This window comes from Helicoverpa zea, chromosome 13 (genome assembly GCF_022581195.2).
Source record: "Helicoverpa zea isolate HzStark_Cry1AcR chromosome 13, ilHelZeax1.1, whole genome shotgun sequence".
In the NCBI taxonomy this organism is placed as follows: Eukaryota; Metazoa; Arthropoda; class Insecta; order Lepidoptera; family Noctuidae; genus Helicoverpa; species Helicoverpa zea.
The window spans coordinates 1607571-1669673 of record NC_061464.1 but is presented as its reverse complement, the minus strand read 5'-3'; the positions used below and the strand labels follow the sequence as shown (position 1 = coordinate 1669673).

The following is a 62103-nucleotide window of genomic DNA, read 5'->3' as shown; positions in this document are numbered from 1 at the left end:
TTTATCAATGTCAATTGAAATGTGACATGACAGAAATAAGAGGAACTGTAAAATTTCATAATAAAATAAATAGCTTTGAATGTTGTTTCGTTATTTGAAATGCAATCAAGTTGTTTTATTTAATCTTATATGTATTTTAAATCATGTTGGGAGCTTAATACTGTGCATATTACATATCATCCTCCGAGCCTTTTTCCCAATCATGTTGGGGTCGGCTTCCAGTCTAACCGGATTCAGCTGAGTACCAGTGCTTTACAAGAAGCGACTGCCTATCTGACCTCCTCAACCCAGTTACCCGGGCAACCCGATACCCCTTGGTTAGACTGGTGTCAGACTTACTGGCTTCTGACTACCCGTAACGACTGCCAAGGATGTTCAATGACAGCCGGGACCTACAGTTTAACGTGCCATCCGAAACACAGCCAATGGTGTCTAAGATATACTTAGAAAGTACATACAGACTTAGAAAAGTTGCATTGGTACTTGCCTGACCTGGGATCGAACCCGCGCCCTCATACTTGAGAGATTGGTCCTTTACCCACTAGGCCACCACGACTTTGCATGACTGTGCATATTACATAGTGCTGATAATAATGTTGGTAGCAAAAATTTTGTGGTCTGGTTTAAGTTCTTAACTGTCGCAGTAGGGTAATCTCTGTGACGCTACTTTAATAATATATTATGTAATTACACATAAATATTTCCCTATTTATTAAAAGTGAAGAGCACAAATAATACCAAACATTCGTAAAGATTTCATGTAGACAATGTTCATATCGCCACCAGTGGTGTTTAGAGGTGTCATTACCACAAAAAAAAAAAACAGGAAGCCATTTCAAATTCAGTCAAAAAGCAAACTCGTTGAAACAAGATTCAAGCGAAAGGTACATAAATACCTACTGTTTGGACTTATGGACAAGGGGATGTGATGACAGGTGACACTACTTCATCTAGTTATACGACGAGGCCTTTACCCTACTCCAATTATTCCGTCCCGAAACTCCGCCTAACATATCAACAGAGGGTAACAAACGGTTGTACTAATTAATATTGGGCACTTAACCTCAGTATCGCCTATCTGTTCTGTACGTGGCTAATGAAGAGTTTTGTTAATTAAAGCGGGTCAAAGGAAATCCTGGTTGGTGGACAAATAAGCAATTTAATCATTTAAGTGCAATGAACTTCCGGGTTGAATGTCAAGTACTTATTTCATTTTTATTTTGGTAAAACGTCGCCTGATTGTTATGAAAACTTTTTATTTAAGTATGTACTAACGAAGACACCAGTGTCGGGTGGAACAAAATATCGGCCTCAGTAGCACACCTCCATCCCCATACATAATTGAGTCATACCATATTACCATAAGAAGAAAAAAAGTGTCACTTCTGCTCATTTTGTTAGCTAATCCTCTTAATGCAGATCTAAGCTACCTTTTCTGCGGGAAATGACATTCTAGCTAAGCAACCTTAAGGCTTAAATGTGGCGTCACCCTAACCGTAGTTCGGATAAGCCGAGTTTTGCGGTGGCAGGCGCCAACGTTCGAGGATAGCCAGCTAATTGGGACTTAGAATACTAGATATCTAACATATTAACAAGCTTTCATAAATTTCATTTGGTTATCAATTATTAATTGAAAATGACAACATATAAAACGAAACCGTTGATGATATAATGTCGTCAAAATGTTTACGTATAATGTAGGTAATACCACAGATTACTATAATAGTTACGTAATACTTTTTTTGAAATGACGTCGAGGATGAAGAAACATGAACAACGAGCATTTATTTCCAGTACATAATCTTTTATGGTGTAATCTTAGCAGTGACAGTATTCAGTTTACTTCAATTTTTCTAAGCCAATGGTAATTGAAAGTCGAGATCGTTCTATTCTGAGCTATATTCAATCTTGAGCGCAGTCACTATAGCGCGTTTACTTTGATTTATCGAAGTGAATTTAATGGTGTGTATTATAGTTCGGCCATTCAGAGAATGCGTTCCTGACACGTCGCGATTGAACTGACGACGTAACTTTGCAATGGCGTTGCAGTTACGATAAAAATATTTTTGCTGGTTGTTTACCGTTTTAACAATTGAGGAGCATTAAAACAACATTATTATATCAATAATCAATGAATGTTATTACGTCGTCAGTTCAATCGCGACGTGTCAGGAACGCATTCTCTGAATGGCCGAACTATAGCTTGCTCTATAGCTAGATTAAGAGATAAATAGAAAGATCATTATTTCCGATTGTCTAATAAATCAAGATTCTGGCAGTAAAAGCGCAAGCAAGAACCGACTCTAAGCTGACAAGCCTTTCATTCCTGCACTTCATGTTTGAGAGCATGCAAACAACACATGATTAGCATAAAATTGTCATTGCATATGCAACTACCTCAGGTAGAAAGTTGCTGTAAACAACTATGTATACCTAAATTATAGGGGTATGTTTCGTCTACTCGCTAAGCAAATTTGGTTAGCGCTCGGGTTAAACTAGAAATTTAGCTAAAACTGAATTTAACTTAATGATGAAGCATGAACTCTAGCGGCTAAAAACTAAACTAGTTATTGTTTAGTCTAGACTCACTATGAATATTTAATCTTTACTGTATATTGGACAATATTAGGTGTATAATTATAAATAATTAACTCAGGATAGAATTATGACATAGAATGTAGTAGATCTAAATAATAATTTTATATATAACTTGCCGTTTTCCCGCGGTTTTACCCGTGTCCCGTGGTAACTACTGCCCGTACCGGGATAAAATATAGCCTATGTTACTCGTGGGTAATGTAGCTTTCGAATGGTGAAAGAATTAAAAAAAACGGTCCAGTAGTTTTTGAGCCTATTAATTACAACCAAACAAACAAAGTTTTCCTCTTTATAATATTATTAGTATTAGTATAGAAGTATAGATTAATTATAAGCTTGCTGGCGCATCGACAGTAGTTGACAGTGATAGGTGTCAGTTTTCGAAGCAACACAAGCGTTGTAAAGTAGAAATGAATGAAACTATTATCGAAATTATTCTATAACCTAATCAACAAAAAAGACAACTTCCCTTTTCATGGAAATATAACCGAATAAAAAGTTATTTTTCAAAATCACCCTATAATTTTACTTACAGAAAATTCAGTCCATAAACCAATAAAACGTAGGCAAACGTGAAGAAATCTACACGTCCACAATAAAGGCAGACGTGCGTAGTGCCTTGGGAATATCGATAGAGCATCCATGCGACTCAGTCACACTCGGTGAAATGTACCAGCAAGACGTGTAATGACACTGGAGGAACTATCATTCTTATTGACAAACTATTAAAATGTCAACAGTACTATTAGTTTCCTTTACGGGGCTTTGGTTGGCATGCTATTGATTTCTTAGATCTTTCCTATGAATAATCTAAACGACGGCGTAGTGGCTTTTGTAAGTTGCAAGCAATCGCCACCGAGGAGGGAAGACCACTAAATGCTATATACATATCATATCGTTTATTGCATTCCATAATATACATTAGGTGCAAAATACAAAATGATTGTCACAACTATGGACCCTGATGGGTACAGCAAAATAGTTAGAAGAGAGGAAGGCGTTTCATGGAAGATAGTACCTATATTATTTACTTAGTTAATAGCTTTCTAGTTAATAGTTAATTCATGATCTGGTTTGTTACAAAATACGGCCAAAGAAGGTATATTATTGATAAATGATTTGATGAATTCAGTAGTTAACCAGTACAATATTATGAATGACAATAAGCTTATTGTCAAAAGAAGTTTTAATTTAAATTCAAATTATTGTAATGCTATTAAGTACTGACCTGATTATTATAATGATCAAGATTTTTGAAAAAAATAAAGACTTTTTTGAGTGTACTGAACGACCTAGATATTTATGTGGTACTTAATTGGTTATATAGTTTGAAACTTCAAAAGTATTTCTTGAAATATATTTAATAATTAAGTTGCCAATAAGTTTTTCTTATAGCCTATTTATTTATTTGAAAATGTGTGGAGAATTTCTATTTTATATATCCTCCTGTTACTTTTTGTATACATAATTACGTAATGAAGGATAGTTTGTTTTCAAAAATAAAATAAAATAAATCTCAATAATGAGAAGTTTTTCCACCTACATATCTGTTTATGTTCATGAGGCCTATGTTCAGCAGTGGACGTCCTATGGCTGAGATGATGATGATGATGGTGATAATATCTGTTTATAGCCGTGAAATATGTTTAAAATCGTTGTGATTACTCTTGCAACACGGTGTAACATAATCATAACGATAGACAGGTAATTATAAGGCGGGGCGGCTAACAGGATTGGCATCGTCGTTAATTTCACCCCTAATGATATTACCAGCGCATCCTACGTGTAGCGTTTATAAGGGTTTTATTATGACATTGTAAACAATTACTATATATAGGTGACCTTAAGTATAAAGCTGTGTTTTCCAATACATTATCGGTGACGGTCACCCATATCAATGAAACCCGATGAGATATTTATACGAATGTCATAATTTAAAGCTTGTATGTAAAAAGCAAAAGTTAGAAAACCTTGTCGTCAGTAACTTACACGCAATATGTTTAATTAGTAGACTTCAAGAGATAAGCGTACTCCTTTTTAAAGGTCGGTAACCAGTCATGGGTTACATCAAGTTCAGGCAATAATCACTTTCCACTTAACCCGTTATTTAATTATATCACCATAAAACACCTCTCAACACACAATGATTTAGCTGTTGTTTTTAGCTAAGTTTACTGCACATTACACATAGTCTACCGATGCACAAACTGGCATACAAAGTCACAAATACCACGAAATAAGAAAAAAATATTACAATCTAGAAATTAAGTACAAACTCAGCGAAAAATGGTCGAAGCATTCTTATCACGCTCCATTGCGGCAGTGAACACAATATTAATGGAAGAGTGTACCCTGGCCAGGTGCCAAGGTGCATCGCCATGATTTAATTTCCAGCTACTGATGGAAGCAGACGGTAATATTGAATTAAACGCCCGCAGGTTTACTCAATGCTCCATGTTTTGTTGGCACAACGATTAAGGGTTAGGCGTATATCGAAAACGGTTCAGTGTATTGTTTAAGTAGTGTTCTTCTGCAGCTTTTCTTTAACAATAAGAGTTTGAGAGCTGGTCTCAAATGATGCTGGCCTCAAATGATGCTGGCTGAAAATAATGTCGTCAGATGTCATTTGGTTTTGACTAGAAGTTTTTTATCCTGTTTTTACGTTCATATTTTTTATACATAGGAAACCGACCCCAACATAGTTTGGAAAAGGCTCGGCAGATGATGATTTGTTCATACTATAAGATGATGCGTAAATCTAGTTGAATTACATCGATAAATTGTACAAAACGTCGTTTGAGAACATCAACCTACATGCCGAACTGTACAAAAAGTATCAGTCGCATACAAGAATGCGATAACGTACATGGGTATATAGAAGTTTTCGAAAGGGACGTGTGTGTTTCAGCATGTCCAGTGTTGACGTCCATATCGCGTCATAAATAAAAATAAAGTACCGATACCAGGCCAGCAGTCATCTCTTCACAAAAATACCATTGAAGCGAAATTCTGACGTGTTGTGGCGTCGACGTGGCAGTGTTAGTCACTATGTTCCCCTCATAGGTACCGCAAAAGTACCTACCCAGTATGTGGGTGCAAGTCACAGGTTAGTCAGATATTAAATGCTACGGGTGTCGGCCACAGTTAGATTTGCTTCTCATACGGACAACTATTCGTAGCCTGTACCTACGTCATCAGTTCTGAATCTCTTCAATTTTGTTTGCTGAGAGCAAAATTTAACTTTGCACTTTTGACAAGCATTTCATAGGTCAGTTCCCTCGCCAAAAGCATAAAGTCTGGTAACTTTATATTTTAGCATATTCCACGTTAGTAAACAAAACTAATAACGCCGTCAAACGTTGAGACGAGAATATTATTTACATAATTTCTATGCAATGCGATTTCCTCGCTGATGTGGGAATAGAATGTAATAGCCCAACTCTTTTACGACCAAATTGTGCAGTCGCGTCTGTGCATTATGGTAAAAGTATGAAACTTCTGACTGTACAGTTTAATTAGAAAATTATATGTAGATAATTTTATAATACTTTTTGTAACCAATTCACTGCTGATTTCGTGAACAAGAATATTTATTTGCGTGAAACGTGGTTTGATGTAGGTGTAACTTTTTAATATTGTTTTGCATATTCCGCCGTAACATCGTCATGCAAATATTTGGTACATACAATAATCTCTTAAAACTAAGTTACAGTTATTAATTAATTAAATGAACCAATAATACAAATATAATTCAATAAGGCAGAGCGTAGTGTATTTAAATCATTTCAGTATTAAATATTTGGAAGTACTTAAACTGGACAGCGCATTGTGGAATGCTAAATTACTTAAAAGATTTGAGATAATGTCGTTAAGACTGTCTGCTAACAAACTCCGTTAAGAACGGGAGGGTTGGAAGATCAGGAAACAGAATCCTATTTCTATTATTGCATATACATAACAGCCTATCCTAAGCTACACACGTAATGTCCGAAGCCTGTCCGGACACACAAGTCGGACACGGTGAGTTAGTGTCCGACACTGAGATAAATCGACTGCGGTCTTAGAAGCGGAGTGCACGCCCCAAGGAATCTATTATTTATCTATTTGTGAAATGCACTGTCCGGACGCGGTCTCATTGAATAACGGCAGGTTATGGTGTTAATTCAATTGGGGTGACATTTTGATAATAATTCGCTCAATATAAAGCCAGTTAACTGCCATTTCGATCCTGTTTCTTAGCTATTCTGGGGACACCGGGCTTACTTACGTTTTCACCATTATGCAAACCTATGTCGTATAAAGCTTTTCATTTTACATGGCGTCGGCTACTAAAAAAAATATAACTAAGCTATAGAAAGGATATTTAAACTAAGTAATACCGTCAATACACTTCTACCACAATATCTACGCAAGAACTTTAGCTGTATTCTCTACGTGATGCGGTGGACTCACATTTAAGATTCCCTTAGATCCCTAAGCTTTATCTAATAATACAGTTTACCTAAATAATCTGACCTAGCCTTCTAAGTCTATCTCTTGTAACCCTCATAAAACATAGGAAACTTGTCCAACTTAAACGCTATTTTGATAGCTGTAACTAACGTTGAGGACAGTCCGATAATTTTAATTAAACAAAAGTTAACGCTTGCCCCTATTCCGGACAGATGTGCCCTCGAAACAAATTGATATTAACACATTCAAAACATAAGCCCTTGAGGTTGCTATTATAACGATTATAAAGTCTTTCAATTTCCGATGTTGTTACAGTTATGTTATTAGTGAGAATTATGGTGTGCTGTTCCATTAATGAACTGAATTATGAATAAAGTATGTGAAGCGGGTAGAATCGCAGGGCATTATCTAAATATTTTGTAAAAAACCTAAAGTTCAGTAGCCACATATGAATGTAGAATAGTATCTTTTAAATAAAAGGACTAAGACTAAGTCCAAAAGGATTAGCAGAGGAAATTAAGTTGTTGCTAGACGAAGTTATCGAGAAGAAGACTTCGTTAAAACGACCGTGGAAACGACCGTTAGACTACATTGATCAACTAATCAACTCGATTAGAAATATAAAATATTCCAGCTCATGAATACAAATGCATTCATGAAATGTTGATGAAGTGGGTCCCCTCTTCAAGGAAAAATATTAAATTAAAATATTACATTTTAATAATTACCCTTCACCCCTCCGGCTAGACCAAAAAGGCCTGTTCAAAGTGGATTTAGCATAGAATTCTGTATAATGCCGACATAATATTTCAATGGCGCCGGATTTCAACCCCGACCTTCCGGGGGGGTGGTCATTTGGGTAATGTGAAATGAAATGAAACTTTTCGCCACTTCTTTGTGAGAGAGAATTCTAGGATAGCAAAATATGGAGTTCATATTTTAGCATTTACTGGAGAATATTAAACAAAATATTTTTATCAAGAAATCTGTATTACTATTAAATAGTAAAAAACAAAAGGAACTAACATAGGTACATATATATCGTTAAGTAAACATCTTACAAATATTATAAAAGCTAGGAAGTTTGTGAGGATGTGCGTAGGTATACTTAAATGTTTATTACTCTTTCAATCAAAAACTACTGGATGAATTTTGATAAAACTTCTTAGAAATGTAGCTTATATCAGAATAGCATGTAAGTATGCTACTTTTTATCCCTGGACGCGGGTGGAAGCTAATTAAATATAAAGATACAACAAAAAATTAATAAGTAAAAAAATTAGTAAGTAGCTAGTAATTATGAATAACTTTTATACCCCGCTTAATTAATCTACATTTTGTAAATTTTTGTAACCAGAGTTAAAAGTATTTCAGTTATCCTCTTATTTATTATATAGTTAAAAAATATATTAATTACATATATGTACTACTAAACATCCAAAGACTGGGAGGCTGGGATGTTATCTGGAGTTTATAACCAGGATTTGGAGTTTATTTATGCCGCATGTTTGATGGCACGTTCTTTAAACATATTGAAAAGAAACGAATAATAAGTAACACTGGGAAAACTTTAGCACAAATAATTAAAATTCTAACTTGTACTCTAAAAGAATTACATGATAGGGTTAAAAAGGAGAATGGGAAGATTGAGATGGGTTACTCACTGGAGAGAGATGGCTTCTTTGTATTTGGGGACACCGGGCTCAGAGACATAAGAATCGACGAAAGAAATAAAATGTTCCTTGGGAAGAACTGATTGTACCGTAACTCATAGATTGGTCAAAAGATACTATTATTATAGCATTAAGATTTAAGCCACAGGTTTCGTTGGCAGCTTCATTTTTTTGTTGATGATGGTTGGTATTACTAGAAGTACCTACATATAGAACCAACGTAATAAGATTTTCTTTAACGATTACCTAATTGGTTTAATTAACAGGCTTGGTCTTATCAAGTCCTAATGCGGCATTGGGCGCGTTACATAAAATAATCCTAAATCATTGAAAAATAAAGAGCAAAATTAACTATAAAATTATTGATACTCACATTCAGTCACGCCTGCAAAAATCACAATAGCAAAACGCACATGTCACTACACAGCGTAACCACAATGAATTTTTTTGTAGGCGTTACGTCGCCACGCGACTGCATCGGCGGCGGTCCCGCGTCCATCTGCCGCTTGCGAACTAAGACAGTATAACCTATTATTGTGTACAGATTATTCTTACGCCTAAACAGTACTGGTTTTTAATGTTTCCCTAAAGACTGTTTAGTAATATCATAGTAAAAGTATCTGTAAAGGAAGTTGCAAAGTTGATGTTTAAATATATGTAGGTATAATTGGGCGTCACATAAAAAGCTTTTGAAATTTCACTTTAACCACTAAATTTTGGATGTCAAACAAGCCAGTGCTCAAAATTGCAGTCCGAATGAGACTCGCTAATTGAGCTTTGAAATTGTTTGTACTAAGTACAAAACTATGAGTAACTACAACTAAAATTAGATTTTACTGAGACCACGTCTGTACTTCGAAATTAAAATACGAGTTCATTAGCTTTTGTTGTTCTTAGAAAACCGTTGTTTTATTTTAAAGTAGTATTTTCGTACGCAAATATTTAATTATCCTACTAATATTATAAATGCGAAAATCCGTTTGTTTACTACGCTTTCACGCAAAAACTACTTAACCGATCATCATGAAACTTTGTACACATATTCTTGGTGGTACTAGAATAAACATAAGATACTTTTTATCAACACACCACACGGGCGAAGCCGCGGGCGGAAGCAATTATCTCTATAATCGTTCGTTACATTTCAATTACATATTCGGAAGACACAACGGCAGTCAAATAATTGTTAAAAAAACCTTTTAATCTGAATAAATGGCAGTATTATTGCAGTCAAAATAAGAAAGCCCACCTTTCTTCCCCGGATTACCATGAAAGTATGGCGGCACGTAAAGCTTTCACCGTGGTAGAAATATACAGGGGAGCCTCTAAAATTAAACACTGCTTACAGCGTGCGTTGATGAGGGAGCCGGGATAAATTACGTTAGGGCTGGTGCACACTTATAGCCAAGGTTCGGGCATAATCGTATTAATGTACTCGTAGCTTCATCATGCCAAGGAATATTAAAACTTCAATGTATTTTGATACGAATAGTAGGTACGTAAATGTTGCTTGTGAGATGATTTCAGACAGAAGTATGGCCATAGGAAGACATGTTGTACTGACCCCAATAATTTGGGATAAAGGCTGCAGGATTGTTAACTTTTCTGTAGTCATGCCTTGTAATAATTTGAATAGTTTTAGTCGTGATGATGACCGTTTGTAAATTCAGCATACTGTTTTATATTTTCTAAAATGTGCTCCCGCCGTATCGTTTTGTGTTTAGACCCTTACACATATTTCATACGTATATTCAGAAATCGAGCATCGCTCAAATATGCAACCACCTTTATCAGAGTCAGGTGCGTTCTTTTGAGCGGGCAGTAAAGCGCATGCGCGTACCAGGTGTCGTTTACATTACGATACCCTTTCATGTACACTAACGATTGTAAACATTGTAAGTGAAAGTTATTTTCAGAACTTTTATGGGATTCCACGACTTAAAATTTCGTTTGAAGTTAAAAGGAAGGGTTATGAATTAATATTTCAGTTGTTTTCGTCGTGTGTTTAAAAATGGCGAGAAAATTCTGCTCAATTGTTTTATCACCTCAAAACGAAAAGTAAATCACTTGGTTAGTCGTGGCTTCTTTATCTGAAACGGGCCATATAACTGTTAGCTTAACGTTAAACAACTTTAGGTTTATTCACGAGCCATGACACGACACCTAGTTCTACTTCATTCTGCCATCAAACAAAGACGTGAGTGCACCAAAACGCTAGGCTAAGCTGTATCCGTATTTTGCTGAAAATTTGAAAACTTGTACAACCGTTAGAAACTTCTGTTGCAAACAGTATAGTGTAGTGTTAAAGTTTAAAGGAAATTGGACTTCCAATATTGATTGAGTCCTGTTTAGTTCTGGTCGAAACCAAAGCCTAGGTTTATAGGAAATGTGTTAAGTTGGTATTGCAATATATTTAGCGCAGTTGCCAAAATTGCATTGCCATTTCGTCTTCATCATCACGCTATTGAGTCTTTATTAAAGCATTTGGAGGCTTTTAAAGCACTTTTTTTATTTACTTATGATCATTGGTTACTGTTTATTACAATTTTTTTTTTGGCTTAGAACCTCAAAGGGGTTTCAGAGGGGACAATGTTGTAACTTAGCGAGTGACGTACATTCGATGGTTCCCCATGTTAGAAAAAAAGGCCTAGAAATCTGATATCGTATAACGGTAACCAACATTCCAGTGTAAAAGTGAAGCGAATTGCGTGATGTGTGAAGCCATAGTTTTCCGAGGCGAGACTAAATAGTCTAAACAGGAAACAGGTCAGAAATCGGTCAGCGCCTGGATCACGTAGTTTCACAATACCCAGTAAACTTCATACTCATACGTTTTACGATGTTTTTCCTTTCACATAAAAGAAGCCTGAGTGAAAAAAAGAAAGTACAAAGCTTTGGTGATGGCTGATGGATAATAATGCACCTTTCATATGAAGTTATTTTTAAACACACATTACGCTATTCTGTTTGTTGACTTTGCATTGTTAATAACATAATATGCAAATATAGTTCGAGAGATGATAGCGAGAATATAAACGAAAGTAATTTCCTATTATTTAGTTGGATTCGTCCTACCATTCACTCCATTCTTTATTTTATTGCTTTTTTCTTGTAAACAGTCCACTCTTATAAGTCTGATAAAATCCTTGTTTTTTTCTCATTACAAGTGATTTTGGAAATCTCTTTTGTTCAGTACAATTATACATTTCTATGCATGAAGACGATAAAGTCTTATTTACTGAATTTTCAAGAAACCAAGCAATACTTTTCCCTACACCTAAAGTACTTGAAATAAATTGTAACGTCCTCCTCTATCTAAAAGTATTTCGCTCTTCTGATTTCTATGCACTTGATTTGCATCTATGGCAAAAAACTGTCTAATGTTAGTCTAATTTATGTCTAATTATCTAACAGCCAGTCTCTTCATCAAAAGTAAAAGCCAAAGTAATGTCAAAAGTAACGGTCAAATTCGTTTTTTCACGTTTTGCTGTCACTCTACGAATTTGACCGTTACTTTTACATTATGACATTACTTTGGCTTTTACTTTTGATGAAGAAACTGGCAATTAGTCGATAATATTTTTTTAGGATTATATTATACTCCCCTGTACTTCATTATGACGCCAGTACGTCTGCAAAGAGGTTAATAAACATAACGCTAAACAAAAGGCTCGATTACTTTCAATGAAAGAAAAGCACGAAAACGCATAATAGAACCGTGACGGAGGAAAAACGAAATCACTCTCAAAACTTACGTCATTAAGGAAGTTAATTAAGAAAAGGAGCTTAATCGAAAAGTTCGGAAACGCTGGATATAGTAACTGAGGCGTATTTTAATAAATTATAATGTAGCGTTTTGCGCGGTCCCAAAATCTGATGGAATTAGGCATCACACGTCCAAGAATAAAATTTAAAAATTATTGTTATTTTCTCTTTTTTAATGCAGTCATTTTTAAAAGCTTTTATTTATTGTAGGTATCTAAATCTGTTTTCTTTGGTACTGAATGGGTTAATTTCAATATAAATGGAGGAAAAGCGATATCAGATTTTTATAAGGCTGATAAAATTCTAACATATTATGTTTGCTTTAAAAAAATCCAAGAATTAAATGATCCTGCATTGTTGCTTATTGTCGTAATGATTATTTGTTTAAACACTATTAAAATGCTAGTGGCAAGGTTTACCAAACCTGCGCATTTTAAGTTGCTGGTGTCTTCCAAAAAACTATTGAAACGTGGGGATGATGAACTAACAAGTCAGGCTCCCACAATGGCGATGAAAACCCAAACAGGCGAGCAGCCCACAACGACCCGGGCTAAGCTTAATTACAACCGGGGGATTAAGCCGGGACATATTTGCGTTGCCTGCTCAAAATTAGGGCACGCTAGGGATTTCTTATTTAATTTATTCGTCCCCGTGAAGAATGTTGGCTCGTGTCAGGAGAATGCCGTTTTTGTTGCCTTTTTACCTTATTTTTATGGGTGTGGCGTTCTTAATATTAGGTAACATTTTAATGTTGTCAGACTGAGGAGTTTCTTGCCAGTCCTTTTCCATAAAACCTTTGAAACAGTGCAACCAGCATAAGACCCTTTTGAAACAAATATCTTGAATTTTAAATACAGATGAAAGTTCATAATTGAACAATTTTAAACTTTAGTACTGGATTATACGAAAACCGAATTGTGTGATTGGTTCTTATAAGAATGCGATCTTATGTACACGCATTCGAAAGGCGAAACGCTTGCTAATAGCGTAATTGCCATTTATCATCAATTAGTTCATAAAGGAACAATCTTTACTCTTTTTCCACTGTAAGGTCATGATATTTGACCACTGGCGTTTATTTTATTCAAATTAATACGATCCCATCACAAAAGTTTTATTACAAAAAAAACTTTCATGATGGCATTTTGTAATTTTCGTCAAAAGTTTTTTCTTCAGTCTTTCTTGTTTTGAAATTACATTTGTACGGGCCTTGCTACGTTAATTATTATAAGTTTGATAATTCTAATGTACGTGATTTTTGAAACTTCAAAGCCTTTTAAACATTATAAGGAAGATACATACATATACACTGAGGTATAATTTATTTTACTTGGAAACGTGTCTATATTGCTTTAAATCTAGATATTAGGTATATAAGATAAAAAAAGTGATGATGATAATGTAAAAGTATTTTTTGTAAGGTATTGCTGTTCTTGCGCTCTAATTATGTTAATAAATAAAAAGTAATTATACAGACACAAAATAAAAATTGTGGTTCTAATCAAACCCGAAACAATGTGTTAAACTTTTCACTTCGTTTAAAACCACAAGGGAAGCATTCACTCAGTTAATTTGGAACTCTCGACTTTCAACCAATTCCCATGCTAATGAGTTAAGAAAATTATAGCGTGGTAACTGGTTTCCCAATTCACTTTGTGGGTAAGTATTAAGTAGTCCAGTCATAACCAACGTCTTATCAAAAGTGTGATACATAATATGTAGGTACAGTAGGGAAATTATAACTGGAAAAACTTATTGATCATTTCTATTTCTTGTTTTTATGTCAAAATCAAAACTTCCTGCCACGACAGGTTTGCCTTTTGTCTTCGTCTGTCAAAATTTCTTGTCGCCTGCGGCAGTCTACGGGCTTTCAACGGGGTCTTCAACGGAGATTGCAGCGACTTCTCCAGTGAAAACTGTTCAATAAACAGTAACCAGCCCATATTACCAGAAGTAATTAATTGTAGTCATTGACAAACTAATGAAGGAACAAGAAAATTAATGAAATGATTATTTAATTAGCAGTGGATAACATACTGAAAATAGACGTTGACTTTAACTTAAACGTCAAGCAATATCCTTTTCATAATAAATTTCATTCGATTCAATTGATACGAATAATCGGAATCGTAAATCGAAAATTTATTTGAGTCACGTCACTACGTACTGTTGAGAGTTATAAACCTTTCCTTTCAACTTAGTATTGTATTTTAATGTTCTTTTTGTGAACTATTGTTGGGGGTAAAACCCTGTTTTCAGGCTTTATAGACTTGTCAAAGTTAAAAGGAACTAGTAACTTTAGATTAAAGTAGAAATAAAAGAGTTACCTTTAAACCTCAAGTTATTTATTTTAGCTAAAATAACTTAAAAATAAAAGTAAGTTTCCACGGAACAGGATTTTTAAAGTGTATTTTATTACCTCTATAAAGAACTGGTACAGTATGTCATCATGATACTTTTGTATTAGACTTATAAAAACACACGTGTAATAGTGTGTTTTTGTAGGTCCACACTACAATATCAACTAATTAATGCTTTGTCAAATACAGCAAATATTTATTTAATAAATAATGAAAAAAAAAAAACAAGACTACGTTGGAACAAATAACACCAATAATATTCAACACCACCATAACATTCGCAAAATAGGTGCTGAAAATGCGGCGCTGTCCCAGATAAAACTTGTGTGGGAATATTCTTCCTTAAAAGCAGTGCAATATATGGACCTATTCATAAAATCACACTGTCGCGAACTAGAGATCCCAGCTGTATTAGATCAAGCAGTCACTCTTCACGAAAAATGGGAGGCATCCAAAAACGAATATCCACAGCTAGCATACAGCAGGGTGAGAGACCCCAACAGCCATCCTCGCACCTCTCATCCCGGCCGCCGCGCTGGACCAGGTAGACACCGCCGGGTGTCGCGAGATGACTCCCGGCCACCGTAGGCGTGGGTCTGTGGGCGGTGAGTTCGGGCGGCTCATCGTCCCTCTGTCTACTTAGACGACAGACCCGTGTCGACGGCGCGCGTTGTTCCACGCGCTCCCTCAAAGAGATGTCAGCAACCCCAGCAGAGCCAAGGCCTGCCGGGACTGCGGGTTGTTCGAAAGAGATACCGCGGCCCTGGTACATAAAAGGCCTATGACGGAACACGACGGTTTTTAGTCAGTAAGAGTCTGACACTCCCTCATCGCTGCTAACCCACAGCGGGAGGGGTCATTTGATGATTTTTAACGTCGGAAAAAAAAAGAAAAAGCTCACTACCCAGACCTATATTATGCAGCAATTAGCTATGCAAAGGTCAACAAATGCATATTTTCTAAATTAGACATCAATACAGCCTGTCAGTGCATTAGCGTAGCCCCTCAAGATATAGAAAAGACTGCGATTATAACACCATTCGGACTTTTTGAATTTTTCCCACATGACTTTCAGTTTGAGTAATGCAGAGCAGACATCCCAGCGATCCCATAGAAAAACTTTGATGTTTCTTTTTTGAAACGCAATCAAGCTATTTTATTTAAACTTATGTACCAACAGATGAAGAGGAAGTAACCAACTTTGTGAGGTCCCTTCGTAAGAACTGTGCTGCGGGGTGGGACAAAATATCTGGTGACCTCTTGAAAAAGCATGAGACCGTGATAGTGCCACCGCTTACATATGTATGTAATCTCTCGCTTTCTACGGGTAAATTTCCTAACGCCTTCAAAAAGGCCATCATTCACCCAATCTACAAGAGTGGGGATAGAAGCCGTGTCGACAATTACAGGCCTATAGCCGTACTCACCGCATTTTCCAAAATCCTAGAACGAGTCATGAACAACAGACTTGTGAGCTATTTAGAGAAATACAACCTACTTGCCCCAACTCAATTCGGTTTTCGCGCAGGCAAATCCACCTCTGATGCAGTCCATGAGCTAACCAATTATATAGTCACACACATGGATGGTGGGGATAAAGTTCTAGGTATATTTTTGGATCTTGCCAAAGCGTTTGACACGGTTTCTGTTCCCATACTCGTCCAAAAGATGGAAGCTCTGGGAATCAGAGGAACTCAGTTGGAGTTGTTCAGGGATTATTTAAGTGAGCGTACACAGAGGGTAAAGATAGCTGAATTCATTAGTGATGAACAAACGCTCAACTACGGCACGCCCCAGGGCAGTGTGCTTGGGCCGACCCTATTCCTCATTTATATCAATGACCTGGGCACGCTCAAGCTTCCTCATGGCAAAATTATTAGCTTTGCTGACGACACTGCCATCTTGTTCAGCGGAAAATCGTGGGATGATGTTCATGAGCATGCACAAGTGGGGTTCAACACAGTACACAACTGGTTACGTAGTAATTTACTGACCTTAAATACATCCAAGACTAATTACATGACTTTTAGCCTTAAAAATAATAAACGACTTGCAACATTAACAAATTCTGTCGTAGCCCACTCCTGCAGACAATCACTAACCCATAGCTGTAACTGTATACCGCTCTCTAAGACTAATAAAGTAAAATACCTAGGAATAACAATAGATAACAACTTAAGGTTCCAAGAGCATATAACTATATTGAGTAATAGACTGCGTAAACTGATATATATCTTTAAAACACTGAGACACGTAGCTGATAAAGATGTCCTAAAGTCAGTGTACTATGCTCTTGCTCAGTCAATAATAACCTACTGTATCACCTCCTGGGGTGGTGCTCCGAAAACGGTTCTATTGGAATTAGAGAGAACACAAAGGGCCATCTTGAAAGTCTCGTCTTTCCGACCATTTCGCTATCCCACGGAACAACTATACAAGGATAGTAAAGTCCTAACAGTACGCCAACTGTTTATACTTCATACTCTTTTAAAACAGCACACATTGCTACCATACAGCAAATCAGTGACGGAAGGGAAGAGACGTTGTAACCCAGTAGCACGGCTTCGCCTACGTTATAAAACTGCCTTTGCAAAACGTTTCTTTTGCTATCTGGGTGGTTACTTATACAATAAAACCAATAAGTCGTTGAATATATTTAACCTCACAAAACAAAAATGCAAACAGAAGCTCACAGGTTGGCTATTACAATTAAATTATGACAGTACCGAAAAAACTATCACTAATGTAGCTTAGGTACACACACACTCACCCGCATAAACACACTCACACACGCACACGCACAAACACACTCTCACACACCCACGTACACACACACGAACACAGACACGTAAATACTCTTCACATTTTCTAACCACATGCTACTTACTGGTGAAAAAAACCTATATTTTACTTTATTTAATTGTCATCTTACTACACTTGATAGCGCTTTAGTTCATAAATTGGAAAATGAAATTGTAAAAGGATGGGGACCTGGTGTCCTGAAACACAGGCCTCGAGCCTAGCTTAGGCACCAGTCTCCTACAATATATATTAACCTAAATTATGTCTAAACTATTATTGTATTACCTGTATATTGTAGTGAGAAATAAATAAAAATTTATTATTATTATTATCTTGTATGTCTCTAACCGACCACGGGACTACAGAGTCCCGGATTTTTGGAAGGCGAACGTGGGGCCGAAGCCAACACGCTGAAGCCCTTTTGAGACAACTTCAATGAAATGGCGACACAAAACCGACGATTATCCCTGTATACACTATAGAAACGTACCCAAGGACAATCCCCGGTTCTGTGCTAAACTATTGCTTAATATGGAATAAAACTACTAGGGCTATTGGGATGGGATGCTAATGGACTAGGAATGGGGAAACTACGGGAACTATGGCACCTGCCGATAACAATGTAATAAATACACGTAAAAATGGCAGGTGGAGACTCGCCAACTCACTTACTGGGCCCCCGGGAATTAGTCGCTAAATCGCAACAAGGGGGCAACAGGTACATGAGCGGCTGAGAAGGGTGAGGATACCTCGGCGGACTTTAAACGCAGATCACGCGCTCCCTGTGGGTCCAGCATCACCGGCCCACTCGCCACTTACCACGAGGCACCTACCCTCCGAGCAGGACTAACCTTGCTCTAGCGACTCCACTCTGACCGGCCGATGAAGGCAAGCCAAGAGGCGGGAGACCTATCCCCCATCATGCTTCACTCCGGCAAGCCGGAGGTGGGGAACAGTATACTCTCCCTGGAGCACTCGGATATATAGCCCCGCGGGGTCGCTACTCCCCGTCATCCGCCTCAGATGCCCTGCGGGGCTTTATTATTATTATTATTATGTGTAATTGTATTTTACTGTAGAAAATAATATAGTATAAATCAAACAAATCCCAGCACATATATGCGCAGTGATAAAGATGTGAATAGAAGTGAGAGTAAACCTTCTGTTTCACTGGTTGTGACCTGAAGAGATGCCCCCTGGCCCACAAATACGTTTCCTGATAAGCTAGGCCTAAGTGTGCACATTGGAAAGATTCACAAATCCCAATTTGCAGGCTCTGTCAATGCGATTGCGCCAAACCCAACACCAGTTACACCAAATCTCGATCTAAGGTCGCGATTGGCACTTTCATGTCAGTTACATTCATGCGAATCGACTAATAAGCCTGTTCTTTGATATTTTATACCACAACGGTTTTTGAATTTTTTTGTTAAAAACCTCTTTTCTATTAAACTTACAAAAACAAAAGTGTAATAGTGTGTGTTTTGTAGGTCCACGCTACAATATCTACTTACCCTTTTTGTCAAATGAAGCAAACATTGATTTAATAAATAACAAAAAAAAATACAAAAGACGCTACGTTAGAACAAATAACACCAAATAATTTGAAAATCGTTTAACAAAAAATAAATTTGCACGTTTCGTCGAAGGAAGAATTTAAAATGTTAATATCCGGCTCATCCCCGCTTCCTTGAGAGGAGGTAATTAATGTTCAGATAATAAGTTAAGTACGAAAACATTAACGGAATTTATAAGACGAGATTCATAAGCCTTCAACAACGGGGCCGCTCATAATTGGGCAATTTTTTACGAGAATTTGTTGAGATGGTACGAATAATTTTGGAGAATTGCCCACCTACTTGAGTTTAAATTGTCATGTTATTAATAAAAAAAAGTTTCTCGACGCAGTTAACTTACAAAAGATATTCAACTGGTGAAAAATTGCCCAAAAGGACTTATGGTATCTGACTAGACTGAAATACTAATTACTTACTGATTGCTACTACTATTTTCATGTCAAAGAACAGAGTAAACAAATAAAGGAATCGCTCCGGTTTGAGCCCCTAACATATTGAGCTTGAAAGTCGTAACAGTCGATCAGTGGCAAGCTTCTAGCCTACAAACAGTGTAAAAGCAATTCATTGTCTCCACAAGGACCGTTCCTCTCCATTGAGCCTTACGACTTGCACATCAGGTTTAGTGGAAGCCATACTTGGAACTAGGGTAAATCAAAAATAAAAATTGCTTACTAAGTCATGAACCCAATTCTGATAAAGCTTTTGGGCACATTACCATATACCCAGTGACAGGGACGAGGGGCAATTTTTTGATGCAATTTTACTTTTAAGTGCTATGTAAACATTTGACTTTACGGAAAATCTGATAAATAATCTGGAAAACCCATGTTTCTCCCATGGTTAATTGTATGTTGCCTGTTCCCGTGTTGGAAAACCATCAGATTTATTTGTCTATGCGCCAGGAAATCAAACAAAAAATCTTGTATATGATAAAGCACTTCAATCAAAATAAAACTGATTTTTGTTAATAATTATGATGATTACCAATAAAGCGATCATTACTTTTAAAGGCTTATATCTGTTTTATTTATAGTAGGGGAGGCCTAGAAGGGATTTCGGGATTTACTCAAGCGCGGCAGATTAGTATATAGGGAGGTACCTATTACCCCATTTAACACCTCCACCAAGTATAAGCCCTGTATATGCAGCCGCGCGTCTAGAATAAAGGATCAGATTAGTAAAAAAAAAATTATCATCTGACATTCTCCAGCGCGTCAGATTAAGATAGGGTTAGTTAGTTATATGCTAAAAAGTGTATATTCCACTAATCTGACAATTTGCGATTGACGATAAGAAGTAGGAAGGTTACAAACTTGTAAAAAAAAAACGTCATCTTGACTTTCTCGAGCGCGGCTATTTTTTTTTTTATTTTGAAGGGAGTAATTCAACGTTCACGAAAAATATAAAATCTGACGATTCCCGTAAGCCGAAGTAAGGAAAATTAATCGATAAAGTTTAAAGCGTGCAGCTACGTGATGCCGGTATTCTCCTCCCAAGTTTCTATTCCTCTCTCTCTTTTTTCAATTCAATTCATTTGCAATAAGTGTTAGTACATTTTGGGTCTTAAATAATCTACACTAATATTATAAAGCTGAAGAGTTTTTTTGTTTGAACTCGCTAATCTCAGGAAGTTACTGGTCATGGTATGCAGATATATTGTTTTTAACGAAGACGATTCATTTTATTGGATACTTTTGTTAAATACGTGTGCCTTCCAGTTGCATTGTTTGTCTATCGTGATACCGAGAAATGCCGTTTCGTATACTTCGCCTTTTTTATACAGGTCGTGGTGGCCTAGTCATCCGGTTAACATTGGCTCTACTCTGCATAACGTGGTTCACAAATTACGCGCGTAGTGTCGCTTCATCAATGAAAGCAACTGCTATCTCTTTCTATCTGTTCTGCAAGAGTGGCAACGCGCAACTCTACTGGACGGTTTTAAGCTAATAAATTAAGTCAAATTTATACGTATTTTTTTTTTGTATGAAAATAGCTGGGAAAAAGGCTAGGCAGATTATTTAGATTTTAGATTTATCTATGTGTATAAAATTGAATAAAATTAGTTTTTGTAAGATTTACGCGTAGATTATTTCCGTCAAGCCATGTTATTATAGATCCCACACACTGCCGTGTGTCTAGATTCTATTGTATTGTTTATGACACATGTATATTTATCAATGTCATTATAATTCAATGTAATTATTATAGAAATGTATGTAATGTATGAGCAGATTGGTACACTCCGCTAATAGCAATGTCATATAGGTATATCATTGTATGTGCCTTTTTATCGAGAACAACCTTTATTATAACAGCTTTGTTGAAATGTTTGTCCGTTCTGAGATATAGATCAAAAAGTGTGTAAAAGTTGATAGTACTTAGAAGACATACTCGTAGTAGCACTTAGATATTCCTTTAAAAACTTGAGATATCAATGGATTATTTAGTTTTAACTTTAACACACTTTTTGATCTATATCTCAGGACGGGCAAACGTCAACAAAGCTGTCATATTAAAAGTTGTTCTAGATAAAAAGGCCTATACAATGATATGTATGACATTGCTATTGGTGGAGTGTACGAGGTTCCGTATATTTGTGTCCATTGTCCTTTATGTTTTTCATACTTATTTGCTTATAAATAAAAGTTTTGTACTTCAAAGAATAGGTACATACTGGTTTATTTACTTGCAATTTTTTCAGTTCTTCAATTTGTTAAAAGGTTTGCAAAAAAACTTTCCGTTGTCAGATTAAGCGAATTCCTCCAGATAATCGTCAGATTATAAGATGATTACGTTAAGGGTACATAAATGAACCATATATATCTTAATCTGACGCGCTCGAGTATTTCAAAATGGCGATTTTTTGCAATTTTTTTTGCAATTTCTAGTAATGGCCACGAGTTTAGGTCACGTCTAAATCGTCAGATTATTGCATAAGAGCCTTCGTTTTGGTTCACTTAACACCCCTTTTGATAATCTGACGCGCTCTATAAAATTATTTTTTTTCCTATTTTTAACCCTTACCTACTACCACCCCCACCATGGAAACAGTCAGATTAATATACGTATGTTTTCAAAATGACGTAGGACGTGCATGCTATTAATATCTGACGCGCTCGAGTATGTCCATGCAACTGTTTTTTTTTACATGTTTGAAAGTTTATAGCCGCTCCACCCACCGATGAAAGTGTGTGTATGTCAGGACATTTTTTTCTTCTTATCATCTAAGCTTCGCAATCTAATAGGTCTCATTGACGCTCGAGTCACTCCCGATTTAGCACTCTCGCCTCCCCTACTATTAATAGTTCTGTTTTATTCGCCAGGGTGAAGGTTCTTTTCAGGAGAATTTTAGCCCCGACAATAAAATACTAACAAAAAACAGTCATATTACAAATCTTTTTGTAAGGATGAAGTCTGCCGGGTCCGTTAGTGTTAAATAAAAACGTGTATAATGTCCGGACTTATATATAAACACGAATTATTACATTACATACGGACATTATGACAATGATCAAGAAAATAAGCTGCTAATAATAAGCTGCTAACGCACTGGCTTTAGTGCATACAGTGATTGGATGCTGTCTCTATTTCGGCTACTTGCAATGAAAATATTATAGAAAAGTCAAAACCTTTTTCTATATTTTTTGGTACAAGTCAACAATCAAACACACCGCGAAGATTCGTAGGCTTTCTCCAAAAAAAATATGTCAACAATGCACTCTTAAAAGTTTTCTAAAAAATGGGGCAATTCCAAAATTTCGTCGAGCACAGTTAGAAGCTAATGGGAGGCGGTAAAAGTGGAAGTTTATCATAATAAATGTTAAGATAGAAGCACCTGAGCTCCCTTGGATATTTCGCAGAACACTAAGTTAATTTAGAGTTTACTGTGAGGAGGCCGTGTGGCTTTCTATGATACAAAGTTTGCTAACTGCTCGTGTACCGTCGTTGGTAAAGGTGTAATACTTGGTGGTTGCAACATGTGCAACAATATAGCCAGTAATTTACGGTTGAAGTCTGCTCGGAAAAACAGGACGATGTTTGTTAGTAGAAGACATGAGCATTTTCAGTGAACTGCGTTGTAGTATACCACAAAATACCGTCGAAAAAGCCTGAACGGTTCAAACAAAACTGGAGATAATATTCGTTGATCGACAGACAGTACAACGTGTACGCGTTTCCGCCGTCAGAAATCGACAGTTATGATTGAAAAAGTTTAATCAATCCGTCCGCCCAATAGCGCGTGTTTTGGTGGGAGAACGAACAAGTTTTATTATTGAATGATTCATTGATATTGATCGGTTGAAATAACTGAAATGTATACTACTGTTAATCAATTTGCTAATTCTATATACTGTTCTACTCCTCGGCGGCATCCGCACTGTACAAATCCCATATACATTCTTGTTATTCTCAAGTAAGGTTCAGTTCTCCACATACAAGCGGCAATCCTAACAGAGACAGTACAAAGACAATGCACTTAAACTCTGTTCTGTCGATAAGGCATTATCTCTGTCAACACCGCTATGCCCTAAGCCAATTTGAATTCTATTCCCCAGACTTTAGAAGACAGTTTACGTCGAACTTTGTTTAGAAATAATTTTCTTTCTCGACCCCTTTGTACGCCACGGTATTGTTATCAAAAGAATTTGCTCATCTGCCTCGGATGGCTTTTGCTTTCCCCAATGAAATTCTCCACGACGACTTATTGTAAAGTTTTTGGAAGTTTGAAGGCTAAAGATTGTCAAGAACTGATAATCTTCTCAGGAAAATTGATTATGTGGCCTTGAAGACAGTGACAGAGCAATATTGTAATGTGATTTCTAAATTGTGTACATCAACGTCCCAAACAGAAAAAAAAGTTAACCAACTATCATTTGGGTACTATCGTAATCTTCTATCTTATAAAAGCTGTGTGTGCTTTTGGTAGGCAAGCTTAACTGATATTATTGTTGTGTCATGGTTTTTCTCTTTTATGTACCAAAACCCCTAGCATTGCTGTAAGTAAATAAATTGAAACCAATCTTCAGGATCTAAAACTGCCTAAAAAAAAATCATTATTATTTTTTATTATATAAAAAAAAAAAAACTATCTTCTAGTTTCAGCTCTAGAAATCGATACCCAAAATAATATTAACTAAAAATGATCCGATCAAATCTGAGGTCCATACCGGACTCCTTTATTCGACTTTAAATTTAATTAAAACCTCAAATTTAATCCCGTTTTACTGACGGCAATCTCTTCGTTCAGCAAATTGATCGCTAGTATCTCGGTGGGTCGTTAAATTTTGATAGCCAGTTCATTTTTGCGGGGGCCAATTTATTTGTTCTCTCTGAATGTAGGTTTTGACCATTTGTTGTAATTACTGTTTTTTTACTGAACACTAAAATCATGGACAAGTCGACACAGGTTTTTTTTAATACTTATTTAATGTATATTATAGATTGTCGATATAAACAACTGCGTGAGTGGGTCTAAAAGGAGTAAGTTTTCAACTTAAATACTATGTAGACAAATAAATAAGCTATGCACCCTTAAATTTCATCAAGCTTCATTTTAATCATTCAGAGGCATTAAAACCTATATTCTGAACACTCATCGTGTTTTCCGTAAGCACCTTATAATCTTCCGAAAACCACATACATAAATATTACTGAGTTCATAAAACTGAAACGAAACTTTATGTTAATTACATCCTATCGTTCCAAACTGAATATGCAAAACAGCTGCTATAAAGCAACAGCCGAAACACTAATACGCAGATTGAGCGAAATTAATTCAACTTTCCTGTTACTTGCTCAAGTAATTAAAATATTAATTAAATTTTCCTACAACATAACGGAGTTTCAAGCGATTCTATTAAACATCCGACTAGTTCGGAAGAATTTTCTAGAAAGTCTAGAGAATTCCGAACATACATGTTGGTTATTCGCTTGTCTCGTTATCATAACAACGCGTCAGCCACAGTATATCGTTCAGAGTTGATTGACGGTTCAGTAAATATAATAACTGCTGAATCAATCACGACAAAACATCAAAATTAATGTATTTCAATTAATTAAATAAGGAAAAACTGACTTAATTTAAACAAAAAATATCAAAGATTTGTACAAAATACTTATTACTTTCAATAGTTTCCGTTTTCCATTGCTATAAGAAACCGTCTTTCTGCGTTCATACTAACAAGCTAGAAAGACAACGAGATTTAGTATCAAACAGTCCAGATATATCATATTTACCTACCTTGCAACAAAATGTCTAAAAAACGATTCCCGTGTTATTCTTTCATTCCCGTTTGAATGGGAACGTGTCTGAAAAATATTATATTTTATATTTTGAATTCAGTGTAACGTGAAACTTTCAGGATTGATTGTTTTATTTTAATTGATGTTTCGTTATTTTTGCGTTCGTACGTGAGGCCTAGCTGATTTTTTCTTCTATTTTTATTCACATTGCCAATTTTGAAATCGTAACTGTATGTCACGGTTTTGTTTTTAATCGGTTTGTTTAGATGCGATTACCTTATGGTACTTTTAGACTTAAGTAAACAAAGAAGTAGATCTAGAACAGAAGCATTCCTTCACAGCATTGTTTAAGATAAACATGGATTTGACTTTAAACACTTCTTCATACAAGAATTGATGATATGTATTAATTTATAAATATCACTTGAAATCTTCTTGTAATTTGTAATCACTCGTAAATTCATTTATACTCTGCAATTTGCTGTTCCATTGCACAATGTGCACCTACGATATCAAACTATACGCACACATTGACACAGGTATTTACTACGATAATATGAAAATAAACTAAATAGTTGCAAAATACTTCAGACGAAAATTAATTGTATTAGTGCTAACGCAATCTAGTTTCCTCACTGTCGACAATAGAGTTTGACCACCGTATTCAACGCTGACCCATTTCAAAATTACGTCAGAATTGAATCCAAATCGGCATTAACGTCGTATCGGCTTAGCGTCGACAAATCAACATTTGGCACGACGAGTGTACAATTTATGCATCGCCAATCACGCCTATACGCGGTTCATATTACGATCTAAACGAGCCAAAACCATTTCAATTATTTTTGCGGACATCGGGAATCGGAGCGAATTGCGTGTATTGTCCATGCTTTTGATAGGCTTTTTTGTGAAAACTTTTCTAGTATGGTTTTGCGTTAGGCTGAATATAGTGATGGTGGTTGTCACGTTTTTCATCTGGTTAAAGGAAAACGTGTAATTTATGCACATGTCTGTATTCTCAACACTCGAGATTCTTCTTTGTATTCTTGTGTTGGATTGTGTCATCACATTAAAGCTAGCGATACTACACATTCGGTTTTCAGCTTGACGATCTACTCGACTAAAATGAAGAAAATATTGTTCGCAATGCTGGCCATAAATAATATTGTCAGTGAAGTGTCATTAATTTCGATTCGAATGATTCGTAAATCTTTTAATTTAGATTTTTATTAAATTTAAGCGTTACGTTTACGTAAACCAGTGTACATCAACTAAGACTTCACAATACACATATCATGATGACAACGACTATTTAGTTTGTCAGTCTTCTCAACTATAGATTCTCATCATAAAAACTTCCACCAGATAATTGACACCTATCCAAACTCGATAAGTCTTGTAAAGTATGGAAGGATTCAATTTTTCCGTCTACAAAGCTGCATGGAAAGTGCATTGCCAACAAGTGCACGCTGTCCGGGCGGTGGGCACGTTCTGTTCGGAGCTCACGTTTCGCTGACGCTGTCGGTCTCTGCTTACCCACCTCTTGAGATGTTTGTACGGTTCAAGCTGTGTTCGATGTAGGTCGCCAAAGTGGGTTTTGGATGTGAAACTGTATGGCGGCTTATGGATTTTGGCAGATTTGCATAGTGGGTAGATATGGGATTGAGATATTGTGGACCATAGACTAAAACTGTTTTTTAGTTTTAAGTTATTTTAGTATTATTTTTATTTACCTTGTTTCACAAATTTTTCTTTTTAATGTCTCATTGTGTGTATATGTGTGCGTCTGCACAAAAATAAATGATTTTTCTTTCTTTCTTCTTTTTTCTTCTAGGCTGTGTAAGAAAACAAAAAACGATCAATCAACAATCTTCTGTAACAGAAAAATCTCAGTGACGTTATGAACCTCACGTTCACCAATTTAGATATTTAGACCCATGTCACAGTATAAGGTTACAAACACGCTACAAAATATTTTCCACATGGGAAATATAAGTTCTCTAATTGCCGTGGGGAGTCCCCACTGGGGACTACATATCGTCGTATGGCAGTCAAAATCTGTTGTAAGTTTTTTAGTGAGATAATTCTGGAAAAAATCTGCTTTTGCAGCTAGGTTATGGCTGCGAGGCTGCCGTACCAATCTACCTAAATTATAGGAAAGGAGATGTCTTTCTATAAATATACTGGGTGTCCCATAAGTCCTTTGAAATTTAAATTTCGAATAAAATTCAAATGGCGCGCGGGATTGGCAAGTGAGGTGCGGGGATAGCATCAACGGTCTTTCGGAATTCATTCGCCATGGTAAGTTTTACCGGAGCAGACCGTGGTTTTTGTGTGCGTGAGTTTTATCACAACAATGATTCGGCCATCATTGCGCGGCGTTTCTTGCGGTGCTTGACGTAGTGCAAGAGTCAGTTAGTGAAAATCCTACTCAATCCGTTCGTAAGCGTTCCAATGCATTAAATACACCCAGATCGGCGTTACAGCGCATTTTAAAGAAAGATAAGAAATTACCATCCATACAAAATTCAGTTAATACACGAATCAAAAGATACGCCGCGCAATGGTGGCCGAATCATTGTTGTGATAAAACTCACGCACACAAAAACCATGGTCTGCTCCGGTAAAACTTTCCATGGCGAATGAATTCCGAAAGACCGTTGATGCTATCCCCGCACCCTGCTTGCCAATCCCGCGCGCCATTTGAATTTTATTCGAAATTTAAATTTCAAAGGACTTATGAGACACCCAGTATATCATAAATTAAAACCGACAACTTTCTATGTGATTTTTGTTTAAGGCTTATTAATACTTATCGAAAAGAAGTGAAGTTCCAGACTATAACACCATTCGCTTATTTATACGTTTAGTCTGAGAGACCTTCTAGAGTACATGAAGGACATATTTGTTCCTGGACACCGTTGAGCAATGATGAGCAAACCTGATCAAACAATCAAAGCTTGTCTAAAATCCTGCAGGGCAAGTATGTTCATCTACCAACAGTTGAAAATGCGGTAGTAAATTCCATGAATAAGTGAGGAAACATCGCAATAATGATTATATTTTTTTATTTAATATTAAAAAAAATGTAAACAATATGTTTAAACGGAAAATAAAATTGTTGTTCTATTTTTATAATTTTAAATGTTTATTTTTAGTATTATTATTTGAAAATGTAATATGTCAAAAAAATGTATAAAAAACGATATACTCAAGGATTTGAGTTTCAAATCGGACCATTTTTTTTCAGTTCATTTTGTCAAATTAGCAGCTTCACTATTAATTGAAGTAGCATTTGACACAAAGAATTGCAAAATGTCCAATCTTTCATTGCTTGAAATATAACGATCAGTATTTCAGAAATCGGATTACCATTCCATGATAAAAAATACTACACTGAAATAATCTTAATTTTATCTGGAATCTGATTTATCAGAGCGCCATTGACTCATTTACAGCTATAACTAACTAAACAGACGGTGCATATCCCAATTAGCTGGATAACATCACAATGTTATGACGGATTCAGGTCAGATTGTTTGAGAATATCTTGTTTACGTTCCGATATATTTCATGATTCTTACCGGGTAAGTAGGTCAACAGGCCAATTTTAATAGGAACGTAATCTGTACCATGGATATTGTTCAATCATTTAGGTGATAGATTACATAAATGGTGGTTGGAGAGTCACCGAGGTCTTTACTTATGATCGGAAGGAAATGTCTACAACTTCCACCCACGTATTTGCTTTAAAATACATATATAGTATTACTGTGTATAATCAAGTTATTTCCAATTTTACGCTGACGAGATTATGAAAGTGCGGGAGCCAAAGATTTCTTTATTACTTTAAAACTTATAAGAGCATACCTTTTACGGATTAAAAGTAACTACCAACAAAACGATGAGGATCGAAACCAGATCCACAAATTATAAAAACCTATACGTTTGAAAAGATCCAGTTTCAAATATAAACTTGTACAATAAATAGAATTACATTACTAGTTTGGCATACATTGCAGGTTTTGTATATAGGGATTCAAATCGCGTAGAATAAGGCGCGCGATCTAGTTAACATAACTTTATTAGCACGGCTCGGCTCGCTTGTTCGGAATTCTTCTTGTTAAGGTTCTAGTGTAAACTTTAAATTGGATTCGATAGTTGGGGTGAAAATGCGGAAAGCTAGTGATCAATAGCACTTGGATGTAGTGTGGACTTGGTCCACAATTATTTGTGTGCTATTTTGTGGAATGGCGCATTCAGTTTGTTTTTTATTTTATGTAATTACTATTAACGGCAACTAGAGGGAAGAACTAACCTCACTGCGTACCGTGGTAGGATGCTGTCTCTGTTTCAGGTACTTGAGCCAGCCGTCAACGTATCGGCCCAACGACTGTCGGATCAGGTGCGGGTTATCCAGCGCAATCACAGACTGGACGACTACGCCGCGCTTGATCTGCTGCGCTTAGAGATGCTGAGGAGCCCTATGGTCATGGTATGGTATGGTCATGGTATGGTGCGACCACCACCTTCAGACGAAGTCATGCCGCGATCCAATCTTGTTGAACAAGATGAGGATGATAGCGATTGTCACAGTAGGCCAAACCAGAGACGCTACAGAATACTCCCGCCTTTCTTTCAAAGGGATGGCAAGCGGCCTTAGCCTCGCAGAGCATGGCATGTTTTTCCTGGATCAGCATGGGAATCCATAACAAATGCAGCCTCCATTTTCCAAAACTCAGTAGGTATAACAAACGTTTGAGGAGTGCTCTTAGATAGGAGGATACGATTCAGGAGTGTAGCCACTCACCCATCGAAAATTGACCGCGATTGTCTCGCTTGCCTATACACAGACAGAATATGATGTGCTGGTGTGTGCTTTGCATTCGCTCGCACAGCTCCTTTTAACAGGAATTACCCACCTGCTCCATAAATCAGGTATTACCGCGGAACCCAAAAATTATAGACCGATCACTTGTTTACTGACGGTCTCTAAACTTCATCATCATCATTGTTTCATTTAAGGCCCAGTTTTTCGCTCTATCTCGGTGTTGATACCGCAACACATTAACACAAAATACAATCCACCTCCTACCGAGCACAGAACCACTTGACGAAATTATAAGTATAGATGTACATAGGTCTTAGATAAAATGTGTTCATGCTGTGATCCGCCTTAAAGGGCGGGCGTACAAATTAGAAAAAAATTATAACGATGCTAATTCATATTCAAGCTGAACCCTTATTTGGAAGTATTAATAATGAAAACATGACACAAGACAAACAATAATTGTAAAAAAAAAACTAACATATAGTCTACAACATTTAAAATATCACAGTAAAACAAAAGAGGATACAAACGGCCGTTTCCAATGTTTTCATTAAAATATTGAATGGGCCATAAATTGCATCTACTATCGATAGCTGAATGAATGTAAATCGCTTAACATTTTTCCCAATTCGATTACGCGACTATTTCAATCAATATATAAAATAATATAAAGTTTAAATTAAACAAATATACCTTTAAGGTGAAGTTGAAATTTAGACTATGTGTATAAGCAACTACATACAACATACTTCTAAAGGCCCATTGATGGATTTGGGGTATATTCTGTTAGAAGCTAACCCCATTATAATAGGAAATAGGAAAAAAGATCGGCAGAAAAATAAATCAATATGTTATAAAAATATCAAAAACATGTATTTATATAAAAAAGAAATTTATAAATTAACCAAAGAAATTGCCAATCGAAATTTATAATTACCTACCCACTTATTTGTATAAAGCTTTGCGCATCGGCTATATACACACATCAAAAGTGTCTAGGGATCAAGCATTTTTATGCGGATTTCTTGAGATTGAGATGTGGCTTTGTAATAAATTTATGATTTTATAAATTTATATGGATCCTTTTTGGTGCATTTCATAATTTGAATCAGGAACTGTGAATCAAATTCGAGTAAAAGATGAAAATCAGCTGTCAATATTTTCCCTATAAACACATACAACGCATTGAAGACATTATTAGTGCTACTGTTTCCCTACTACTGATTAAAACCAACGTTATTATGGAGCGGCGACGTCATTTAAGCAGGGAAGAAATGCTCAGAGCCGTGGGAATGATAGAAGCTGGTTCCCGGCAACGTACTGTGGCTTTAGCTCTGAATACAAGTCAGAGTGTTATCAGTCGACTTTGGACACGTTACCGAAGCACTGGTACCGTAGCTGAGCGCCATGGAGGACGGTATCGCTGCACCACACGGAGACAAGACCGATACATTCAAATCTTAACTCGAAGAGCTCCAACAATAACCGCCATGATGTTAGCCGTGAGGCTTCATCACTCTTCAGGGAACTTAATTAGCGACCAAACAGTCAGAAACCGCTTGCATGAAGTGAACCTTCATTCCCGAAGACCGCTACGGGTACCACCTATAGCAATGCACAATCGTAGGATTCGATATCAATGGGCTCTTGAACACAGAAATTGGGCAGAAGAACAATGGCGTTTCGTGTGCTTTTCTGATGAGTCTCGTTTTGGTATGAGACCGGATACAAGACGTATACGACACTGGAGAACCCCTGGACGCCAACAGCGATTAAAATCCTGCCAGGAAGTCCATCCTTATAGTGGTGGAACCATCATGGTATGGGCGGGTATTTGGATCGGCGGAAGAACTGAGTTGATTTGGATCAGAAGCAACCTCAACGCTCAAATTTATGCTGAGACGATTGTATCAGACGTCATCGTTCCTCTACAAGTGCAAATCGGTCCCTTATTTCAGTTAATGCATGATAATGCACGACCGCACACCGCAAGAGTTGTAAGACAGACTCTCGCGGCAGCTAACATCAATGTCCTGCCCTGGCCTGCTCAGTCGCCAGACTTGAACCCGATTGAGCATGCATGGGATATGCTACAGAGAAGAGCTCTGCCGAATATGGAGGGTATCCAGTCGCAAGAAGACCTTTTTTTGTTGTTGCAACGAACATGGGCGGCCATTCCACATCGTGATTTGGATGAACTCATTTTGAGTATGCCAAACCGATGTTCTTGTGTTGTTAGTGTTCGCGGTAGAAACACGGATTATTAATTGTTTAAGTTACCCAATAAACTTTTAAAGAAAACTGTTATTTCAGTCTTTTTTTTCGAACTTTTGTGTTAGTGTTTCAAATGTCAAAAATCCCTTTATTAGGAAAATGGCAAATTTCTTTATTAGTGCAAAGGTGACTTGGTTTATCGTTACTGTGACAAACGAAAACACTTTATTTGATGAATCCTTAAAGAAAATTTTAATTAATATCAATCAGGAGAAAAGTTATTGCAAAAATATATGTTGATCCCTAGACACTTTTGATGTGTGTAGGGTAAACTCGTTAGAGATGGCCATACGGGAAAGATGGCCAATCGAATTATTTTTGGCATGCATAGCTAGATGGCTCTACAATGCAGTCAGTACACCGCACGCCACGCTCGGGAACACAGTGCGGCGACGCTGCTGCGCGTATTTATGTTAAAAAGTAAGTAAATAAACTTTTATTTTACAGGGTATTGCAAAAATTGTATAGTGTGTTCATATATCATCATGTATTACTACTTTTTATTGCATTTTTTCAATGTTTGCTTAGTTTATTATGTTTATCAAATATTAACGTTTATTTTAACCTTAAAATGGCGCCTGCTAATGCTTAACTAAATCAAAAATTTGATATGGCCATCTCACCCGCACAAGAAGGAGAGATGGCCACATAAATTCAGGTTGAGATAGCCATATTATTTTTTGTTATTTGAAATGATATTATGCGTTTTATGTTTTGTTACAGATGCCAAATAAGTATCAGAGAAAAGCCTTAGCCAATCGTGGTTTTTGGAGTGAAGATTCACAAAAAAAAAATGGTTAAACCCAAAGATAAGAAGACTGATACAAATAAGAATAGAAAACGGAAAGCTGTAAGGCGTATTATCGAAAGTCGTTCTGATCGGAGTGAACCAGTATTGTGTGATGCATCTGATGAAGAAGATAAAGAAAACGAAGCAGATAACTGCGCTGGATGCGGAGAAAATTATTATAAGACTCGTCTTGTGGAAGAGTGGCTCCAGTGTCTTATTTGTGACAGGTGAATACATGAAAACTGTACCGAGTTTGATGATATGTGCTCCAAATGTGGACAGAAGAAGAAAAAAGATGCTAAACAAGCCGAATTTCAGGACAAGGGAAGGGAAAAGGGAAGTCAAGTACTGGTCATCTATCCCGTATAGCTATGGCCAACTTACCCTGAAGCCCCGGGAGAGATGGCCAATTCTACTTTTTTTTAGAAATTGTTTTTTAATATGTTTTTGAATTATAAAAAAATATTTGTCGTTGATTTTTACAAGACTAATAACTGTTAATTATGATAAGAATAAAAGACTGGTTGTAACAACACTTTTTCTTTTTTTTATTATGTCTAGATAAAACTATGGCCATCTCTAACGAGTTTACCCTAGTTATTTTGATTTTAATTGCAAGCCTTTAATAAAATTCACAGTTTGGCGCACCAGCGATTTCATTGCAATTGTGTGACTCTTAATTAATTGCATCCAGTATTTTCATATCAACTGTGTTAATTACAAAAATTGACATACAAATAAAGGATGCTAGCCTTTCACCCGCGTCCCGTGGGAGCTACTGCCCGTACCGGGATAAAATATAGCCTGTGTTACTCGCAGATAATATAGCTTTCTAATGGTGAAAGAATATTTAAAATCGGTCCAGTAGTTTTTGAGTTTATCAATTACAACCAAACAAACAAAGTTTTCCTCTTTATAATATTAGTATAGATAACCAAACATCTGTACGCAAATGCACCCGGTTACCAAGATCCTTGGGATTCACACTTAATAAAGATCTTCGATAACATTCAATCATGATTTATCGGGCTGATTGACAGAATTAACATGTTCGGTATCAAAAACTGTTATTATTTAAAAAGAATCATTGCAATTGCTATTCGGCCCATATTACATAAAAAAGTATTAAACAACCTCTACAGTATTTGGACACTGAGTGGTTAGTTTTTTAAAGAATTTGCATCTGAAGTGCGAGTGTGCGGCTTCGATTCCAGTTCAGACAAGTGCTGTAACAAAACCGTTCATACTCTTACTGATTGATGTTTTTGTGTGTCTATCGGATTTCCTTACCAATCAGCCATATTTTTTCTTATTTTGGGAAAAAATAGAAGTGCTTAGACTAGAACGGTTGAAGTCAGATAACTCTATAAATAGCTCTCGTCCATTAGCATCGCCGTATATGTTTCGTCCAATAAAGTGACATGAGTAAATATGGCCCACACATTTCCTTTCGGTTCAATAAATATGACGTCAAGACTCCGTTTCCTAGACAAATAGACCATAAATGAATCAGGAGTATAAATAAGCCTAGTTAATGCTCCATAGGTCTTCGTAATTAAAGATTTTCCGTCTTACCACAAAAACTTTTAAACGTCAGTTTAAGCCTTGTCTAAAAAAATGACAAATTATGACGTTGACATATGGTTCATTTTGCAGCCACATTTTTTTTAGACAAGTGTAAATCAGGTGTTTAAGTTTTTGTAGTAAGGCCATTTGAGTTTTGTGTTTGAATCTTCTTCTCAATAAACCTCTGTCAGTTAGTGACGTTTTTGATTACGATAATAAAATATATTTTTCAAATACTTTCGTAACACCGTGTACAAATAATACACTGACATAACCAACACAAAAAATCCTTTACGGTAAACCCTCAAATGCGCAATTGAGACGAAAAATCCTAACCATTTTCGTGATCACATAGTAGAAAGCTGCGGCTACCCGATCCCCGAATTTGTAATCTTTGCGTGTATACAAAAGGTAAATTGCTCGGTGGCATTTTCAACGTAATGATGTCATCGCCACATCCCGTAATCGAGGGCTGGATACTTTTATAGTACATCCGTGGGCCGCATGTTACACCAGAGCGTGTTCACACTATTTATTTATTGAAAAGCACAACATTATTTCTTTCTGTGGGAGTTTTAGGTACTTAGATTTGGGGCCGACATGTACAAGGGATGGACCGGAGACAGACGATATAAAATGCTCGTAGCAACATAAGATATGTATTTTAATAAATTCCACAGGTATAGTTATCGGCACGAATCTTGAGGTCTGACCTTCACCTGCGCAGAAGTAATTTATTGGGTCCCTTTTGTGGTATGAAGTGAAGCGCGGGGGCGGGCTAAAGCGGTGATTGGCTCTTTCTCTCGGTGATTGGATATTTCTTTCACATAGTCGGGGATATATCTTAATATTAAATTTTAATTTGATTGAATTACCTCTCAGTCAAATTTTCTATTGAAGGTTATCCTGCTTCTACACTTTTCCCTCAACTCATTAACTGACGAGATGGCTTCAACTTCAGGTGCAAGGGATGTTTGGACACTCCCAGACTTAGTTGAATATTTTAGAGCAGATAATGAAATTGCTGAAAATCTCACAGCAGCTGATTTTAATGTTATGATAAATTATTCTCCTGACTGGATAAGATTGGTTAGGACAGCTCTTGAATATCAGGGATTTGATCCTCGAGTGATTCTAAGCCAAATGATCAGAAATAGAAAGAGCTATGAGAGCCAAAAGGTCCCACGGATTGAATGGGATTTAAAGAATGTTGGAGATGACCTCAAAGTCACAAGTGCCTCTGCTGATAGTGATAAATTCTCGAATGAGGAGTGCTTGGCTCGTGATGCCAATTTTCTAATTACAGTTTTCCTATCCAGGAATAACCATATCAGCAAGATTGTGCAGAAATCTAGAGGAGGTGTTGAAGATATCCTCAGTATGTTGAAGGAGAAGTATAATATAAATGATGAGAGCCATACAAGTGGGACCTCTCTAGAATCTAGAGTAATAACATTGCCAAGGATTGCTGGTGTGTTTCCAGGAACTGCTGTCAGGATGTTCCATGACAAGGTTGTGAAGGAGATCGTCACTCATGAATCTTTCCCCGGTACTACAAAACCAGATACTCATGCTATCTGCTGCCCTTTTCTCCCCTCTGTCTGCCCCTTCAAATTACTAGAATCTGAAGGTAATAACTTCCACTCAGTGATGATTTGGACTGCCATAAAGCTGGATGAAATTATCCATCGTAAGGACAAGAATTATACACCATTGATTGAATTGCTTGGTTATTATAGAGCAGGATATCAATCAGCCGCTATGCCTGAGAAATCCAGGATTGCCATATTTAAGCACATTGGTCTTATCAATGTGGAGTCAAAACATGGTACACCTGATAAGTTAACTCTTACAACATCAGCCAAAGCATTAGTCCATGCTTGTCACTCTAGTTTGGGCCAGATGCGCGTAGATGATGAAAATCATGATCTAGCCATGAGGGTTGCTAAATCTGGTGATATGACCCTATTTTAATCTGATTGAATCATACTGTTATCTTTAATTTTAAGGTTTTTTATATTACACTATAATCTATTAGTTTTAGTTTTTGATTATTCTTACATTTTATATTAAAATTATAGGTTAATTAGTCTATAGTCTTTCCAATTTATTAGTTAGTTTGTAATGCATGTTAGTTCTTAAGACCCAAAAAAAAAAAAAAAAAAAAAAAAAAAAAAAAAAAAAAAAAAAAAAAAAAAAAAAAAAAAAAAAAACTATGCTTATATTAAAATACATTTTTATTTTATTAACAGGAGGCTTTAGATACACTTAATGGACTATAAGAAATGCTTGAGTACTTAGTCTTTATAGGTGTAAATCTGTGTGCTAGCCTACTTGTGTTCAGTTTGTTTTCAGTTTGTTTTTTTTTTTTCCTTTTTTAATTTTATATAATAGTTAAGGCGCGGCTCCACCGCGATGCACGGAGAGGCTAGGCACGTGTATTAAGCTTCGCTTTGTAAGAAATTGTATGTGGTTGTGTCCACTGCAACCCACGGAGAGGCTACGCATGAATTGACGTCATTGATACACGCGTGGCTTGCTCGAATAGGCGGTTATGTAGCTCAACGCTGTCAACGTGGGTCTACGTTTCCACTGGAGTACACGAATAAGACCCACGACTATGTACAGCTCGGTTATCGCAGAGCAGTTTTCAGTCATTCACGTTGTGGAACGGACGCGTTTCATGTTTCTCGTATACATATATCGTATCGAGGTACTCATAGAATGGCATTGGTACTGACTTTACTAGACAGTTCTTCTGACGATGAATCCGAAAGTGAGATTGATGATCATTGACACACGCATAGCTTGCTCGAATAAGCGGTTACGTAGCTCAACGCTGTCAGCGTGGGTCTACCCGTGCGCCGTGCCACGCTATACATAGTCGTGGGTCATATTCGTGTACTTCAGTGGAAACGTAGACCCACGTTGTCAAACAAATGAATACACGCAGCTAAAATGCGCCGCGTGTCCGTGCATAGCGTGCACTGCGGTGGAGCCGCGCCTTTATCATGTGATAATGATATTTTTATGACTTTTTGACTTGTTTTGTATACATTCTGGTTCTTCAAACCTTACAGACAGACATGTGTTGCTGGGGAGTTTGTTGCGCCACTTCTTCTTCCCAGCAAAAACACATAGGAAGTGGTGAAGGGCGGGCGTTTTTGGGGGCTGTCTTTTGTTTTTGACGTTCGAAAAGTGCTGATTTATCAGCCTAATTTGAATAAACGATTTTGAGTTTGAGTTTGAGTTTTGAGTTTGAGTTTGAGTTTGCAGTGCATCGCGTCATAGCCGTCACTCGGGATTGGTTCTTTGCTAATAAATCACTTCTGCGCAGATGTAGGTCAGAGCTCAAGATTCGTGCCGATAACTATTGCGATGACGAACAGAACTACCCAGAATACCGTGGCATCCTGCAGCCGATTCGCAAGGCATTCGAACATTAATGTCATGATCATCATGATTTTTGGCTCTCATCAGCCTTGGCTAACTAAAGTCAACGGGACTGCTGAAAAAGATTTCTTAAGAAATAAGTTGTGCCTTTTACAATTTCTTCATTTTTTTTTCTTCTTGTTTGTGTTCTGTGTGTAACTGTGTACATAAACTGTTAAATGAATAAATCAAATTAGTTTTCACGCCGCTCTACGAAAGAATATACAATATACATGCATAATAAACCCGAATAAATAGCCCAAATCAAAAACAATTTAAAAATGCTATAGCCTAAGTTATTTCAACACCCAACTTTGCCAATAATGCCTTAACACTTCTGAAACTGAAAGACAGAGGCAGTAGTAAAATTTAAGTGCTCAGAGTAAGAAAACACGAAATAAACTTTACGATTCTGGATGAAAATTACGTAATATACGAAGTTCTTACAAGTGCTTTGGTAGTTTTAAAGTAATTGTTTTAGTATTTTCCATTTTTATTTTTAGTAAAGACATTATGGTTTTTCTTATTACACTACATGCCTAATAAACTAAAGACCTTGTATCAGTGAAAGTTTTTTTCACAGTAGGGACAAGTATAAAAGATGTGTGAAGTTATTTGTGTAATACTACTAAGTTAAAATTATTTTAATTCAAGCACATAACATCATTCAACCAGAATACCAAATTCGAAGAAGTGAACAACAATAACACAACCACCAATTGGAGTCAATTGGCTCTAGCTTCCAGTAGCCAGGCAACATTGGACCCTGTAGACGATCATATTGAAAATCTCCGCGTTTGTGAAGACTGTGTGACCGTGTGTGTGAGATATAAGACCGAGACCGTGTATTATTTTGATTAAAGTTTTTAAATTTTTATTGTTTCAATGAACGATGGCAGTAGCGACGCCGGAAGCAGCGCGTGTCAACCTTCCACATCGGCTGAGACCTCAGTAAGATGCCCCTTCTGTTCCCTGGCAAGATTTTTTAAAGGAGAAAGGGGCCTGAAGATACACTTCGGCAGAGTCCACAAGATGCAGAGTGTGTCTCAGTGCCCCTTGACAGCTCAAGTTATTACACCTCCAATAAACCATCTCCTCTCACCTTCCCACCTTCCCAGTACCGCGAGCTGTGTCGGTGCAGCTGCTGCAGCCGCAGATAACCTCAAACGATACAAATATGTAAACCTCACCGGAAATTGCATTTTTGAGCCGTTTGGGGTTGAAACCTTGGGACCATGGGGCCCAAGTGCCCACGTAGGTACTCTTTCGAGAAATCAGTAAGCGATTAGTGGAGTCCACTCGTGACCAAAGAGCTGGCCTATACTTCGGCCAAAGGATATGCATTGCCATCCAGCGTGGCAATGCAGCGAGCCTTTTGGGCACGATCCCCGCTGACAGCGATGCGGATGAATTTTTTGATACTTAGTTTTAATATTTCCCCCTTTATTATTTTAGTATTAATTAATGTAATCATAGATACAATAAAAGTAGATGTTATAAATAATATCTAGCACATACAAAGAAAAAATACCATGAATTAAGAAAATAGCCACCATCCACAACATTACAGTTCGGTGTGAATAAATCCAAACGTAATGTGGGTGTACCTAAATGACATCGTGTGGCCGGTCCGAAGCTTCATATGAATCTTATCTTTGTTTCGCGACCGCCACTAACACCGCACATAATGGTCGGCCGCGCGTGATTTGTGATACAAATTCATCGTATATTGTAGCGTAGCGATAAATTAATTACGGTGTGAATGGGCGGCGACTAATTAGTTTTTGCGTAGTTTCATAATCCGTTTTGTTTGTTTCAATTATGGACGAGTGATATGTTTGAGGTTTATAGTTTGAGGTTTATAGTGGGAAAATGGTCCTTTTATACGTCAGTTATGTTGTAGAAATAATGTTTTATCGAGTTGGTTGATCAAGGGCTTGCGCTGTTTTTAGTATTGTGATTTGTTCTATTACGTTGTTATTTAATGTAATCGTATTGGCACTAAATCGGAAACTGTACCAATTTTATGCAATCTTATTTTTTTGGCTCTGGTATTTGCTTGTCCACATCTGTCTCTCAATCTCAAAAACAATGATCAGGACATAGGTCGACGGCGGTAAACATATTTCCCTACATTCGCACTGGCATTCTGCCAAAACATATTGATTTTACTATGAGAGTCGACAACTCCTCGGCATCTAGATGTGATGTGACAATTTCTGGAGTCGTTCGTCTCAGAATAGTATGAGTCAATTTGATATTTTATATTCAAACATGGTAGAGAATTTTGTATTTTAATTTAACCTACCTAATAATTTCATCAACACAAATTATTCCTCAGCTAGTTTCGAATATGCAGCAAATAAGTAAATTTTTACACACCGCACCGTACAAAACCATTCTTATCAATCAATTCGAACATTTATGGCCTTACTACAAAAACTTAAACACCTGTTTTACACTTGTCTAAAAAAAATGTGGCTGCAAAATGAACCATATGTCAACGTCATAATTTGACATTTTTTAGACAAGGCTTAAACTGACGTTTAAAAGTTTTTGTGGTAAGACGGTTAGTCGATTAGTTAATATCGGGTACAACTCTGAACATTGATAGCCACTTCAGTATATTAGTCATCGATACTTGACAGATACGTACAGCAACGTACTGCAACTTATGGTACAGTATGAGAGTATGTTATAGATTGATTAGTATCCCCAGAATATTATGGTTGATGCCACATATTAATTAACATACAATTTTTGTTTGTTTAGGCAGCCTTTGAAACCTACTTGCTCATAACTTGAGTCTGAGTCTGGAATCGAAAACAGATCGTGAACCGCGATAATATGAACATGATACCCAAAATAAAATATCTTGATATACCATCAGTCTGCAAGCTCTACATAAACCTCTACCAACTTTGTTTGACCTTTTTTATCAGTCTTGACGTGGATCGAGCAGCTTTAAAGACTAGAAGTTATATCACATAATTTATTCTCCAAACAACCGAAAAAAGGGAAAGCTCAACAACTAAAACAATCAAAGAAACCCATTTCAAAAGTTTATAAACTCCAAAAATGTAGGAAAAGAATATCATTTATTGCCGAACTAAAATTGTTTTTGAACTCGTCCAAGTGATAAATTTTTTGTCTGCCCACTTTCGATGAATATTGACCTTTTATGTTCTTTTTGTCGTTCGATATCTGGTTTCAGAAAATGGTACGCAAAGCATATTTTACTAAAGAAAAGTCTCACACATGATCACACATCCAAAGATGTTAAATTGTAAATATGTCGAAAAACATAAATTAAAATAATACACATTTAAATAACGTATCTACACCACAGGTAAGCAATTTATTTTAGTTAAATATCTATATAAATAAAAATGAATTGTTGTTCGTTAGTCTGATTAAAACTCGTGAACGGCTGGGCCGATTGAGCTGATTTTGGTTTTAAAATGTTTGTCGTAGTCCAGGGTAGGTCTAAACGGTGAGCAAATAAGGAAAAGGCAGTACGAAGTTCGCCGGGTCAGCTAGTTTAAAATAAAAATTGTCGTTTTGTTAAAATGTATTAAAAATTCCTTTACATATTCCTTCTTATTTTTATTTTACATCCGCAGAACGTATGTATATCAAGGTGATGTTGGTATATAAAAACGGCTATTTAATACCGCTACCGCAGTCATTTCATGGTTGTTATGGAACAATTTACTTTTACAGTTTTTACGCTTCGCTGGAACATTAAACCAAATATTGTGGTAGGACGAGTGTACTGCGTGAATGGATCTTGAATATTTCAATGGGACGTGATGGTGAATCGGCGGTTCACTATTAAGTACGATGCGCTAGCTTCGTTAATCTGAATTTTTAAACAAATATTTAATATTACAGTATTCATCATATTACCTCATTGCCATTGCTGAACGTAGGCCACCCCCTTGGGCCAGCCCCTGGGACTTAACAATATACAGCTGAGCTACACTATCTTCAAACCATCGGTTCGCGGTTTCCACTAAGATGTAGGTATCTATTTCGTCGACCCATAGATGGATCTACGAATCGACCGTCCGTTCGTCCGGTTGACCAAATTGGTTCTAAAATATTTACTATAATTGTATACGATTGCCTATGCAAAAAATATTGAAATATGAAAAATGCATCCAAGAGTCTATGAAGAAATGCATCCAAAATTCTATGAACAAATCAAAACTACAGGTAAAATGAATGAAATGTTTTTAAAGAAATCAGTTCTAGTAATTTTCTACCGCAAACATTGAAATAGTGGGTTTCAAGCGCTCCATCTTTGAGTTTGATGTCATATTCATCGTGCTTCCACAGAATGGAGAGTAGAAATTGCACAAATATTTAATCTGTCACTTATTTAAGAGATGAACTCGTATTTTTTCTGCGTTTTACCGCTTTCCTTTAGTTTTAAATTTTGAAGTCCTATCAATCTCTACAAATGAAATGTTTATTTTAGTTTTATGTCTACTTCTTCCGTACATCGTTTTTTTAATACAATGATATCCGTGAAGCTGATCACGTTATTTTCGACTGGATTCAGACCATCCGTTACAACTGTGTCAATGATTCACAGATGACATCTCTTGAGCAGTGAGTATATGTATGATTGCGGGAAACGTCATTGACTACTATATGAGGAGCTTGCTTATATGTTACGGAGGTTTTGTGAGAATCAGTGTTGATTATTGCTAAGGCCACGTAAGAAATTTATATTATTCAAATTATTTAATAATACTTTTTGTTGATTTAATTTTTTATATAAAGGTGTGTTTTCATTGTATGTGTGTGTTTTTTTTTATAAATTACACTTGTGTACCTAATAGTATATTGATTTGCAAAACAAGGAAAATAACATACAACATTAACTCACTTCTAATACATAGTAGGTACTGAGAAGCAGTTAAACTTCTTAGTCCATAGGTTTTATTCTAGATGTGTGTGTATGTAAAAAGAATAGCATTAGGTTTTCATATTTAAATTGTTACTTCGTTTTGCGTACCATAAACATCGAAATATTCAAATCAAGTTTTTACATTTGAGTAAGATAGAATCCTCCCGGTCCTACAGTACCTAGGTATAAAATAAAGGTGATATCAAATTATCAAAGACTAGGCAGACGAGGCAAAGTTGCTGACATACCGATATTGCAGGCGAGCTAAATTGATCTACACCACCGACACTAAGAAATATGGATGCATTTTATCATAAACAATAAGGTCCAACCTTTCTCGGTAACCAGATCGCAATTGTTAGACAATACTAAACAGGGATTGTTGGAAACTGTTTTAAAAGAGTTCTTGTAAGTTTCAATGCGTTTTGATTTTTTATTTTTATTCGTTTTTTTTTTCTTGTCTCGTGACAGCCTTTTTCTTTTCTCGTTTGTAATAATTCGTTATTTTCTATATTTTTTTTTCTATATAAAACTGTAAACGGTAAAAATAAACATTCCTTCATCATAAAGAATATAAGCTTCATTGAAAGGTTCCCGAACCAGCCAACCAAACTCACAACATAACATACACACAAACAGAAACCTTGGAAACATTTTATGTCAATTTGTATTGTTTGCAGTTATTAAAATATCAATGTAAATAAAAATGTAAATTACAATTTTAGTTTGACGTTAGTAAACATCGAAAAGGGTGAGAAAAGGAAGCACGCAAGGTTTGACCTCAGTTGGATGTTGGGGATGAATTTTTTGATGCAATGTATTAGTTTTAAGTTGTATATAAAGGTATATAAGTTCATTTTAACTTTTTTAAATCTATGTAAATAAATAAAGATTTTCCTTATCTGTCAATAAAAGTTGGATGTTTGTTCGTAATTCATTATGTTACTTTTAAATATACACAAATGTGTTAATATAAACATATGTTCCATATACTTCTAAATACAGATAAAAACGTGTCGGAACGGCTTATTAACACATATTTATTATTGTTTAAATATAAACAAATGTGTACATAAATTAAATGAAGAAAATTAGCAATCCAAGAGGCTTATCTAAAATCCTGAAGGGCGAGTACGACCATATACCATATCACATTTGTTGAAGTTGAAAATGTACACTGCGGGGTGACAGCGATGAGGACCAATTTTTCGACGCCCTTTATTAGTTTTAATTTTTTTTTTATGATATCTATACTAATATTATAAAGAGGAAAACTTTGTTTGTTTGTTTGGTTGTAATGGATAAACTCAAAAACTACTGGACCGATTTTAAATTTTCTTTCAATATTCTTTTAGTACCACCGAACATCTGGTAAATCAAAGACTACACACAAGTGAAAGTGCAGAGAAAGCTTCTCATTGGCCGGCTGGCATTGGGTGCCGCGTCATTGGTGGATCCATTCCTGTGCACTTTGCATTTTCTCAAGTTTTTCTTTTTCAACCATATCGAGGGTCACAGGGTTTCTAAGGTGTACACATAAAGGGTACGTTTTGCAGTTACTTCACTAGCGAGAATTGTACAAATATAATATTAGTTAAAAATATATAAAAAAAAAACTAGACTTTTTGTGTTAAATTAAACATGCTTTTGTAGTGTGGTACTTTTTATTTTATTTGTAGCTTCGTATTCTACAGTCTAAACCTTATCACTATCTTTTTCACATTATTTTACCGAATTTCAGAGCCATTACAGCAAATTAATAAGCATTCTGCCATTATTGACTTGGAAAATCTTTAACTCAGTCACAGATGAGCGAATTTGAATATGAGAAATGAAAAACGAAATTAAATTTTGAAAAAATAAAACAATTTTAATGAGCAGAGCAGCGTATTAAAATTCAAGGGTTAAGGCTTGTTGTTGGACCTTAATAACATTACAAAGAAAAAAAGGTTATATTTATTTGCATTATGGTAAATGTTTTATATTTTTTAGTAAATTTTTCATTTGTGTATGTTAAATTAACTGACAATAGGGAGTAGGAATGTTGTTTTTTATATTTTTGAGCCACTTAGGATCAAAGCTGTTGAAATACGGGGGCCAACTTCATGGCTCCTTTTCAAGGCATCTGCTGGAACTGCTTGATTTAGTTAGGTATACTAGGATAATATTCCAAAAACGTGTGAAACTTTGAAAATAGTACCTACACAATCATATACCACATTCAAATAGCACATTCAAAAATGTATAAAAGAAGCCTAAAAAAATTTACAAATATATTTTTTAATGCTTTTTATTTATATTATAATAAATGACATACGATGCTTATAATATACGAGATTTAAAATCTAACCGAAATACTTGTTAAATCCCATTTTCATGCAATATTAATGAGAAATAGACAACAAATTCGTGATTGGTTCTAAGTTGTCAACTTTACCTTAATAATTCATATTTTATTTAATATGAAATAGGAGGAATTTTTATTTTATTTTAATTAAGTTTAATAGATTAGTTTTTTTTTTTTACTAAAATATTAGTAGGAAATATATCTTACATATGTATTTGCTATAATTGTGTAAACAATTTAAACATCGTAGTAGAAAAAAATGAGAAGAATTCGTCATCCATTATGATCGTAACATCAATAATAGCTTCACGCACCAAATGATCATTAAAAAGTCGCAGCACCAAAAAGGAAAAGGCTCAAAGGCGTTGCGAGCGCAATAAGGGAACAATAACGCATGGTACGACACTCCCTAGGAAATTGGAAAACGTGAGGCGCTTACCTTCTGTTTATATAGTACACACCTATCAAGATTTGGGATGGTCCTCTTGTTTCCGTATTGATTCCGTTGAAAAGAAAAACGAATCTCATGTCGCTTAATTTGAAAAGGTCCTTAAAATAATACCGATTAAGCTTTTGTCATTAACCTTCTTTTATAAAACAATTTGATGCATAAATCCATTCGAAGACTAATCTACGTATAGCAAAGCCAGGGCTTAAAACGATCAGTTTTGTACTGGCATATTATTGGAGACGATGGATTGCAATCCCAATCAATTTGCAATGCGGAACCAACAAGACATATATAGCTCAATGATATTCCAGTTACTGACATCTTGTAAATCAAAAGCCTAATTGGCAAATTGGCTATAGGAATTTCGAGAGTTTGTCATAGGCATTTCGAGAATTGTATTGGGAGAGTTCGATACTACTGACAGCAGATCAATTCATCACGTGCGCGAACCGGACTTGCCTCATTATAATTTAATCAGACCTAGCAAGCAATGTAGCCTTTGTAAACGATCCGCGTTGATAGTGATGCGGATAACGGTGGGAAATAAGTAATTTTAAAGTTTTAAAATATTATATATAATGTCAATGAGCGGTCCTTAAAATCATCTTGACGCCTAAAAATGGTCAAGCTGCAGCAATCAACGAAAGCATTCTATCGAAAATCGAGGGGAATGAAGTCTGTTTTCGAACAAGACGACGCCACACACTACATATTCTGTGGAGTTTCTTAATTCTCTCACAGCAAGTGGACTTCCAGCTCACAACATTAAGCTTAAGGTCGGCGTTTCAATTATGCTTCTTTGGAATCTGTCTCCTCCGAAGTTGTGTAACGGGACCCGCCTTAAAGAAATCTCACTGCACAGGAATATCATTGAGGCAGAAATTCAGACGGGTTGTGGCGTCGGCGAGGCAGTGTTTATACCTCGCATTCCCCTCATACTTCTTAACTACCCGTTCCAATTCAAGCGCATACAGTTCCATGTGAGTGTTGGCTTCACAATGACCATCAACAAGTCTCAGGGGCAAACACTGAAGGCGGGTGTCGATCTGAGGACGAGCTGTTTCTCACACGGATTGCTCCTGGGTCACCAGTCCTGGCTTTCTGTATATTTTGGCTCAACACTCAACAAAACACAACTACAAACGTAGTCTATAGATAAAATTTGTAACGACTCCTATGAGGGGTAGTTTGTTTGTATTTTTAATTGATTTATACGTCTAATGTAGGAACCATGGGTTAAAGTTTCGAAAATCGGCGCAGGTAAATTTCTCATGAATATTCATGAGTAGTTATTTCATTAAGTACAGCTGCTACAATCAAGTGGTAACAGTTCCAAGTTTCAGTGGTCAGAGAATATAGGAACATAGCGCAAATCAAACCGGAATGCTGTCAGAGGTATATACTCAAGTGATTACAGTACCATGTTACAATGGTCAGAGAACACAGGAACATAGCGTAAATCAAACCGGAATGCTGTCAGAGATACACAATCATTGACATATATTAAAGCGATAGACGAGAACATCCATACAAATAATTTACCCGCTTATGTCGTCTGTTGACATCTTGTTGACGTATTGTGACATGTAGTCATCCTCATTGATGTTAATTGCAGAAGTGACATAATATTTTCGCTCGTATTTTACCTACATTCTTCATTACTCAAAAAGTTTATACCTAAGTGAATTCAAAATCATGTAAAATATCAAAAAGTTTATTTATATCTAAGTGAATGCAAAATCATGTAATAATATTACATGTCAGAGATATACAATCAAGTAGTTACAGTACCTGTTTCAGTGGTCAGAGAACACAGGATCATAGCGCAAATCAAACCGGAATGCTGTTAGAGGTATACAATCAAGTGGTTACAGTACCATGTTTCAGTGGTCAGAGAACACAATATCATAGCGCAAATCAAACTGGAATGCTGTCAGAGGTATACAATCAAGTTATAACAGTACCATGTTACAGTGGTCAGAGAATTTTTGCTGGGGAGTTTGTTGCGCCACTTGTTCTTCCCAGCAAAAACACATAGGAAGTGGTGAAGGGTGGGCGTTTCGGGGGCTGTCTTTTGTAAATTTATTTTTTTGACGTTCGAAAAGTGCTGTTTTGCAGCCAAGTTTGAATAAATGACTTTTGATTTGATCAGTGGTCAGAGAATACAGGAACAGCGCAAATCAAACCGGAATGCTGTCAGAGATATACAATCAAGTAATAACAGTACCAAGTTTCAGTGGTCAGAGAACACAGGAACATAGCGCAAATCAAACCGGAATGCTGTCAGAGGTATATACTCAAGTGATTACAGTACCATGTTACAATGGTCAGAGAACACAGGAACATAGCGTAAATCAAACCGGAATGCTGTCAGAGATACACAATCATTGACATATATTAAAGCGATAGACGAGAACATCCATACAAAAAAGGACATTGTTCAATTTTGGCCTAAGAACCGATGTGAATATAAATTATACTATAATTTTTATTTATTTTTATATTGTTTGAAACATATTTTAGTATTCCACGGACACTTCAAATAAAAAAATTCCAAATAAAAAGTAGGGTCACAATTATTGATGCCTTATAAAATGTTTCCGTCAGCCAGTCCTGCCAGTTTCGGAAGTTTTCGGGATTTCGGTAAATACGGATCGAATTGAGAACCTCCTTTCCGAAGTCGGTTATTAAAATTAGTTGCTAACACTTTATTCATTTAAATACCTAAACTGACTAGCTAGAAAAAAACTAGTATTTGTATAATGTTTTAAGATGGTTTTGAGCGAAATCGCGAATTTCTAGCTTGGCACTCGAGTAGGATTATAGTTTTCGTAATTGGCAACACTGGTGTACTTCAGTCAGTTTGCTAGAAGTCAGTTTGATAGCTTTGCGACTATCGTTTCTTTTGTGATTTTCTATGCGTTTCATGGTTTTATTCTAACAACTTTGGCTTGATGACGGACTCCGATTAGATTGCGTACTTGGTAGACTCGGCTTTGTGTGAAGAACTGGATTTTACTAGCATTTTCGGATATTGCTCTGTCTGTGATCGAATTTAGTTATATTATAATTACAACAATGGATGCAGAATATAGTATATTGTATAAATTGTGGATCTGCTGGAGGTTCTTTGGTATTAGAAAACGAAGATATACTTCGTTGCATACAACAATGGACCGTTCCCCGTATGGTAAGTGGTCTACGAAAGTGTTTTTCTAATTTTGATAAGAATATTACTACCTACTTATGTTTTCATAAGCACACAATTTCTCGGTTTTCAAATCAATTGCCACAATTGCAAGTTACTTGATATTTACTAATGTTTTTTGTATTTATTATTACAGGTTGAAGCTCATGACCTTATATGTACGACGTGTTGGTCTCAAGCAGTCGAGCATAATAAGATGCAATGCACTGTTGGACGCAATTGTGTACTTTGTAAGAAGCTCCTACCATCAGGCATACTGTTGCAATTGTATCTTTGGGCGTAGAACAGTGGGCTGTTGTGCCCACATAATGACTATTATCTGGTATTTAAGCTGGGCGAGATACCAAAACTCAATTGAACCCCCTGCTCAGTTCTTAGATAATATATTATTGAGAAATATTGATGATTAAAAACCTTTAATTGAATATAAATATTGTTTTTATTGCACATCCTCGAAAACCTCTTTCATTGTTATTGGTAAACCTTACTTTAACTGTTAAATTATTTTGTGTGGTAATGACATTTTTAGTATGGTCTGTACCTTCTTGGTAATAGACCGCGGGTTCGATTCCCGCCTTATGGCATGTAGATAGCTAGGTAACTGTCTAATATAAAAGTAGTATCAATCATTTAAATAAATAATTCTCTATCGTAATAATATCGATATTTTATGAATTGTGGTGAATGGAACTCTTCCATTTTGGATACGTTTTATCACAAATCCAAAGTGGATTCACTATATATTAAGAAACGTAACGTTGAAAGCAAAAGCGTTTAGGTAGTTGTTTTTCATAAAAATTCTAAGCATTTATGAAAACTAGTCACACGCCCCGTCTTCGCACGGTGGCAATATAAAACCTTGGTGTTAACCTTCCTCTTGACCTACTCTATCTATTAAAAAAAAATAAAAAAAAATCGCACCCAAATCCATCGCGTAGTTTTAAAGATCTAAAGCATTCATAGGGGCAGACAGAAAATGCAACTTTATAAAATGATCATTGTCAAAGAATTATCTTAAACTTGACTATTTACTATCTCTTTTCCTAGTATCTAGTAGAGTAGTCTTTTCCTAGATCTAGAAGAGAACATATAGAGCTGTACATAGTATTGTTGATATTTTGTAGTGTAGTTTGATAACACTACTCTGATATTTCACGCAAGCTTGGTTATTTTTTATTTATAACCTCAAAATATTAACTTTTTTCGTAATTATTTTAGTTTCCTGAAGTGTCCGTTCGTGAAAACTTATTTCATAGGATTCCATATAATTTTAAGAGTTTATAGAAGTCACTTTCCATTCAAACGGTTCTTAGGCAGAACATGTATGGAGCCGGAACAATGTCCTTTACCCGCTTATGTCGTCTGTTGACATCTTGTTGACGTATTGTGACATGTAGTCATCCTCATTGATGTTAATTGCAGAAGTGACATAATATTTTCGCTCGTATTTTACCTACATTCTTCATTACTCAAAAAGTTTATATCTAAGTGAATTCAAAATCATGTAAAATATCAAAAAGTTTATTTATATCTAAGTGAATGCAAAATCATGTAATAATATTACATGTCAGAGATATACAATCAAGTAGTTACAGTACCTGTTTCAGTGGTCAGAGAACACAGGATCATAGCGCAAATCAAACCGGAATGCTGTCAGAGGTATACAATCAAGTGGTTACAGTACCATGTTTCAGTGGTCAGAGAACACAATATCATAGCGCAAATCAAACCGGAATGCTGTCAGAGGTATACAATCAAGTTATAACAGTACCATGTTACAGTGGTCAGAGAATTTTTGCTGGGGAGTTTGTTGCGCCACTTGTTCTTCCCAGCAAAAACACATAGGAAGTGGTGAAGGGTGGGCGTTTCGGGGGCTGTCTTTTGTAAATTTATTTTTTTGACGTTCGAAAAGTGCTGTTTTGCAGCCAAGTTTGAATAAATGACTTTTGATTTGATCAGTGGTCAGAGAACACAGGAACATAGCGCAAATCAAACCGGAATGCTGTCAGAGGTTTATAACCAGTGGTTACAGTACCCAGTTTCAGTGGTCAGAGAACACAGGAACATAGTTAGTGCAAATCAAACCGGAATGCTGTCAGAGGTATAATCAAGTAGTAACAGTACCAAGTTTCAGTGGTCAGAGAACACAAGAACATAGCGCAAATCAAACCGGAATGCTGTCAGAGATATACAATCAAGTAGTTACAGTACCATGTTAGCGGTCAGAGAACACAGGAACATAGCGCAAATCAAACCGGAATGCTGTCAGAGATATACAATCAAGTGGTCACAGTACCAAGTTTCAGTGGTCAGAGAACACAGGAACATAGCGCAAATCAAACTGGAATGCTGTCAGAGATATACAATCAAGTAGTTACAGTACCATGTTAGCGGTCAGAGAACACAGGAACATAGCGCAAATCAAACCGGAATGCTGTCAGAGATATACAATCAAGTGGTTACAGTACCAAGTTTCAATGGTCAGAGAACACAGGAACATAGCGCAAATCAAACCGGAATGCTCTCAGTAACATGTTTCAGTGAACACAGGCAAAACTTTATTTCAGATTATAAACAAGCCTAACCAGCACCCTTAAAGAGCTCCACAAATTGTGCAAAAAGGAGAACTAAAGAATTAATACTTTATAAATTAAACGAATATTTATAAATTTAATAAACGTTATTAGTTTGATAAATAGTATTTTTAATTTATTCACAAAGTTATTCAAGCAGACCAGTGCAAGTGAATGAATGTTATTAAAATAAATAAATGTTTTGTACAATATCTGTTATAAATAACTATCTAACCGTCTAGTTACTCTTGCGCCATCACACCTTCCAAGTTCTGCGTGCTGTGCTGCTGCTACCGCTGCGGCTGCGGAGAACCTCAAGCGGCGGAAATATAGTGGCCTTGTCGGATAGTCCCCAGGCCGGCGAACAAATTTTTTTTTGATACATATACATTAAGACTTTGTGAGTGCCTTCCTTACAATGAGTCCGACAAACTTTTCGAATGCGCAAATTTTTTCATTTTTTGAGATTCGTTTAATAAAGTTAACTAGAGAATGGTGGTCAACTTGTCCGATAAAGATCGTGCTGCGTTTGGAGTGTCCACCATCCTGAAAATGTTGGTATGACGTCACTACGACTCTTCGTACATACACGTTTCATTTTTTGAGGTTTGTTTAATAAAGTTAACTGTAGGTCCCGGCTGTCATTGAACATCCTTGGCAGTCGTTACGGGTAGTCAGAAGCCAGTAAGTCTGACACCAGTCTAACCAAGGGGTATCGGGTTGCCCGGGTAACTGGGTTGAGAAGGTCAGATAGGCAGTCGCTTCTTGTAAAGCACTGGTACTCAGCTGAATCCGGTTAGACTGGAAGCTGACCCCAACATAGTTTGGGAAAAAGGCTCGGAGGAGTTTCGCACGAGCTACTTGTCTCGTAGTCGGAGCTTCTCAGGATGTACTTAAGAAGTGCACGCATTTACTAAATTTCGTTTTAGAGAGTTCGAATTATATATCACAAAAAAATGGAGTGTTTTTTATGCTCTTTTTTAAGCGAAAGACCAGGATTCAAGGCAAAAGCAGAGGAAGTAAAACAATTTACTCCAGATATTTTTTCTATGTGTGGAAAGTTTCTGAGAGCCAGAAAATTGCACGGCCATAAGTACAGCAATGTCGTCCTGTCGGATAATTATTCTTCTATAGGATATTACTCGACGTGTTACAAGGATAAATATTTGATTGATGAAAGGTAAGGCGGACCATTTTTTTTTTATATTCCTGAATATTATAAATACATACATTTTAATATGCTTTTTAAATATCCTTAATTATTATTGAAATATTATTTGATACTAGTATTAAGTTGAAGGTTAATAATTATGATACTATTATGATGATAATTATGATGATGATGCATCTACTAACTCTGACGGAGAGTAAATTGCACTAATCTGCAGCATTTTTGTAACAAAGGTGATATATATTATACGTAATCGAATTCCAGAAAATAAAGATGCACTAACATGTCGAGATATGGCTATATGCCTATCTTGTAGTGCTGAAAATGCATGTTTTTGCAATAACTGCCGTATTTTTAGGACAGTAGAATATCGTAAATATATAATTAATAAAAGCTTAAAAAAAATGTGTTTTTAATACTTCAGAAGGGGTATAACCTCAAATCCCGTGTGAAAATTTAAGTTTATGCAGTCAGAAATTGCCAAAAAACAGTTTACCATTACTTATATATTTTTTAATTTTCTTGTCGGACTGACTATTTGACTCACTACATTTGTCGGACACTATCATTGTTGTATTTGTCCAACATGTATGTATGGGGAGACACAGTGACGTCATATCGACATGTTTCGGATGGTGGACACTCCAAACGCAGCATGATCTTTATCGGACAAGTTGACCACAATTTTCTAGTTAACCTTATTAAACAAACCTCAAAAAATGAAACGTGTATGTACGAAGAGTCGTAGTGACGTCATACCGACATTTTCGGGATGGTGGACACTCCAAACGCAGCACGATCTTTATCGGATAAGTTGACCACCATTCTCTAGTTAACTTTATTAAACGAATCTCAAAAAATGAAACATGAATGTACGAAGAGCCATAGTGACGTCATATCGACAATTTCAGGAGTCAAGCATTAAAAAACGCAGCGGCACCAAAATTTGCGCATTCGAAAAGTTTGTCGGACTCATCGTAAGGAAGGCACTCACAAAGTCTTAAATGTATATGTATAAAAAAAAAATTTGTTCGCCGGCCTGGGGACTAGGAAACTATATTTTCGAACCGTTTGGGGTTGAAACCCTCGGGTCGTGGGGTCCGAATGCCCACATTCTATTTAAAGTTCTCTCTAGGCGGCTGGTTGACGCTTCTCGTGATCAGAAGGCTGGCTATTACCTCGGACAAAGAATCAGCATGGCGATCCAACGAGGTAATGCTGCCAGCCTCTTGGGCACGCCCCCAGTTGACAGCGATGGGGACGAATTTTTTCACGCTTTTTAGTTGTTTGTTTTAGTAGGATAGTTTTTGATATTTATTGTAAATATGTATTGTAAATATCTATGTTAGTACCGTCTAGTTATGTCAGTTAGAATAGGAAAATATTACCAATGTCAGTGTGCAAAATAAAACGAATCGAGCAAGATATTTTTTTACTTCATCAAATCCTTACACTACATTGTGGTCACGGAGTTACTAGGATTAGGTTAAAATTAAAGGTAAAATTGCACTCAGAAGAAACTGTTAGTAAAATATTTTTATAGATCAATTTTAAGTAAAAAAGTTATTGTTATCACAAAAATTTATCTTCGTCGTAAATAACCTCTAAGCTCCTTGTTTTTCGAAATTGCTGTACAAAAACTAAAGAAACTGCAGTTTCTCATACAGGAGTGAAAACAAAAGTAGTCGCTTTTGTTTGTAAAGACAAAACGTAGGTCACGCCACTAGTAACAGACAAAAGCATCGCCTTGTATAACAGACAGCTTATTTTGAACACAAAATAAAATATTTAGCGGTACAAATCAAGTTTTTGAAAGGTAAGTTACCTGTTAAAGTAAGAGTTTTGTTGTTGGAGTAGGATATTTTTTTTAAATCTTTTTTTTTTAATTCTCAAAACTAATAAAAAATCATTATTGTTTTAAAATATTACATAATTGAGTCAAAATAAGTAAACCATTAAAACGATAACCGCGGGCGTATAAATCAGTATTGTATATTACCAGTGAGTGCGATAATTTTTCGATGAGAAGCGGGTTTCTACGCAATCATGGATTGATAACGGAAATACGGATGTGGTCGGTATTATCATTAGATAAATAATAATAATAGTAACAGCAAGTAGGGCAAACGTTATTCAGTACGCAAGTAATACAAACACAAATTATTGAGTTGTGACTAAAATGTCCTTGGTGTATTAATATTATGTAATCTATAATTTCAGTAGTTAATACACTAGATATACGGAAATACCAATTTATAATAATGACATAATTATAACAGCAGAGTATTTCGGTGTAGTTTACATATTTTAACAATGAATATATTTGCTATCTTTTCAATATACGACGAAAATACTACATACGACGTATTGCAAGTTCCAAGACTACGTAATATAAACCATTTTTTTTTTTACTCTGGGAAATCTTTCAGATCAAAGTCAAAGTCAAATTCTAACTGGACAGTTGAAAATCTGCGAGAAGACTAGTTTGAAATCTTCTAGAACTATATACAATATTGTTCTAGTCAAAAAATGATGCAAAATCTTACCAAAACCTGTTTAAATTCGTGTGAATTACAAGCTAGTACAACCGGCACTGATTAAGCCGGTCCCTATTCGCTTCCGATTTTTCTTTGTCGGAACATTTCCGAATGCAAAATTGAAGTGCCAAAGTTTCAAAATGGTTTTTAATATTTCATGAAAGGTGAGCGATATTTCAGTCAGTCGTTAATTAAAATTCGGATTTTAATTGAATGTTGAGTTTTTATTCTTAGGATTAACATACTATAGCTACACCAACGAACTACAGTTATGAAGGTTTTCGGAAGAAACTTTTTTAGCAGTTTTTTTAGTCTATTTCGTGTGTAGTTAGTTATATTGCTCATCTAAAAACAATTGACAGTAGACAGAAGAGTAATAAAGTAAGCGTAATTTATAATTTTGCAGCCGTTTACTGTACCAGATTAAGTAACACCAACGTCTTTTAATTTTTGATTTCGAAACGTCAAAATAACGTTCTGATCAAAAATTTGAGCGTCATATCGAATAGAAAATGAGGGTCCACGAACCTTAGAGGAAAAAGATAGGCCGAGTCTAATTTACGGGCTTTGTTGGTAAAATTAGGCACCTTTTACATTTTTATTTGATTTCAAGTCTATTTACAGCATTATTCCTGATTCATAAGTCATTTTACATAAAAAGAAATATACCTACATACACATACATAACTTATGAAACTTTAAAAATCAATTATATTATCGAACAATCATTTGCTCTTTTATACTTGAAATGTTATCGTCACCGGGTTTCAGGTATCTTTGCAGCATAAATATCAGCGTAACATAACAAAAAGAAAAACTGATACATTGAAAAGAAAACAGCAACGTAAAATTCCATTCAAACGGAATTTTCGAATCCCTTTTTATTTTCGCGTCCAACGGTAGAAATTTGGCACGCCCTTTTAAATTACGGAAACAGTTCCTCGGTCATGGCATGAAGCCAATACTCGTACTTTACAATACCCCTTCAGTCTTGGCGCATTTTCATACTTCACTAAGTAATTCAGTACATTCATTCTGCTTATATATTAATATTCGTTGTAACACACTGCTGTCTATATTGTCATTGTAACTACTTGTAGTATAAGCTAAGTATTCTATAACATATATATATATCTATAACATAACCTACCATATGATTGAGGCTGTTAATCGGACACGTATCAATTTGCATTTGGTACTGAATTTTGCGCTTCAGCTTGTGAAATTGAATGCTAAAGATGAGAATTATTGTCGAAAGCCAAAGTCTATTTTGGCTTTCGGGCTTCAAGAGTCGAATCAGGAAAGGCACAAACAAACGCAAATTTTATTCATCAACAAAACATTATTTCTAAACCATTCTCCCACATCATCATTAAATTGCGGCATCACGATCTCACGTTTCGCCATCAGCCATCGCATTACGTCAGTCATCGTTCACAGCGACCACGCTTAGCACTGGACTTTGATGAATATCGCTATTGGATAGACCAATTGTTGCCAATTTGTTAGTGGTCGGATCCATATTACATTGTTTACTGAATTAATGGTAGCAACAAAGCTTCCGTTAAACCTGTGCCTGACGGTGGAAATGATTTACTGATGGCGGCAAGCGGTGTTCGTGAGACGACAAATCATTTTAATAGTTTTTACTCGTTGATGAATTTTTGAACGCAGCGTCGATTTTTAACGAATACTCATATGTATGTGTATATCTAGGATTGGATACAGGTCTACTAGTCTACATTCATTTCGAAAACTCCTTCAGTACTATTTTCGTAAATAATAAAATTGTGTTTGCAAGTAACAGTGGCCTCTCTAGACATCGCGGTCAGGCTCCAAAAGTCGTGACGACTCTCACAACCAGTCGAAAAAGAGATGATGTGCAATGACACCGCAAAATTTACGAACGTCACCACAGACAAAAAATAACCCCTGTCACAGACAATTAATTCATACTTCAATTATTTGTCTTAAGTAATAATGTTCTAACTTCACTACACAGTAATAAAGTCATCATCATCATCATCATCATCATCTCAGCCATAGGACGTCCACTGCTGAACATAGGCCTCCCCCTTTGATCTCCACAGATACCTGTAATAAAGTAATTTTCCAAAATGCATTTAAAGACGTAATTTGTTTACGATTTATTGCTATCGTGAACAACGCCATATTCTGTTTTACTTGCAATCCAACACTAATTAGTACCGATAGATGACGTTTTGCTACGTCACAACTGTTGACATACTTGTTCCATAGCTTATCTTGTCATATATCCATGTTTATCTATTTAACCCAACTATAAAAAACATTGTTGAAGATACAAAATGTTATTTTACGATAATATTTTGTTAACATGTGCAGAAAGTGGAAAGGAAATCTGAGTTGTAAAGAACCGATACTCTTCATTAATGAGAGGGTCGTCTCGAAAGATGACACTGTCTTAGAAAGTTCTGTAGAATCATAAAAGGCAACAAACTTAATTGTCAATTTAAATACACCAAGGAGACAGTACACCAAACAATTGTCAATGAAGTTGTTAATATTAAGCCCACAAATGTCCATTTTGCAGTTGAACCACCTTGCATCCTCATAATATCGGCTACATAACATACCAAATAGATGATCGACGAGAATAGCGAGTAACTACAACAACTTACATTGACACATAAAACATGGCTGTGTTAGATATAAAAAATGACCGAAAGTCAAACCAATAAAAAATAATGACTGGTACTGGCTAGGTACATTAGGTACTTTTTTATACGAGTATAATATTCAAAAGGTTAAAATAAATGAACTTAAAAAATATGGAAACAGAACCAACATCCGCAGAACCATGAATTCTCATAAAATAATAGCTGTCCACATAATGCAGCGCTCATTATGTACAATTATGTACATATCATTATTGCGACCCGTTGACAGCCGGCATCGGACAATGCATGCCGAATATTAACCGTCGTAATTATATAAGATAGGGCTAATTTATAGTTCTGGTGCTGTCCAAGTTATGAAAGCTCTGTGCTGAACTAGATTTAAAAAATATTGTAATTTTTTATATATTAACATTTTATATAATAAAAAGAAGCTGTCGAGTTGTTTTTTCATATTATTGACATGCAACGGTGAAACGTATGTTGGATACTGACTGACAAATAGGTTTTATCATTTTTACCGTTTTATTTATAAAAAGCTTTGACTGCATCATTTGCTTCAATACCCATTATTTATACAATCTATCAACTCGCCATCAAACACTTGCTGAAATGCGAATATTTGTTACTGTTACTGTTACAGCCTTTTTATCGTCCCACTGCTGGGCGCAGGCCTCCTCTCACACGGAGAAGTATTGAGCATTAATCACCACGCTTGCTCAATGCGGGTTGGTGATTTCAGACTTTATAGTCCAGGTTTCCTCAAGATGTTTTCCATCACCTTTTTTTTTGTCAGCCATTGGTGTCTAAGATTACTTAGAAAGTACATACAAACTTAGAAAAGTTGCATTGGTACTTGCCTGACCTGGAATCGAACCCATACCCTCATACTCGAGAGGTTGGTTCTTTACCCACTAGGCCACCACGACTTTATAAACATAAAATCAATCACCGAACAGACATATACATACATGCAAACCGATTTCGGCTTAGCGGAATAGAAAAAAAGGAAATGATGTTACCCTAATACCGATATAAAAAAAGCATTCTATCCATTGATTCGTGAAATCGCAGAGCCGGAAAGATGGTATCTGTTGTCGGTGCGGTTAAACGCTGGCGAATTATGCCATCATTGTATCATAGACTTGTTTTATTTGGGCATATCGTCCAAAATGTTAGCCTATAGAAGATGCGTAATTACGTTTTATTTGCTCTGTATCGTATATTATGTTACAGGACAGCACGAAAAAGGTGAGTTCATTTTTGTTTTAAAAGAGAATAACACTTTTGATTATTACAATTGGACAGTAATTTATTTCGAGGAGTAACTCTTTTATTACAGATTTCCTATGGGAAATTTTAGGCTTTTGTTTAAACTACCGTAAGAGAAAAACATTTCATTCCGTTGTACACAACATACATATACCAATTAAATTAATGTATTCCCAGAAAGTAAATTTGGCGACATCGTTAAAAGAACTGTAATAGCCACGGCACACACATGCATGGACCACGTAAATGCAACTGAGAAAGACTTGGAATATCTTCGAGGTGATCCACCCTTTCCAGAAAAATCTGCGTGCATCATTACCTGTTTGCTGGAAAAGGTACGGAAACGAACTTTTTTAAGTGCATTTTACCTACGAGACAGTTTTACTAATCACCCAATGCTATCTTAAAGTAAAAAATTGTGAACAGCCTATGAAAGATGCCTTCTGGTAGTATGGGAATGGAGGTAGACACCAGCAAAGAAAGGGACAATGAAATAGAGACATTAATCAAAATCACTGATATAATCAATGATGAGGCCGAATTACCAGATACTATTTGGGAAGACTTTAATAAATACTTCATTGACATTGATATGTCTGACGAAATCTCAGGTGCTCATGACTGTGTTCACATGCTTGAGAAAGTAACAAAATGATTCTACAGGGCATCAAAGACATTTGGCATACGTTGCTAGAATTAATGAAGTTAATGTTAGCATACAGACTATTGTTGACGAAATAAAAGCAAGTGGTATTAAAATTAATTTCACGATAGACACACCAATTGTTGAGATCCTCAGTTTTTCAAAGAAATGTTTGATGAGGTTAGGACGGGTGTCACCAGATTTAAAGTTAGGAAAGCAGTTTATCGTAAAGGGATAGAGAGAGATGCTGCAGGTAAGCCGCTAGGAAGGGAAACATCTGATAAGGAGACTACACAAAACATTTCACAGTATGGTCTTGTAAATCATCAAATACCTCCACTACAAGGCATTACTCTGCCTCCTGAACGAAAACAGGGGTTTTAAGAAGTTTGGGCCCTTTAGCGCAAGTCATGCTTATGGTTATGGAAGACAAATATTATTCAAAACTGAACAGTGCTTTAAGCAGGCACAAGTTTTCAGATGTTGCCGATGGCTTCTGAAATCGTATCATGTCTGAAAGAAGCCTCAAGTCTGGGGAGTGTTACAACAGTTTATAGCAGCTCGCTGATCTAATATGACAACAGCCGCCGTGGCAGAAATTCCGGCCTTGGGACGTATTATTATAAAATAAAATAATCTAAAATCTTCTTTAGACATATTTTTGTCTAAGATACATATAAAGAGTTGCTACAGCATTAAATATCAATTAAATATTTTAATTAGTATTATGGGTTTAATTATCGTACTGTAAGTTACTTATAGGTGACCTCAAAAAGGTAGACCTTTGTACTTACATGCTTTAGTAGGTAGGTATATTATGCGAAAAACTTCGACAGGTTGGCGTAGTGAAGAACAACAAATATTCCAAGTTTGGTTTCATGACCGCTGTCACGCCCCTAGTGTTCACAAACAGAAAGAAATTGGAACACATGAAAACTGTGTCGGAAAATTGCGACAGAGAGGTAAATATTTATGATGTAATACATAAGTTTTGTACACATTCTTATAGAAAAAGGGTTTCTTTTTCTTTGTGTGGTATCCAAATATAAAATCTGGGGTATGGCCAAAGGCTGGTTACCTTATCTCATCATTTTCTTTTTTGTTTACCGGTACAAATATTTTAAGACGAATTGATATTTGGAAGATAATTTTTCAAATGGGTGTGTAACACTCCTCATAAAATGTTTTTACGTAAAAAATAAAATCTCAATGTTATTTTTTTAAAGTTTAACATTATCTCGCATAAAGCCGTGTATAATTTTCAGGTAAATCACAAACAAGAGACGCCATGCCAACTCGGGAATGAGGTCACCACATGCATCTTTAAATACGCTCCCGAGCTGCATTTTAAGTCTTAAGAATGTTGAGAATCACCATCGTAGAACACATTAAGATGGAATGTGTTTAAAAGCAGAATGTTAAATTATTATGTATAGTGAAAAGCTATTTATAATCATTAACCCCCTTACTTATAAAATCTCTAATCACCTTCTAAGCAACATTTTAACTAGTCACTACTTACGGCCAGTTTCTTCATCAAAAGTTAAAGTTAAAGTAATGTCTAAAGTAAAAGTTGCGGTCAAATACGTTTTTTCAAGGCTAAAGTGACAGCAAAACTAATAGAAAAATTGAATTTGACCGTTACTTTTACTTTAGACATTACTTTGACTTTTACTTTGGCTTTAACTTTTGATGAAGAAACTGGCTGTTAAAGTCTTAAGTAGTGATTAAATGTTAGTTAAGACATGCTTAAGCAACGTTTATAAGTAAGAATTTTATTAAACAGCCCTTAAGTATTACTTATATTTAATTACGTTTATAAGTAAGGCTGTATATTTTGAAGAGCTTAGCAAAAGAAGATTATTCACAAAAATATAATGTATGACTGATGGTACTTTGAGTTCCAATTAAGGACTCCTAACTTCTAAAACATAGTATATTATTTTTTAACTTTTACTATGTA

The 62103-nt window shown here is 36.0% G+C and overlaps 1 protein-coding gene and 1 long non-coding RNA gene across 2 annotated transcripts; both read left to right on the top strand.

Annotated features, from left to right (window-relative positions):
* Nucleotides 1–32923: 32923 nt before the first annotated feature.
* LOC124635904 lies at nucleotides 32924–33900 on the top strand. The gene is made up of 2 exons (XR_006985077.1): nucleotides 32924–32995; nucleotides 33299–33900. It is a non-coding gene; the product is annotated as an uncharacterized LOC124635904 (long non-coding RNA).
* Nucleotides 33901–59397: 25497 nt separating this feature from the next.
* On the top strand, nucleotides 59398–61549 carry LOC124635759. The gene is made up of 4 exons (XM_047171711.1): nucleotides 59398–59476; nucleotides 59675–59832; nucleotides 60977–61102; nucleotides 61406–61549. The coding sequence occupies exons 1-4, from the start codon at nucleotides 59398–59400 to the stop codon at nucleotides 61496–61498; spliced, it is 456 nt and encodes a 151-aa protein (XP_047027667.1). The 3' UTR covers nucleotides 61499–61549.
* The last annotated feature ends 554 nt before the right edge of the window (nucleotides 61550–62103 follow it).

Excerpts from the sequence above, each read along its gene's own strand:
- LOC124635759 (XM_047171711.1), top strand. The coding sequence starts at position 59,398 with ATGTTAGCCTATAGAAGATGCGTAATTACGTTTTATTTGCTCTGTATC. Across the intron at positions 59,477-59,674 it reads TACAGGACAGCACGAAAAAG|AAAGTAAATTTGGCGACATC; the intron begins GTGAGTTCATTT and ends ATGTATTCCCAG. Across the intron at positions 61,103-61,405 it reads CGGAAAATTGCGACAGAGAG|GTAAATCACAAACAAGAGAC; the intron begins GTAAATATTTAT and ends TATAATTTTCAG.